Genomic DNA, 72,089 nt, shown 5'->3' with positions numbered 1-72,089 from the left:
TAATAAGTGAGTCTTATCTTCCAAGGGATTGGTCATTCATTCCTGCTATAGAAAACATGAGCATTGGAGTGACACCAGCATCATGGCAGCATAAGACAGCCCTCCTTTGGTCCCCGCTTTTAAACAGCGAATTCTGAATCCATCCATGAACAAAAGTACCTCTGTGGGAGTTACGGGATTCAGCACCATACACCAAGGGACCCAGGAGGAGTCTCACCCACCCACCCATGCATCAGACGTTAGGCAGACTGAGCTTGGTAGGGGCTGTGGAGCTAGCAGGAGTTTGCTAACTGGCCACAGCCCCTCTCAGCCCCAGCAGGGGAAAAGCAAAAGAGGGCTGACTTGGAAAGACGTCCATAGATGAGAGAGACTTTGTAGAAGTCCAGCCTTCCCAAGGAGAGAGTCCAGCTTTCCATTAGAGAGAGAAAAAAAAAAAAGAACTGGACACATTGAAGAGGGCAAGAGAAACTTTGCTAGTGGTGCCCCTTCCTGGAGGTGGCACAGCATGGGGATGAAGTAGTCAGTGATGACTTCTCCCCTCAGGAAAAAGAGAGAGCAGTGAGTGAGTTCCCAGCTACCACAGCTGTGGGGGATGCTGCTGGAGAAACCTGTTTCTCTCCTGCAGCACCCTGAGTATGAAGGCAGGACCTCCATAGCTGGGAGAAAGAAGAGATCAGGAAAGAGATAGATACGAATATCAAAGGGCATTAAAGGAACATGGTTCCTGCTGACTGCCTCTTAGACGCAGCAGGAAGCCCGCTCACACTGCTGGGAGAACCTCATCTGAGGTTCCCCACCTGGCCCGTGGGGAACCCCAATGCCCCAAGTGCTAAACCCACCCATTCCCCAACACTGTGTGCAGCAGCAAGAGAGCCCCAGTAAACAGTCTTCTCAAACAGGTCAGGGTCTGTGGACAAGGGAGACCCTGATACTTGAGCTGCAGCGCCACCATCTGAAAAAACACAAGGGAGGTTTCCAGTAGCCAGTTTGGTGAGTTGTAACAACCAGAGAAGACAAACAAGTTTCAGAATTTTGCCACAAGGAGTAAGAAGTGTGGAGCAGGTATCCATACAAGGTTGGAGGAAATACCAGCTATAAGCAGAACCAAGAAAACAGTATCTCTCTCTAGAAGACAAGTAGAGATTTGAGGAGGTGTCTGCTGATTCAAATGAGGAAACAGCAACACAAACTCCAAGGTACATGAAGAATGAAGGAAATACGCTACCGCCAGAGATGACAAGAGTCCTCTAGTAGCTGAATTCAAAGGCATGAAGGTTTGTGATTTAGCTGATAAAGAATTCAAAATAGCTGTTTTGCGGAAATTCAAGGAGGTACAAGAAAACAGAAAAATAATTTAAAGAAATCGGGAAACAATTCATGAACAAAAAGAGTTATTGAACAAAGAGACAGAAATCATAAAAGAAGATCCTAACAGAAACTCTGGAGTTGAAGATTTCTTTTTCTTCCAGTTTTATTAAGATATAATTGACATACAGCCCTGTATAAGATTAAAGTGTACAACATACAGTAATAGTTCAACTTACATACATCATGAGATGAGTACCATAATAGGTTTAGTGAGCACCCATCATCTTGTATAGATACAAAATTAAAGACATAAAAAAAGCTCTTCCTTGTGATGAGAACTCTGAGGATTTGCTCTGGTAACAACTTTCGTATGTAACATTCAGCAGTGTTCATTGTATTTATCATGTTGTGATTACATCCCTGGTATTTATTTATAACTGGAAGTTTATACCTTTTGACTACCTTCATCTTTTCTTTCTACTGATTAATTTATGTTCCCTTTTATCAGGAAGAAGGAAATTTAGAATGGAACAGGGTGCTAGGGTGGAAGCAGATGTCTGTCACCAGAGATGACTCTCCAAAACTAAAATTGAGGGGTTTAGTATGTGTGGAAGTACAACTACAAGCTATAGGTTCGATACTGTCTTTCTTCCATGTCTTTGTGAAAGTGTTCAACTATATTTGTGGATCTATAGTGCTATACCTAATGTCGGGCCCAACTTTTACATCTCAGAGATTAGTCACTAAATATCAAATTTTTATTCTTGGTTATTGTTAAATATTGGTTCTGTATGTTACCACCGATGGTGTTGAAGATGATTCCTTTTCCACTGTAGGAGAAGGTGACCTCATAGATTATTGCAGAAAGGAGAACTTCTCTGCAAAACAACCTTCTCTTTCTTGCCTTTCTTCCTTTTCCAGTCATAATGTAGTAAGATATGCAGTCTCTTATAATAATTATGTACCCTTTGTTATTTGGCTTTTTTTTTTGGCTTTTTTATTTGGATTTCACCCAGCAAACTTATTTTGGTGCTCATCCATGTTTTTGTGTGTACAGGGTAGTAGTATTCCATTGTACGGATGTCCCACAATTTGTTTATCAGTTTGCCTATTGATGGGCATTTGGACTGCCTCCAAGTTTGGGCTCTGACAAATTAAACTATTATGAACATTCATGTTCAAGTCTTTATAGGGATACAAGCTTTAATTTCTCTTAGGTAAATTCCTTTCCACTTACAGTGAAAAGGCTGAGTCATATGGAAGATGTTTGACATTTAAGAACCTGCCAGATGGTTTCCAAAGTGATTGTACCATTTTACATTTCCACCAGCAGTGTATGAAAGATCCCATTTCCCAACATCAATGCCAGCACCTGGTATGGCCAGTCTTTAAAATTTTACCATGCTAATAGATGTGAAGTATTACCACACTGTGATTTTAATTTGTATTTACCCAGTGACTAATGATTTTGAGCTTCTTTTCATGTCATCATTTGGTGACGTATCTGTTCAAATCTTTTGACTTCTTTTAGACTGAATTGTTTGCTTTCTGATTATGGCGCTTTGAGAGGTCTTTCTATACTCACATACAAGTCCTTTATCTTAAATGTGATTTGACACTTTTTACTCCCAGCCTTTTGCATCTTTCTATTCTAAAGCAATGGACACTCAGGTTGCTTCCATGTCCTGGCTATTGCAAACAGAGCTGCAACGAACATTGTGGTACATGACTCTTGAATTATGGTTTTCTCAGGGTATATGCCCTGTAGTGGGATTGTTGGGTTATATGATAGTTCTACTTTTAGTTTTTAAAGGAACCTCCATACTGTTCTTCATGGTGGCTGTATCAATCTACATTCCCCACCAACAGTGCAAGAGGGTTCCCTTTTCTCCACACGCTCTCCAGTATTGTTTCTAGATTTTTTGATGATGGCCATTCTGACTGGTATGAGGTGGTATCTCATTGTAGTTTTGATTTGCATTTCTCTAGTGATTAGTGATGTTGAGCATCCTTTCATGTGTTTGTTGGCAATCTGTACATCTTCCTTGGAGAAATGTCTATTTCTCTGCCCATTTTTGGATTGGGTTGTTTTTTTGATATTGAGCTGCATGAGCTGCTTGTATATTTTGGAGATTAATCCTTTATCAGTTGCTTCTTTGCAAATATTTTCTCCCATTCTGAGGGCTGTCTTTTCATCTTGTTTATGGTTTCTTTTCTGTGCAAAAGCTTTGAAGTTTCATTAGGTGCCATTTGTTTATTTTTGTTTTTATTTCCATTTTTCTAGGAGGTGGGTCAAAAAGGATCTTGCTATTATTTATGTCATAGAGTGTTCTGCCTATATTTTCCTCTAAGAATTTTATAGTGTCTGGCCTTACATTTAGATTTCTAATCCATTTTGAGTTCATTTTTGTGTATGGTGTTAGGGAGTGCTCTAATTTCATTCTTTTACATGTAGCTGTCCAGTTTTCCCAGCAACACTTATTGAAGAGGGTGGCTTTTCTCCATTGTATATTCTTGCCACCTTTATCAAAAATAAGGTGACCATATGTGTGTGGGTTCATCTCTGGGATTTCTATCCTGTTCCATTGATCTATATTTCTTTTTTTGTGCCAGTACCATACTGTCTTGATTACTGTAGCTTTGTAGTATAGTCTGAAGTCAGGGAGCCTGACTCCTCCAGCTCCATTTTTCTTTCTCAAGATTGCTTTGGCTATTTGGGGGCTTTTGTGTTTCCATACAAATTGTGAAATTCTTTGTTCTGCTTCTGTGAAAAATGCCAGTGGTAGTTTGACAGGGATTGCATTGAATGTGTAGATTGCTTTGGGTAGTACAGTCATTTTCACAATGGTGATTCTTCCAATCCAAGACCATGGAATCTCTCTCCATCTGTTTGAATCATCTTTAATTTCTTTCATCAGTGTCTTATAGTTTTCTGCATACAGGTCTTTTGTCTCCCTAGGTAGGTTTATTCCTAGGTATTTTATTCTTTTTGCTACAATGGTAAATGGGTGTGTTTCCTTAATTTCTCTTTCAGATTTTTCATCATTAGTGTATAGGAATGCCAGAGATTTCTGTGCATTAATTTTGTATCCTGTTACTTTACCAAATTCATTGATTAGCTCTAGTAGTTTTCTGGTAGCATCTTTAGGATTCTCTATGGACAGTATCATGTCATTTGCAAACAGTGACACCTTTACTTCTTCTTTTCCGATTTGGATTCCTTTTATTTCTTTTTCTTCTCTGATTGCTGTGGCTAAAACTTCCAAAACTATGTTGAATAATAGTGGTGAGAGTGGACAAACTTGTCTTGTTCCTGATCTTAGAGGAAATGGTTTCATTTTTCACCATTGAGAGTGATGTTGGCTGTGGGTCTGTCATATATGGTCTTTATAATGTTGAGGTAAGTTCCCTCTATGCCTACTTTCTGGAGGGTTTTTATCATAAATGGGTGTTGAATTTTGTCAAAAGCTTTTTCTGCATCTATTGAGATGATCATATGGTTTTTCTCCTTCAGTTTGTTAATATGGTTTATCACCTTGATTGATTTATCCCACCCTGCATTCCTGGGATAAACCCCACTTGATCGGGGTTTATGATCCTTTTAATGTGCTGCTGGATTCTGTTTGCTAGTATTTGTTGAGGATTTTTGCATCTATGTTCATCAGTGATCTTGGCCTATAGTTTTCTTTCTTTGTGACCTCTTTGCCTGGTTTTGATATCAGGGTGATGGTAGCCTCGTAGAGTGAGTTTTGGAGTATTCCTCCCTCTGTTATATTTTGGAAGAGTTTGAGAAGGATAGGTGTTAGCTCTTCTCTAAATGTTTGATAGAATTCTCCTGTGAAGCCATCTGGTGCTGGGCTTTTGTTTTTTGGAAGATTTTTAATCACAGTCTCAATTTCAGTGCTTGTGATTGGTCTGTTTATATTTTCTACTTCTTCCTGGTTCAGTCTTGGAAGGTTGTGCTTTTTTAAGAATTTGTCCATTTCTTCGAGGTTGTCCATTTTATTGGCATAGAGTTGCTTGTAGTAATCTCATGATCCTTTTATTTCTGCAGTGTCAATTGTTACTTCTCCTTTTTCATTTCTAATTCTGTTGATTTGAGTCTTCTCCCTCTTTTCTTGATGAGTCTGGCTAATGGTTTATCAATTTTGTTTATCTTCTCAAAGAACCAGCTTTTAGTTTTATTGATCTTTGTTATTGTTTTCTCCATTTCTTTTTCATTTATTTCTGATCTGACCTTTATGATTCGTTTCCTTCTGCTAACTTTGGGGTTTTTTTGTTCCTCTTTCTCTAATTGCTTTAGGTGTAAGGTTAGGTCGTTTACTTGAGATGTTTCTTGTTTCTTGAGGCAGGATTGTATTGCCATAAACTTCCCTCTTAGAACTGCTTCTGCTGCATTCTATAGGTTTTGGGTCATCGTGTTTTCATTGTCATTTGTTTCTAGGTATTTTTTAATTTCCTCTTTGATTTCTTCAGCGATCTCGTGGTTATTTAGTAACATATTGTTTAGCCTCCATGTGTTTGTATTTTTTACAGATTTTTTCCTGTCATTGATATCTGGTCTCATAGTGTTGTGGTCAGAAAAGATACTTGATATGATCAACTTTCTTAAATTTACCAAGGCTTGATTTGTGACCCAAGATATGAACTATACTGGAGAATGTTCCACGAGCACTTGAGTAGAAAGTGTATTCTGTTGGTTTTGGATGGAATGTCCTATAAATATCAATTAAGTCCATCTTGTTTAATGTATCATTTAAAGCTTGTGTTTCCTTATTTATTTTCATTTTGGATGATCTGTCCATTGGTGAAACTGGGGTGTTAAAGTCCCCTACTATGATTGTGTTACTGTCAGTTTCCCCTTTTATGGCTGTTAGCATTTGCCTATGTATTGAGGTGCTCCTATGTTGGGTGCATAAATATTTACAATTGTTACATCTTCTTCTTGGATTGATCCCTTGATCATTATGTAGTGTCCTTCTTTGTCTCTTGTAATAGTCTTTGTTTCAAAGTCTATTTTTTCTGATATGAGAATTGCTACTCCAGCTTTCTTTTGATTTCCATTTGCATGGAATATCTTTTTCTATCCCCTCACTTTCAGTCTGTATTTGTCCCTAGGTCTGAAGTTGGTCTCTTGTAGACAGCATATATATGGGTCTTGTTTTGTATCCATTCAGCCAGTCTGTGTCTTTTGGTTGGAGCATTTAATGCATTTACATTTAAGGTAATTATCGATACGTATGTTCCTATTACCATTTTCTTAATTGTTTTGGGTTTGTTATTGTAGGTCTTTTCGTTTCCTTGTGTTTCCTGCCTAGAGAACGTGCTTTAGCATTTGTTGTAAAGTTTGTTTGGTGGTGCTGAATTCTCTCAGCTTTTGCTTGTCTGTAAATGTTTTAATTTCTCCATCGAATCCGAATTAGATCCTTGCTGGGTAGAGTAATCTGGGTTGGAGTTTTTCCCTTTCATCAGTTTCACTATGTCCTGCCACTCCTTTCTGGCTTGCAGAGTTTCTGCTGAAAGATCAGCTGTTAACCTTATGGGGATTCCCTTGTATGTTATTTGTTGTTTTTCCCTTGCGGCTTTTAATATTTTTTCTTTGATTTAATTTTTGATAGTTTGATTAATATGTGTCTAGGCGTGTTTCTCCTTGGATTTATCCTGTATGGGACTCTCTGTGCTTCCTGGACTTGATTAACTCTTTCTTTTCCCATATTAGGGAAGTTTTCAGCTATAATCTCTCAAATATTTTCTCAGTCCCTTTTACTCTTCTCCTTCTGGGACCCCTATAATTTGAACGTTGGTGCATTTAATGTTGTCCCAGAGGTATCTAAGACTGTCCTCAATTCTTTTCATTCTGTTTTCTTTATTCTGCTCTGCGGTAGTTATTTCCACTATTTTATCTTCCAGGTTATTATTCGTTCTTCTGCCTCAGTTATTCTACTATTGATTCCTTCTAGAGAATTTTTAATTTCATTTATTATGTTGTTCATCATTGTTTCTTTTCTCTTTAGTTCTTCTAGGTCCTTGTTAAACGTTTCTTGTATTTTCTCCATTCTATTTCCAAGATTTTGGATCATCTTTACTATCATTACTCTGAATTCTCTTTCAGGTAGACTGCCTGTTTCCTCTTCATTTGTTTTGTCTGGTGGGTTTTTACCTTGCTCCTTCATCTGCTGTGTGTTTTTCTGTCTTCTCATTTTGCTTGACTTACTGTGTTTGGGGTCTCCTTTTTGCAAGCTGCATCTTTGCAGTTCCTGTTCTTTTGGTGTCTGCCCCCAGTGGCTAAGGTTGGTTCAGTGGGTTGTGTAGGCCTCCTGGTGGAGGGGACTAGTGCCTGTGTTCTGGTTGATGAGGCTGGATCTTGTCTTTCTAGTGGGCAGGACCACATCCGGTGGTATGTTTTGGGGTGTCTGTGACTTTATTATGATTTTAGGCAGCCTGTCTGCTAATGGGTGTGGTTGTGTTCCTTCTTGCTAGTTGTTTGGCATAGGGTGTCCATCACTGTAGCCTGCTGGTTATTGAGTGGAGTTGGGTCTTAGCGTTAAGATGGATATCTCTGGGAGAGCGTTCACCTTTTAATATTACGTGGACCTGGGAAGTCTCTGGTGGACCAATGTCCTGAACTCGGCTCTCCCACCTTAGAGGCACAGGCCTGACACCTGGGCGGAACACCAATACCCTGTCAGCCACATGGCTCAGAAGAAAAGGAAGGAAAAAAGAAAGAAATAAATAAAATAATTAAAATTAAAAAATATTAAAAATAAAAAAAATTAGTAAGTAATAAAAAAAGAAAGAAGAGAGCAACCAAACCAAAAAACAAATCCACCAATGATAAGTGCTAAAAAGTATACTAAAAAAAAAAGACAGACAGAACCCTAGGACAAAGGGTAAAAGCAAAGCTATACAGGCAAAATCACACAATGAAGCATACACATACACATTCACAAAAAGAGAAAAAGGAAAAAAAAATCTATATATATATATAAAAAAAAGGAAGAGAGCAACCAAAGCAATAAAGAAATCTACCAATGATAATAAACTCTAAATACTAAAGTAAGATAAACACAAAACCAGAAACCAATTAGATGCAGAAAGCAAACCCCAAGTCCACTGCGGTCCACAGTTGCTCCCAAAGTCCACTGCCTCAATTTTGGGATGATTCATTGTCTATTCAGGTATTCTAGAGATGCAGGGTACATCAAGTTGATTGTGGAGATTCAATCCACTGCTCCTGAGGCTGCTGGGAGAAATTTCCCTTCTTCTTTGTTTGCACAGCTCCTGGGGTTCAGCTTTGGATTTGTCCCTGCCTCTGCCTGTAGGTTGCCTGAGGGCGTCTGTTCCCCACCCACCCCACCCCCACCCACAGACAGGACGGGGTTAAAGGAGCAGCTGATTACTGGGTTAAAGGAGTGAGCAGCTGGCTCACTCAGGGCGGGGGGAGGGAGGGGTATGGATGCAGGGTGAGCCTGCAGCGGCAGAAGCTGGCGTGACATTGCAACAGCTTGAGGCACGCCGTATTCTCCCGGGGAAGGTGTCCCTGGATCCCAGGACCCTGGAAGTGGCGGGCTGCACAGGCTCCTGGTAGGGGAGGTGTAGATTGTGATCTGTGCTTGTGGTGTCCACACTTATAGCCGTGGCTCGTGCCTGTCTCTGGAGCTTGTTTAGGCGGTGCTCTGAATCCCCTCTCCTCGTGCACCCCGAAACAATGGTCTCTTGCCTCTTAGGCAGGTCCACACTTTTTCCCGGACTACCTCTCGGCTAACTGTGTTGCACTAGCCCCCTTCAGGCTGTGTTCACGCAGCCAACCCCCGTCCCCTCCCTGGGATCTGACCTCTGAAGCCCGAGCCTCAGCTCCCAGCCCCCGCCCACCCCAGCAGGTGAGCAGACAAGCCTCTGAGGCTGATGAGTGCTGGTTGGCACCGATCCGCTGTGCGGGAATCTCTCCGCTTTGCCCTCTGCACCCCTGTTGCTGAGCTCTCCTCTGTGGCTCCGAAGCTTCCCCCACTACCCACCCCCCCACCCCCCCCACCCCCCACCCCCCACCCCGTCTCCGCCAGTGAAGGGGCTTCCTAGTGTATGGAAACTTTTTGTCCTTCACAGCTCCCTCCCAGAGGTGCAGGTCACATTCCTATTCTTTTGTCTCTGTTTTTTTTTTTTTCCTTTGCCCTACCCAGGTACGTGGGGAGTTTCTTGTCTTTTGGGAGGTCTGAGGTCTTCTGCCAGCGTTCAGTAGGTGTTCTGTAGGAGTTGTTCCACATGTAGATGTATTTCTGATGTATTTGTGGGGAGGAAGGTGATCTCCGCGTCTTACTCCTCCGCCATCTTGAAGGTCTCTCGGGATGCTTTTATTTCTTTGTCTGCTTTATTGCCCTGGCTAGAACATCCAGCACAATGTTGAACTGAAGTTGCAAGAGCAGACATCCTTATCTTTTTCCTGCAGTTAGGGAGAAAGCATCTAGTCTTTCACCGTTAAGTATGATGGATGTTGGCTGAGGACTTTTTTCAGATGGACTTTATCATGTTGAGGACATTCTCCTCTTTCTAGTGTATTGCACATTTTTATAATGAGTGTTGAATTTAGTCAAATGCTTTTCTCTGCCTATTGAGATGATCTTGTGGGTTTTGTCCTTTATTCTATTGGTATGGTGTATTGCATTGATTTATTTTTTTTATCTTAAATAGACCTTACATTCCTGGCATAAATCCCACTTGGTCATGGTGCATGACCCTTTTTAAATGTTGTTGGATTCAGTTTTCTAGTATTTTGTTAAAGACTTTTGCCTTTATATTTATAAGGGGTATTGCTCTATAGTTGTCCTTTTTTGTGATGTCTTTGATTTTTTGTGTCTGGTTAAAACTGACCTTACAGGATTAGCTGGGAAATATTCTTTCCTTCTTATACTTTTTGGGAGATTTTGTGAAGTAATGGTATTAAATTTTCTATAAATGCTCGTAAGAATTCACCACTGAAGTCATCTGGGCTTGGGCTTTTCTTTGTGGGAATTTATAAAATTACTTGTTATAGGTATATTCAGATTTTCTATTTCTTCTTGAGTTAGTTTCAGTGGTTTGTGTCTTCTAGGAGTTTGTCCCTTATTGCCAGCATGCATGAATGAAGAAATATGCCAATACTAATTTTCAAAGAAGACCATCTTGGTAGTACCATGTTTGTAGGGTTGTTTATCAATATTCTAGAACCTTGAACTAACACAGAGAGGAGAAAATAGCCAAGAGGGTAAGCACATCACCATCAATGGCATCTGTCATTTGTTCGTGGGGGGGGGGCAGTTTTGTTCCAATGGTCTTGAGTGAAAGCAATTTACTTGGTAATTCTGAGGTGCTTGGGCCACCTGTCTTTTAGCTGTCCTATCTTTTGGACCATTTACTCCTGGAGAAACTCTCGAGGACTACAGCTTTAGGTCAGTAAAAGTATGTGGTGGTAGCGATGGTGGTGGTGTTAGTAAGATCTTATCTAAGAAGGCTCAAGTGTACTCTTTCTCTGATGAAGTATCCGAAATAACCAATCTCCTGCCTAAGGTGACAAAGAATGATAACTAGCTGTCAAGGGAAAATAGTCCAGATCCGTTAGTGGAACAAACTGACAAATTTATTACATAATCCATATTCTCAGAATGGGAGTCAAATCATGCAATGAAATATAACACAGAATTAATTTCTAAGGACGCAGTCAATGATTAACCAGGAAGTAAGAAGATATTAGGAATAGTGAGAGCCCTGGAAATCCACCCCTGCCTGCCGACATGAGGAATCAGCTGGCTCTGACAGGTGGAATTTGTGAAAAAGAATCTCTCTGACAGCCAATTTCTCATACATAGACAAGACTAAAAAAGTCTTCTAAGATTTTAATGAGTAATTAAAGATAGTTGGTGCTAGAACCGATACTGGTCAAAGAGACCTTTCACTCGTTAGTCCCTGTAGCTGCCTAAGAAGACAGAATTATAAAATCTATCATGACTCCTGCCCTATGACTTATTCTTATAGATGTACAAGAGTATAGATAAAACGCAGATGGGTGGACAGGATGGCTAGTGGCAAAGTTCTGGCAGAACTTCACTAGATGAAAAAGAAAACAAGAACAAATCTGAAGAGACAATGAAAAAGTCCTGGGAGACCAGAGTTCTAGGACCAATAAACGCTGATCAGTGACAAGTGCTACACTCACCTCACCAGCATGGATGTGCAAACCCCAGACAGGGAGGCTCACTGGGATCCAGTGAAATAGGCACTAGACGAGTCAAAGGACCAGGACCATAATGGTGAGGGGTCTGGCTAGACCTCTCTGGGGCCTCCATGACTGTCTGGCACCTTCAGAGACCACTAGGAAAATCTATGACAATTAAAAGCTTATTAAATTTGCTAACAGAGGAGAGTACAGAGTCTCAGACTCAACAGGGGAAAGTAGGGAAGGGTATTAATAGGGTTTCATCAGCTGGAGTTAGTCATAAGGTGGTTTTAGGGGGCAGTAACAGTAGTCTAGGAAGGAACTGGCTAGATTTGCAAACTACAAGAGTTGCAGGGACAGTCAATGGTCTTGTTTTTGGAAAACATGAATTAACATAAAATTGCCATTAAAACAGTTCTCTGTGGTCTTATCTTGAATAATAATAAGGCTCTGAAAAACCTTATGTTAAAACCTTGAACTTAGATAATAGTCTTGCACACCATGCTTCGGGGCACTTTATCAATTTGCTGAGTTATTTTTCAAATCATGGTTTCTTTTCATTTCTTAATTCTCAGTAATCATAACTAAAACTAAAAAAAAAAATTCAAAGAATATGAAAATTACAAAAAGGAGAAAGCTGAAGCAACCGGATGGACCAAAAGCCAATAGCTAACTTCCCAAAAGCATCAATAAAGCCAGAAGACAGCAGAACAAGATCTTCAATATGCTGAATAAAATAACTGCCAACCAGTAATCGATTGTTACCCATTAAAATATCTTACAAGAATGAAGGTGATATGAAGAATTTTCAGAGATACAAAAATTGAGTTTGCCTCCTGCAGACCCACATTAAAGGAATAATAGAGAATGAACTCCAAATAGAAGGAAAATGATAGCACAATGAGATGCAACAAGAAATAAAGAACAAAGGATGGGATAAATATGTGGACACTCACAAACAAATACTGCTTGTGTAATGCAGTAATAATCATATATACTAGGATTAAAAATAAAGTATTTAAAATACCAGGCAACATTAACATACAACTAGAAATGGGAGCAAATGATGTTTTTGCTATTTGTGTTTGCTAAAGGCTTTTATTTTACCTGAGAAGAGGGTAAAGGTTTGAGGAACTTTAGACTTTGGTATGCTTTAATGCTTAAGATATCATCAAAAGTAAGAAACTAGAGCTAATAGATATATTTACCCAACAATGACAGAATACACATTTTATAGCACATACCAATAAAAATGACTATATATTGGTAAATAAAACAACTACAGATTAATACTGAAGGTTGAAGTCATACAGTGTATGTTTTATGCCAAAAAACCAGAGCAATTAGAAGTAAAGAAGGAAAAGAGAGGAGAGGAGAGGGGAGGGAAGGGGAGGGGAGGGGAGGGAAAGGGGGGAGAGGAGGGGAGGGGAGGGGAGGAGGGGAGGGGAGGGGAGGGGAGGAGAGAGGCATCCAAATCAGAAAGGAAGAAATAAAACTGCATGTTTATAGATGACATGATATTATATACAGAAAATGCTGAATACGCCACAAAAAAAATTGTTAAAACTAAGAAACAAATTCACTAAAGTTGTAGGGTATAGAATCAATAAACAAAAGTCAGTTGTGTTTCTATACACTAATAACAAACTATCAGAAAGAAAAATTAAGGAAACAATCCCGTTTAAAATTGCATCAAAAAAAGATAAAATGTACAGAAATAAATTTAACCAAGGAGGTGAAAGATTGGCACACTGAAAACTATGACACTGATTAAAGAAATTAAAGAAGACATGAAAAAATGGAAAGATATCCCCTGCTCATGGATTAGAAGAATTAATATCATTAAAATGTCCATAATACCCAAAGCAATCAACAGAGTCAATGCAATCCCTACCAAAATTCCAATGGCATTTTTTACAAATATAGAAAAAAAATCCTAAAATTTGTATGGAACCACAAAAGACCACAAATAGCCAAAGCAATCTTGAGAAAGAGAAAGCTGAAGGCATTACACTTCCTGATTTCAAACCATATTACAAAGCTATAGTCATCAAAACAGTACAGTATCAGCATAAAATCAGAGAGATGGATCAGTGGAACAGAATAGAGAGCCCAGAAATAAACAAACCCACACGTATATGGTCAATTAATTTATGACAAAGGAGCCAAGAATATACAATGAGGAAAGGACAATCTCTCCAATAAATGGTGTTGGGAAAAACCAGACAGTCACTTGCAAAAGAATAAAACTGGACCACTATCTTACACCATACACAAAAATAAACTCAAAATGGATTAAAGACTTGAATGAAAGACCTAAAACCATAAAACTCCTAGAGGAAAACAGGTGGTAATCTCCTTGACATTGGTCTCTGTAATGATTTTTTGGATTTGACACCGAAAGCAAAAGCAACAAAAGCAAAAATAAACAAGTGGAACAAAATCAAACTAAAAAGCTTCTGCACAGAAAAGGAAACCATCAATAAGATAAAAAGTCAACCTATGGAATAGGAGAAAATATTTGCAAATAATATATCTGACACAGATCTAATACAGAAAATATATTTGAAAAGCCAATCAACTCAACAGCAAAAAATAAATCCAATTAAAAAATGGGAAGGGGGTCTGAATAGATTTTTTTTTTCCAGAGGACATACAAAAGGCCAATAGGTACATGAAAAGATGCTCAGCATCATGAATCATCAGGAAAATGCAAATCAAAACCACAATGAGATAGCATCTCACACCTGGCAGAATGGCTATTTATCAAAAAGACAAGAAATAACAAGTGTTAGCCAGAATGTGAAGAAAGGGGAACCCTTGTGCACTGTTAGTAGGAAAGTAAATCAGTGCCACCACTATAGAAAACAGTATGGAGGTTGCTAAAAAAAAAAATTAAAAATAGAACTACTGTATGATCTAGCAATTCCACTCTGGTATTTATCCAAAGTAAACTAAAACAGTAACTCAAGAAGTGTACCCCCATGTTCACTGCAGCATTATTTACAATAGCCAAGACATAGAAACAACCTAACTGTCCACTGATGGATGAATGCATAAAGAAAATATGATACACACACACACACACACACACACACACACACACACACACACGAATATTATTCAGCCATGAAAAAGAAAGAAATCCTACCATGTGCAACAACATGGATGGACCTTGAGAACATTATGCTGAGTGAGATATGTCAGACATTGAAAGACAAATACTGTATGATATCACTTATACATGGAATCCAAAGAAGTCAAATTTATAGAAACAGAGTAGAATGGTGTTTACCACGGGCTGGTGGGTGGGAGATTTGGGGAGACATTGGTCAAAGGGTATAAACTTCCATTTACAAGATGAATAAGTTCTGGAGATCTAATGCATAGCATAGTGATTACTGTTAACACTACTGTATTACATACTTCAATGTTGTTAAGAGATTAGATTGTAAATGTTCTCATCACAAAAAAGAAATGATAATTATGTGATGTGACAAGTGGTGGCTAACAAACACTAAGGTGTAATATATAAATGCATCAAATCAACATGTTGTATACCTTCAACTTACACAATGTTATATGTCAACTATATCTCCATTTTTTAAAAAAAGTAAGTGAAAATGCAAGGCACAGAATGGGAGATAATCTCCTCAATACATGTATCTGACAGAGGACCCATATGCAGAATATATTAAGCACTCCAGAAAATAAATAATAAAAAGACCAAAAAATAAATGAGTAAGACCTGAAGAAGCAGTTCACAAAGAAAGACATACCAATAGCTAGTGAGCATGTAAGTATGTGCTCAACATTATTAATTACCAAAGAAATGCAAATTAAAATCACAATTAAGATACCACTGCACACACACCAGAATGACTTTAATTAAAGGAACTGGCAAAACCAAGTGCTGGCAGGAATGTGAAGCAAATGAAATTCTTATCCATTTTTGGTGGGAGTGTAAAATGGTTCAATCACCTTGGAAAATTATTTGGTAGCTTTTAACAAAATTAAGCATAGACCTATTTTATGTCTCAGAAATACATACAAGAATGTTCTTGGGAAATCTATTCATAGCAATTAAAAACTTGAAACAATTCAAATGTCTATCAGCAACACAGTGGCTGAACAAACTGTGACTATTCAAACAATAGGATACTGATGCATGCGGCAACATGGATGAAATTCAATCCATTATACTGAACAAGCAAATTCAGATACAAAAATTAACAGGCAAATTTAACAAATGGTGTTTGAAATCAGAATACTGGTTCCCTCTAGAGGGGGTAGGGAGATTGACTAGGAAGAGACACTAGAGAACTTACTGAGGTGATGGAAATGTGTGATATATCTGATCTAGAAAGCAAAAAAGGGTAAAAAATACATACATTTACATTAAAACTCTGGCATGATAAAAGAATTGGTAAACTATTTTTAAAGCAGACAACAGCAACGTTTTAATGTTTTTATATACAAAGAGAAAACAGAAGTGACAAAAAGTCAAGAACACAATGAAAAAATAGGCGAAGATTATGAGGAAGGAACAGAAATGCAAATGTAACAGCCAAAGACACTCAGAGTGATGCTCAAATTCAATAGTAGGAGGTGTCAAGTAAATTAACCATGGACTAGGATTTACATACACTTGATTGGCAAAAACTAAAGAGATACAAAAAATTACCACTGGCAGGGAAATGGTGAAAAGATGCTCCTGTATTGTATATCAGTGGTAGAGATGTGAACTGTTACTACCTTTTGGAAAAGCAAGGAGACATTCACTTATATGAAAGATACACATAACTTTAACCCAGGTAGCCATCCCCACAGCGATTACATCACCTATATATAGGATATGGTGCAAGAATGCTTATGGCAGCATTGCTCAGAGTAGCAAAAACAAAAAACAGGCAAAAACACCCAAACAAACAAAAAGCAGAAAAGAAGAGGAGAAAGAGGAAATAAATTCTTTCCTGTCACTAAAGAATAAATGAATTATGGTAACTACACCAAGAGATACTATGTGACTCTAAAATAAACAATTCTTCAACCTAGAGTCAAAACATGCAAATATGACTGCAGAACAGAATGTTAACCATATTCACCTTTACAAACCTTTGCCAGCAAAATACAAGTGTGTCCAGCCTCTGGGCTACTAAGGAGGTGTGCGTCCCTGTAGGCGCTCTTAGTTATCAAAATACAAAATATTTTAAAGGTCTTTAGTGGTAACAAAAAGAACACAAGAAGTTACTATTAGCGTCTTTTGATGTGTCTTCTTCTGTATTTTCCTCTTTTTCTGAGCCTGTAGTTTTCTCTTCTCCCTTTTTTCTTTCCTTTTCTATTTTTGCTCCTTTTTCGTGCTTCTTAATCTTTCTTTCTCCTTCAACAGACCACTTTTTTTTTTTTTTTTTTTTTTGCGGTACGCGGGCCTCTCACTGTTGTGTCCTCTCCCGTCGCGGAGCACAGGTTCCGGACGCGCGGCTCAACGGCCATGGCTCATGGACCCAGCCGCTCCGCGGCATGTGGGATCTTCCCGGATCGGGGCACGACCCCGTGTCCCCTGCATCGGCAGGCGGACTCTCAACCACTGCGCCACCAGGGAAGCCCAGACCACTTTTTTAATATTATTTCTTTGTATTGCATATATTTGTGAAATGGAGTATTTCCTACACGTTATTTAGAAAGTAGATGATTTTGTATAACGTTCTCTAGAAAATAACATGCTGTTCTATACTGTGCTCTGCTGTGCCACGCTGCACCATACTGTGCTAAAATAGCTGCATGCTCTCATGATCCTCCAGTCATTTGATTCCTAAGCATCAGATACACTTGAGACACGTGGAAGAGCTTTTCTTACCTGGGCACTGACTGCTACCTCATCATCATCAGAAATTACTATTATATTAGTATTACTGTACTAATACCATGACTCTTCTCTCTTCTTCTTCTGTTACAGGGAATTTTGATTAAGTTGATGGCCTTCAGCATTACTGAATTATTCATTTCCCTGTCTTTCTCAATTTTGAGGGGACCCGCTGACCGTGGTGATTGTGAGGAATGCTGTTGACTAGCGCTGTGAGAATAAACACGTGATATAATATTATTGAGAGATGAATTATGCTTGTGAGGAAAAGCCAGGAGGAACATAGAATCTTAAGGCCGGCGACTCCTTGAAGCAAAGGGGAGTGACTCAACGGAGTGGGGTCTGGGAACATTTTGGCTGATACAACACATCCTGCCTCCTTGTAAGGCCATCTCCTCCTCTCCCCAAATCACATGGTCGCCTTGCTGTCACCTCCTTTGTTAGTCATGCATTCACTGAACAAAAGGACAGCAACGTAGGGTTGGTTGTCACGGTTTAAACAGAGAAATGAACCGGAACCCAGGGTGTGGCGAGACCAGGTCCAAGATGTCTCCGGCTGCTTTCTCCAAGAGACTCTACCTAGGGGTTCCTGCTCCACTGCTGTGTGGAAAGATGAGTCGGCTGGAAGAATGGCTTGGCCCACAGGTTCTACATGGATCAATGTTAGCCACTTATAACAACTAGAATCGTTAACAATAATTAGGGCAAATATTGGTGGAAGCCACTACAAGGTTCCAGGTGCCACGCTAAGCGCTCATTTAATCTCACAAAAATCTAAGGGGCAAATTTGATTATTATACTCATTTTACAGGCGATGAAGCTGAAGCACAGAGAGGGTAAGTCACGTACCCAAGGTCACAACGTGTGCAATGGCAAAGTCATGGTATCAACAGGTGGTCTGGCTCCAGATCCCAAGGTCTTACTCTCTATACCAACATACCAATGTCTCTCCAACTTTTGGTCTCAGAACCCCTTGACACTCTGAAAAATTATTCGACTCATTACACATTAATACAAGTAACATTTTTACTAAAATAACTCTATTTTCCAAAATAAAAAAATTTAGTGTGGAGAGTGGCACTGATATATAGTTTTGCAAATCTCTTTTTATTTTTAGGTTACTTGACACTCTTTTTTTTTTTTAACTTTATTAAGTTGTAGTTTATTCACCAAAAAAACTGCACACTTTTCACGCGTGCATATGCCCCAGTACCATCACCATCACCAAGGTACTAAGCACATCCACCACCTCCAACATGTTCCTTGTGTTCTTTTGTGAGGCTCTGGTCTTGGTTTTTGGTAGAAAACACTTAACATGAGGTCTATGCTCTTAACCTATTTTCAAGTGCACAATTCTGTATTATTAACTATAAATACTCTGCTGTACAGCAGATCTCTAGAATTGACTCATCTTGTGTAACTTTACACCCACTGAAAAACAAATCCACATCTAATTTGACTGCACATTCAAGGGGAACTTTTAGGAGGCCCAGTGCACCGCACACCACCACATACCGATTAAATCAGAATGCGGTGAGAGCCGAACATCGGTAACTTGTGAAGGTTCCCAGGTGATTCCAATGCAGAGCAAAGCTTAGGAACCACTGCTTCACTCTGGCTTAACAGAAGACAGCTGGATTCTCTGGGCTGCTTTTGCATTCAACCTGTCCTAGTGTCGCACGTTCTGCAGCCCGTGGAGAATACTGCTGTAAGCCCGTGCAAAGGGGAAAAAACCTTAGCATTATGATGAGAATTGTTCTGAGGTCACAGACCCCCTACAAGGGTCTCAAGAACTCCCGGAGATTCCCAGACCACCCTTTAAGAACAGCTGCCTGACGTTATACTGCCTTCCACTGACAGAATACCTGAGAAGTGTTAAGGATCTTACCTCTATCATCATCTCCGTTACTTGTCACGACCGCCCTCTGACAGAGGTATAACTAGCCCATGTCACAGACGTGACACTGAAGCTCAAAGTGGTTAACTTGTCTGAGGCCACGAAAGCGAGTACGATTTAGAACAAGGATGTGATTCAAGACCCCTGACTCCAGATCCTATTATCCTCTGCCTCTTTTGGCATAGAAAAAACTCAGCACACTCAAAGGATAACCTAGCAGGCTTTCATTTCTGCTACAAACTGGGAGGAGAAAGGCCTACAGTTGCATAAGTGAAGGCAGGGGATGGGGGGCAGTGGGGTTCCTATGAAAAATATTTGGCAGCCCAGGAAGGTTCTGACGGGTGGGGTTTGAGATATATTTAAGGGTGAGAGGCCTGGTCACCTAATGGTAAATAAGGGTTTTTAAGTCAGGCCTGGATTTAAATGTTGGTTTTGTCATTTAAAGTAAAGTGACTTGAACAAGTTATTTAACCTTTGTGAGCCTTATATTCCTCCACTAAAATGTAATAACAACACTTACCTGATGCGTTTTCTGTGAGCCTTAAATGAAACATGTGAACTGATTCTGTGAATGTTTGGAACTTAAAAAACCACTCAGAAAATGGTAGGTTTTCTTTTAAATTTATAACTGAAGTTTTCTTGCTTCCCAAACATCACTATCACTTACTATGTGACTTTGAGCCAGTCTCCCCCGAAGTTCCCACTGAACTTTGGTTTCCACAATTACAACACTGTAGGTGTTATATGGACAGTGCCTGGCATATAAGCAGATAGTCAACTAATGTTATTTTTTTAATGTAAAGTAGTCCCTCAGAACAGAAGGAAGGCCTCATAAACTACAAAGCTCTTAAATACTCGAAATTACATTTTCCTTAGTAGTAATTATTTTTTATAAATACAACATTGGGACTTTCCAACTTATAACCAAGTTCTATTTGCAAAAGGATCTTTATAATTTCACCTCCGAGGGACCCTGCGTCTCCTTTACCAATTCTCTGAAACCAAAACCCTCTAACACCGAATGATTCTGGGTACCGATGCCTTGTTGAACAGTTGGGAACACACCATAATATTACTTTCTGATACTGGATAGCATTGTGATAGTCATCTGGATGGGAGAAAAAAACCACATCAGGACCACCGGCTCTCACAGCACCACAGAGAACATGGCAGTCAGAAAAACCAGCCCTGCTTTCCAGAGACGCACAGGACAATGGCAGAATAGGGCAAGGACACAAACAATTATGACGCAGAATGTAGTTCTCCTAAGAGTGGCAAAATGTCTCAAGGATAAAAAAGATGGGAGCGTTAGGAGGTGGGGGGAATAAAAGAAAGACAAATTCCTATGAGGCAAATATTAACTTAATAAAAGGTTAGTTAATAAACTTCGATGGAGACTTTAAGGAAGCAATGATCCTTTGGAAGCAGGAAAGCCGCTAGACAATCACAAGAGGTTAAACCGAGAGAGAGAAATATTAGATGTGTAATAGACCTAATAAAATATGCTCAAACATTACAGTGGGGAAAAAAAGATGGAATAAAGGAAGTCCTACTGAATCCAAATCCAGATCATAGGAGGATTTCAACACAAACACTGAAAGGTCAATTAATCCAAATTGGCAACAAGGTGAACGTTTATATAAATTCAAATTCAAGCTTATTACAGGAAGAATCACACATAAAGCCACCTACATCTGATCTCACTGTAGCAAACCAGAGTAGCAAACACCCCAAGACAGGCTTGGGGAAAAACACAGGGCCGACACTGAGATAAGGATGTGAAAAATCCGGTTGTGAAACCCCAATTCAACCCTCATTCATGCATTGCGTTCGCCAAGTTCTGACCTGCTCCCACAGTCACTGAAATGAAGGCACACTCCTCCAGCCACCCATAATCCAGGACTCAGACCTCCGGCCTCACAATCATCCACAACTCAGACCCTGTGTCATCAGCATCCCTACGCCACCAACCATTCAAGCACTTCAGCAGATATTCATAGACCCACGACCGGAACCTTAAATGGGTGGCGGATCTTATGTTTCCACTTCTCTTCTCTCTATAGCATTAATGAGAGGTGACCCCCTGGCTCCTACCTGTGTATACTTGATGACAGCAAGTTCTCTATTCAAACGTTAGCCTGTTCCACTAACGAACTGCTCCAATGGTGGGTGGGGACATGGCATTTTTTTCTATGTTGCCCCCAAATCAGCCTCTCCAGAATGACTTTTACCCATTGGTTCTAACCCTCTGATTCCAAACCATCTTAAAGAAAAGAGAGGCAGAGGGAGAAACAGAGAAGAGAGGAGAGAGAGTGAGAGAGAAGATATGAACGAACCTCAGATTCAGCAACAGAGCTGCCATGTTTCAGCCCTTTAGACTAGGCAAACGATTACCTAACTACAGCCCTGGGTCGCTAACGAAATACATCAATGGATAAGAAGATTACCAAGTAAGAAAAATCCAAAATATGAACATAAAGGTTGTATATGGTAGGGCAGTGGATACAATACCTTTGGGCAAAACTTTCTTTGATGCGTCTCCCAAATGTTTACTCTCCTGGCCACCAGCTTTCTCCGTTTCCTCACCTGATCTAGTGCTGGGCTTGATGGCCACACAGCTCTGGCCCCGACTGAAAAGAGAGGGGACACTAGGGTACTAGACAGATGGAGGGAAAAGGTGGGTTTGTAGGTAAAAGTACTATTTCAACGTACATCCCCAAATATGGAACGCTTGCCTCAAGCTTCTGGGGACATGTTCCACAGCACCAAAAGATATTTTTAGGCCATTTCTACTAAATTCAACATGAGACATACACGGTCCCACTCGAACCCTAAGTGTGGGCAAATGAGGATGACATTTGCAGAGGATACACACAACACTTCCAAGGGTACGGGCTTAATGATTCTTCAATCTCTCTGCATGGATGCCTCCTTCCCACCCACCCATTCCTAAGAAAGTAACAGAAAAAGGTAAAAGTCCTAACAGCCCATCTTTGCAGAATTTCTAGAGCCCTTCGTGCCCTTGGGGACCCCCCATCCACACCTGCTTACAGGGTGGGGGCCTACATAGTTCTTCTAATTAAGGCAGCGTAAAGTACGCCCGGCAGTCCCCTGGGATCTTTTTCAAGAAGTGAAACCTCCTGGTAAGGCAGAAACTTTTTTGTATATCCTCTCTAGCTCTGATAAGTGTGTATTAAACTAAAGTAATTGGGGCAAAACCCAAGGTAGCAGAAGCCACTAATTTCCTGTCACCTGGTATCTATCAGCAATCCCAGCCCTGGTCCATCTCACTCGCCCGCTGTGTGCTTGAGAACCTAGCTGTCTAAGCGAACTCAGCCGCAAGCATCCACGTCAGCCCTTGAGCCTTAAGACCTTGGAGACTCAGGTAAGGAATCCATTTGCTTTGCTTAAGTGTCTAAAAGGGAGTGACAGAGAAGGCGTAGGATGGTTTGGGAGACTGGAGATTCTTGGCTTTAATTCTAGGGCTTCCCTGGTCAGGTCTTCTGATAGTGTCATCATTTGAGGAAAGGCGATACCAAGGCCTGCTGTCTGTCCACCTACTACCTTAACCACTCACTCTCTCTCTCTCTCTCTCTCTCATGACCCTGGCCCATCTACAAAAGTAGTAAATTGCCACATGTAGATTAAAGCATGGTTACTACCTGCTGGGCTCAAACCTGAGCTCCGCCATCCACAAGCCCTATAACCTCAGGCAAGTTACTAAACCTCTATGCTCCTCGGTTTCCTCACCTATAAAGTGGGGGCAATAGTAATACCCACTGCGTTATGAAGAATAAATGATTTAAAATCCTGACGCTCTTAGAACAGCCTCGAACCAAATAAGAAAATAAACAGTCACGGCTGTAACGAAAATAACTCCACGCCTCTCGCTTTAAATGCTTTTGTCTCCAAGGCTATCCCACTACATGTGAATACCCCTAGATGTTGCTAAGCCTCTCAGGAGAACATTTTCTGGAGGGGATTGGTGGACACCAAATTGAGCACAAAACCCTGCCTCAAATCCGTCACAGAAACCGAGAGAGAGAGTGGGCACTGGAGACTAGAGGAAGATCTGATGAAGGCCGACAAAGACGACCTCTAACCCTGCCGTCACGGTCTCCTGAAACCAGTTTATAACATTCCCTTCCCCTGTTTCCCATAACATGGCTTGATCGCACTGACTGACCGGTGAGATGAAATCAATCACCTTTTGGTCCGACATCCTGAGTGTCTGTAAACCTGTCCCGAGGAAGTAGTTCAGTTTAATGTTCAGTTTACCGTTCAGTTTACCATTTCTTGAGCTCATAGTATATAGGAAACAGGTTCCCTGCGTAATCCTAGTAAGGCGTTCCCAAAAGGAATTTACACTCCATTAGAGGGACTAACAATATGACATGAGAAAGTGACAAGTAAGGAATGCAAAGAGCTGTGGGCTCTGAAGGAGAATTCCTGGCCAGGAAGAGCCTCGGTGATGTGAATGTCTGATGGGCAGCGGCACTGAAAGTGAAGGGGGTGGGAGGAGAAGCATTTCAAAGTTGAGAGGTTCAAAGAAGAAAGCGGGAGAGGCATCCAGACCAGTGGCTCTGTGGGGAGTAGTGGGATGTGAGCTTAAGAAATTACGTAGAGGCTGTGAGCGACCAGGTAAAGGGTTTTCCCCAGCAGGCAATGACAGATCAGAGATGAGTTCAAGTTCAGTGTCACTTCAGCAGGGATTTAAGGGAGTCTGATCTAGCTGCCTTGTGGAGGACGGGTTAGAAAAGAGAGAGACAGAAGGCAGAAAAGCAAGATTTCTGTGCTAAACCAGTAGAGGAAATGAGAGGAGAGGAAATGAGAATCAAACTCATGAGGGGACACTGGCACCTGCAAAATACGATATTTACAGAGGTAGAAACTGCCTGACTTAGCTTCCATGTGGGAGATGAAGGAGCTGGAGCGGAATATGGCTCCAACGTTTTAAGCCTGGGTGACAGGGGTACAGATGTGAAGCCACCCGAGGGATGATGCCTGGCTTTGCAGCACGTTCTTTCTCTCGTGGAGCTTTTATGCCCCCACCTCGCAGCAGGCGGGGTCGTAGTGGCAGGTGGGATCTTGGTGGCCTGCAGGATCTTAGTTCCCCGACCAGGGATCAGATCTGTGCCCCTGCAGTAGCAGCACAGAGTCTGAACCCCTGGGATGCCCGGGAAGACCCTGCAGCACAGTCTTTGAAGAAGGCGGTTTCACCTGAGTGGCTCTGGCAGGAAGCAGCCGCGGAGTGTCGAGGAGTGAGTGGGTCGTGAGGAAGTGGAAGCAGAGAGGAAGCTTTTAAGACGCTGGGAGTATAGGACTGGGGAGACTGCGCAGTGGCTGGGACAGTCCTGGATTAAAGGAAGGGGTTTTGGGACTGGGGAGACACCGCAGCACATTTTAATCGTAACAAAGGTTCCAGGGATGATAATTATTCTTTGAGCCTTCAGTAGTTTATAAATTGCAAATTATCTCATGTTCTCAAAACAAAACTTTGAATAGAGAGATCAGGTCACAACGGTAGCAAGCAACAGAGCTAGGACTAGCTCTTTCTGCTCAGTACTCCCCAAATATAGCAAGAGATTGAAGATGCAACCAATCTCATTGAAGGACTAACGACACAGTAGAAGGAGACGGGCTGTAGAGCAAAGGCAGAGGAAAAGGAAGTATTAAGAATGTTATTCCTCAGAGACAAGCGCACAGGAGGCCACAAGGGATGAAAATGCAAAACTATTTGAGCGGCAAAGGAGGAAGTGGAGGTAACAAAATCTGGGCAGCTTTGAACTTCTGAGTAAATGATGGAAGTATTAGACCTAAAGGTCATTATTCAAACCAAAGCCCATAAACGCTGTGAGATCTTCTTCAGGAGAAGGACATGGAAATAGTGGTGCCTTTTAAAAACCCAAGAAGATTTGCAGAAATTGCTGTAATAAAACAGGGCAGTGTCTGATAAACTGAGTCCTGATTTTAGTATAGTTCGGTGATAATAAAATCTTAGGACCGGGCTTCCCTGGTGGCGCAGTGGTTGAGAGTCCGCCTGCCGATGCAGGGGACACGGGCTCGTGCCCCGGTCCGGGAAGATCCCGCATGCCGCGGAGCGGCTGGGCCCGTGAGCCATGGCCGCTGGGCCTGCGTGTCCGGAGCCTGTGCTCCGCAACGGGAGAGGCCACAACAGTGAGAGGCCCGCATACTGCAAAAAAAAAAAATCTTATGACCACATTTTGACCAATGTGATCAGTAACCACTACTAGTGTACCAACTAGTCTTTGAGCATAACTGTGTGTTGGAAAACACACAGTTGGGACAAACAGTCATGGTGAACAATTAAAGAAAAAAAATATATAGGGTAAGGCTACAGGACTCTACAATAACCTGATGAGTGTGTGGTCTAGTTTCACATATTCCCATAGAATAAAATGAATAAAATCTTTCATTACCCAGTCAGTCTACAATGACCTGGCATGCATATATATATATACACACACACACACATATGCCAGAAAAAATGAAGTAGCACAGAGAAACAAGTATGTTTGTGTTTATAAACTATTTTACAGTGGTATGTGTTGAAGGCTTTGTAGAAATATAGTTGCCATAGTGAGACATCATCTTAAGAGAAATAAAATATTCCCCTCCAACGGTCATTACTGCCATTAGTCATGGCAGACAAAGCCCAAGTAGGACTTGTTTACACAAAAGGTTTATCTGACTAATAATATAGACACAGCCTTAGGCAGATGAAAAGTGAGGAGAAATTAAAACAATGGTAGTCCAATCATCTCCTTCTGTCCAGATAATTGATGACCTTTGCTTTATAAGTTGTCCTCATTAAAACGAGCCCTCTGGAGAGGAGTGTGGTAACCTCAGCTCATTCCATACTTACCGTGGGAAAATTAATTAACCTCTCCGAACCCCCATTTCCACAACTGCAGAGAAAAAGAAACTTCCCACTTAGCAGGGGAGCTGTGGGAGCGTGGGAACTAACTAGCACAGAGCGGGCGCTCAGTGAACAACTCCAGCTACGTGGTCCAGCCCGAGGTGCGGCAGAAAGAGCGCGAGCCTCGGAGCCCTAGGGGCTGCCTTTCTGGTTCGGTTCCATCACTAAGTGCAAGGTCTTTAACAAGGCGTGTCTCATCCTTGGGCCACAGTTTCCTCATTTATCAAAGGAACGGAATGGTTTCTGAGGTCTGACTGGCCCTAAACACTCTGCCTGAATCCGTCTGTAAACACCTTAGTGGTCTATATTAAAATATTCCCTCCTGTTGGTGGTCTTGCGGGGTGGTTTGTGGTGCAAAGCGGATCCCTAAGAGCACGCGACATCTGGTAATCTAGGGCTGGGGCAAAATCAGGTGTGGAGCACCCACAGCCTCCCCTCTTCCCCTTCAGCCACGGTCCAGACAGATACTCTGTTTTCAACCAATGTATAGTCACCCAAACCGCACATCTGTTTGAAGGAAAAGGAAGAGATTCATAAGTGAAAGGCTGAATTCCTATTCCCCACGGGGGACAAAGCAGCCTGGTACCACAGATACCTTGTTGGCTAGGTCCAAGCCCTCATCTTAAATCTCTGATGGTTGTGTAACTTTGAACAAGTTACCTAACTTCTCGGTGCCCTTGTTACCCTTTCTACAAAACAGAGGCCACGATTCATCCCTTGTCTGCCCTGTGAGGCTCAGATGAGATGCCAGATGTGAAATGTCTTTGTTACTAGGAAGGGGGTACAGATGTGAGGCCTGGGAGACTCCCGGGCCCCTGTCTTCCAGCATACCTGCAGGTGCCCAGCCCTGCGTGACTTTAGGAAGATAAGTAAGCTGGACAGACAGCTTTGGCCTCCAAGGCCCCTTACGTGACTTACAGTCAGTAAAGACAAGACCAAAATTGCGTCCCTAAAGAGAGATTTCCAGGTCCCAGGAAAGACCCAATAGAATTCATGTAAGTAACTGACATAAAGAAATGAATACTGAAAGGAATCACGTGATGAAGAAGGTAGAACAGTCTTAAAATGTTAGAGCTGGAAAGGGACATTCCTATTCAGAAACTGATCATCACGGAGGACAAATAGCATTTACTACTTCCTGCCTGTGTACTAGGCACTTTCACTTACGGTAACTTATTTATTTCTCACAACATGTCTCTGAAAGGGGTATTGTTCTCATTTTTCAGATGGGAAAAGTAGAAACTACTGCTCCTAAAGGTAAAAATATTGAACAAGAACAAGAGCAGCTAATAATGATTCAGACGTGGGTGCTTTTTTTTTTTTTTTTTTTTTTGCGGTACGCGGGCCTCTCACTGTTGTGGCCTCTCCCGTTGCGGAGCACAGGCTCCGGACGCGCAGGCTCAGCGGCCGTGGCTCACGGGCCCAGCCGCTCCGCGGCATGTGGGATCCTCCCGGACCTGGGCACGAACCCGTGTCCCCTGCATCGGCAGGCGGACTCTCAACCGCTGTGCCATCAGGGAAGCCCCAGACATGGGTGTTTGCATACATTTACTTCTTCAATAATATTCATGAAGAAACTACTAAATCCAGGCATAATTTTAAATACTAAACAACAGAGAACACAAGGAATTTATATTCTAGTGGGGAGAGACTGACAGTACACAAGCAAGCAAATACAGTAACTCCTCACAGGGACAAGTGCTCCCAAATAAATAAAATGGGACGTTGTGAGAGAGATGCATTGCGGATGGAGGGCTCAGGAAAGGCTTCTTTGAGAGGCTGACATTTGAGCTATCCCTGAACGGAAAGAAACCAGCCATGCACACACCATCAGCCCATTTAAGTCTCACAGCAACCCTATGAGATAAGAATGACTACTATCCCCATTTTACAGTTGAAGAAGTTGAGGCCCAGGGAGTTTAAAGAACTTACCCAGAGTTTCACAGCAAATAGAAGAATCATGACCTAAACCTAGGCAGTCAGAGGCCACAGTCTCACTCAGAACCTTCAAGAGCCTCCTTGAAGTGATTTACTCAAGGTGGCAGAGTTAGTGGGAGGAGGGGAGATTGACTCGGCCCCTCGGCTCCAACAGTCTTCACCATCCTCCAGCATGGTGACTCTGGCCCATCCCAATGGACAAAAGCAGGTAAGCAAAGGGACAAGGACGAGCCCACACAAAACGCATTTCCAATATGAAAGCACAAGGAAAGCATCCAGAGATGACAGAACATAGAGAATATGAGCGCGACGTTCTCGACAAAGAGAAAACACGTCCCAAATGTGTCTGTCAAGAATACTGGCAGGGGCTTCCCTGGTGGCGCAGTGGTTGAGAGTCCGCCTGCCGATGCAGGGGACACGGGTTCGTGCCCCAGTCCGGGAGGATCCCACGTGCCGCGGAGCGGCTGGGCCCGTGAGCCATGGCCACTGAGCCTGCGCGTCCGGAGCCTGTGCTCCGCAACGGGAGAGGCCACAACAGTGAGAGGCCCGCATGTCACACACAAAAAAGGAATACGGGCAGGGATCCCTGGGCCCATAAACCCTTGCATGAGTTGCCTGCTCCAGATCCTGTCTTAGAACATGGCAGGAGGCCTTGCCTTAGATCCAAAGTCACTAGGAAGAGCCCGTGTCTGCCATCAGTGACACCCACAGAGGAAAGTATTCAGGTGCACGACATGAGATAAAAGACAGCCGAGAATCCTGCTCCCTCTCCCGTCATTTTATTATTTGTTTTATTTTTAGGACTTTTGAGGGTGAAATGACGACGCCCAGAAATTCCATGAGTGGAGCTTTCCCGGCAGGCCCTATTGCCATGCAGCCTGTTCAGAAACTAATTCCCAGGAGGGTGCCTTCAGTGGTGGGCGCCACACAGAGCTTCTTCATGAGGGAATCTAAGGCTCTGGGGGTAAGTCAGTTGCCCTCCATTCCACATCCTAGGGACTCTCTGGCCTACAGAAGCAGATGCTTTAGGCCAGGTACACAATTCAATCCAACTGGAAGGTATTTGATCCCACCGGAGGTGATCTTTATGTCTGACACAGGGGGCCAAATCAGGGACGTACAGAGAGACTATCAGGGTGACCTTATGCCCCCACTTGATCTAGAGGCTTGCATAGTTAGGGGTCTCCCATCCCAGGTCATCACCAGCATACCACATATACCTGCCTTGGAAATGCCCCAGGTGGTGGGGAAAACGAATCGGAACAAGACAAAGGTCTTGGCACCTTCACCGCTTGCTTTGGACATCTTACACAGCCCCATCCAGGTCAGGAACCAGGGCTTCCGGCCTCACCTTCACTTTCTGACTTGACGATGACTTCAGTTCATCCATCAGTGCCCCTATTCTCTCCCCAGGCTGTCCAGGTTATGAATGGGCTCTTCCACATTGCCCTGGGCGGCCTCCTGTTGCTTCACGCGGAGGTCTACGCACCCATCTGTGTAACTTTGTGGTACCCTCTCTGGGGAGGCATTATGGTGAGTAAAAACTAACAACCATTTGGGGAGTGATACAGACAAAAAGGTTAAAAAGCTCCAGAGGAACAGACCAGATTCTTTCTGTGTTGAGGAAAGCGCAGGAGCAGGGAACAGGTTATCTGGTTGACGTGATTTAGTGGAAAGAGAGGTGGACTGCACGGAGCATGAATCCCATGGTTGAGAGTCCGTGGTCATGCTTCATGGCAATTCAGAGAAAGCTGCCCTACATGGATCTACACAGGGAGGAAAGACTTCTCAAAGCAGGACCTCTCCAAAGTCAATGTCCAGCATGAAGGGGGCTGGGTACTAGGCGTTTGGACTGTAGAGCATGGTGTTTCAGAAAGCAAACTTCCTCCCACCTGGTCCTTCTTCCCTACAATTCTCTTTAGTTACTATCTCACGTGGTGAAATTAGTCCCATCCCAAAGAAATCTCCCCTCACTTATCAGCAGAGCAGTACTCCTTATGGCTGTTTCACGTGCCTGTTTTCCAAGCTTGTAACCCTGTCTGGATGTGGTATGGGACGGTGATGTTTTCATCACCATTACCCCTTCATAGATGCCACTATGAAGACAGGTCCAGGATTGAAATTTTCAGCACAAGGAGAGATGGAGTAGTGAAAGAGTTTCCTCCATCTTAGAGCTTGAATAGTAGAAAAGGAAGATGAGAAATAATGGCCACTTCCTGTAGCAGCCCATGTTTGAATGAACTGCCTACGACATTCAGGCCAAGTATTTCTTCTACATCAATTCACTCATCATTGCCATCAACGCCATTTAAAACACTGTGAACTCCAAAGAGCAATTCCCCAAATTACAAAAAGGAAAACTGAAAATAAAACGTTTAAATTCACAGTGTGAGTACTAATGGACATGGAAATGTGAATTCTGCCTCTGGTCTTACTATATTCCTAGTCACAGCTCCCCATCTGATTGAATAAAAGGCATGGACTGAATGGGATTGAGCCTGAATAAGGGAGAAATATGCTGAAAAACGAATAAATCCATTAAAAAGGACTGGATAGTTTAGTGAAAGTGGTTGAAAGTGTGGCTAGTTTTTTTACAACCAGTTCTCAATGTTAAAAAGTGATCTCCTTCTCTGCCCCTCTCTCTCTCTGCTGCTTCTCCCATCTCGCCCCTGCCCTTCCCCACCCACCACCTCTCTTTTTACAGTATATCATTTCTGGATCACTCCTGGCAGCAGCGGAGAAAAACTCCATGAAGAGTTTGGCAAGTAATCGTATGTCCTTCTTTCCCACACATCAGAGAAGTAGCTATTTTCTCAGTTGAAAAGAAGGACCCTTGAAGACCTTTGGAGTTACAGTAGCACTGAGTTATCACTCAATCCTAAGAAGCAAAAGATCCTCTATGATGCCGTTGTGATTTCATTCATAAAAAACATGGAAATGAGATATTCATGGAAACAGAATTAAAGGCAGATCGTTGAAGAGCATGCTTATGGTCTTAGGAATGTGAGATGCTGTGTGAGACTGAGATCTCTTTGAAAATCTTGTCATTTCTCTCAGACCAGCATTTAGGAAAACTGTCTAATCAACGCTATGACTGACTCAAGTCCTAGTTAACCTTCAGCTGTAACCCTGGGCAAGTCAGTTTACCCCTATGTACCTCTGAATTTTATTTTTTGCGGTACACAGGCCTCTCACTGTTGTGGCCTCTCCCGTTGCGGAGCACAGGCTCCGGACGCGCAGGCTCAGCGGCCATGGCTCACGGGCCCAGCCGCTCTGCGACATGTGGGATCTTCCCAGACCGGGGCTCGAACCCGCGTCCCCTGCATCAGCAGGTGGACTCTCAACTACTGTGCCACCAGGGAAGCCCTGTACCTCTGAATTTTAACCTATAAAATGGAGATAATAGTCTTTGCTACCGTATGAAACTCTCCTGAGGATAAAATGGAGTAATATATATGAGGGTGCTTCAGAAGCTATAAAGAGCTAGAGTGGTCTTGTGCATATAACCCCTCAGGACACATTTACACCCAGAAAGAACCCCTGATTCTGTACAGGTCAAGAGCTTACCAGCAAGCTTCCTTCTTCAGCTTCTCTCCACTTACTAAGCTATTACTAATTTGAGTCGCTTCCGAAGTCAATGGAGATGGAGGAGACTGAGATGACTCCTGTCTAGAGGTGGTCTGACAAACTCAGCTTGGGGGAAAAGAAAAACTGTTTATGAAGATCAAGTTGTATTTATTCTCCAAATACAGTCAGTCCTACTGACTTGCCACCTGTAGGTCATACAACGAGGGATGAAATATGTGTGTCTTAAGATAATCATCAACAACCCCACACCATTATGGTACTTTCTGCACATACCTTCTTGTTTCGAACTCTTACCATCCCGGCAAGGTAGCACAGTCACACTGACATCCTCTTACCTGTGCTGCCCGGAGACATCAGCCTTAATTGTATTTTGAAAGATGCTAGACTGGGGCTGACTGCAACCTGGGGCAAGAGGGAGGGAATAGGTGTTACCATTTGCTTGTCTCCACTTGATGGTGCAGACCTAGAGGGGTCTGTGTGCTCTTTCCCTACCTATACCCACAATACCATCCTGCTTCACTGTGATCTAATCTGAATACTATTCATTTCATTTACTCAACAGTTGTGTATTGAATGTCTACTAGTATTCTGGTGGCAGTGGCAGTGAAAGGAAGTACAAGGATTACTCCTAGGATGTTTTCTTGATGAACTGATTGGATGGTGGTGGCATAAATGAGATGGGGAAATCTGAGAAAGGGACAAGGTTCAGACATGAAGGTTTTCATTTTAGAGTGACAAAGAGACTAAAAACAACTGAGAGAAATAGAACTTAGTATGATTTAGGTGTAGTGCCTTTCTGAGTCAGGGGAATGGGATCTGGAATTCCTTCCTAGCTTATATTTTTCAATTGGTAATTAAACTGAATTAATAAATCTTTATGTCTCTATTTCAGGTCAGAGGGAGAATAATAATGAACTCATTGAGCCTCTTTGCTGCTATTTCTGGAATAATTTTTTTGATCATGGACATATTTAATCTGACAATTTCCCACTTTTTTAAAATGGAGAGTCTGAACCTCACTAAGGCTCCCACACCATATATTAACATATACAACTGTGAACCAGCTAACCCCACTGACAAGAACTCTCTAGCTATGCAATATTGTGACAGCATACGGTTTTTGTTCTTGGTAAGTGTGAAACTGGATTTATTTTCAGGGAGGAAGTATGGCATTTTTCTTATGACCATCAGCTCTAGATCCAGACTGTCTGTGTCTGCTACTTACTGCCTATATGGCGTTCAGCAAGAATTCTGATCACACTGTCTCATTTTCTTCAGCTGTAAAATGGGGAAGGTGATAGTATTTATTACTGTTTATAGTATTTATAGGGCTGTTTTGAGGGATGAGTTAATACATGGAAAGCACTTAGAACAGTGTCTGGTACAAAGAAAGTGCTATTTAAGTGTTTGCTTTAAAATTTATTATTATTATATTATTAACAGAAAATTTATTATTATTACTATTGATTAAGATGAACACTGAAGAACCTAAGTTGTAATAAACATCATTTGCCTCAAGGAGTTTTTTTTTTTTTTGCGGTACGCGGGCCTCTCACTGTTGTGGCCTCTCCCGTTGCAGAGCACAGGCTCTGGATGCGCAGGCTCAGCGGCCATGGCTCACGGGCCCAGCCGCTCCGCGGCATGTGGGATCTTCCCAGACCGGGGCACGAGCCTGCGTCCCCTGCATCGGCAGGCGGACTCTCAACCACTGCGCCACCAGGGAAGCCCCCTCAAGGAGTTTTTAGTGTAGAGTTTGAAGGGGAAAAAAATGCATCTCCCAAGTGTGGAGAGATTTCCTTAGTGCGATACCAGACCACCTAAAGCTGGATACAGTTCAATTTGGGACTCAATAATTGTTCTCGCCTACACAGAATTGATTCTTCAACTAATTATTACTGCTTTACTTTCTGTCAGCAACGTACACTATCTGTTATGTGCCAGGAGTTGTGCTAAGGGTTAGGGTTATGCAGATACGAGCAGTTCTCACAGTCAGTCATTATTTCCCTAAAGAATTGATCTTTTAGTCCACAGTCACTTACTGCGCACCAGCCATATTCTTACATTTTCATTATTACCTTTTCACCCTCACTTTTCTGTTCTTCAGGGCATTTTTGCAGTGATGTTGCTCTTTGCCTTCCTCCAGAAACTTGTGACAGCTGGCACTGTTGAGAACGAATGGAAAAAAATATGCTCCAGACCCAAAGCTGTAAGTAGAAGCCATGCTGTTCACAAACTCCCTGTAGGAAAATCACATCTACAAAGAGTCATTTATGGAGAGTGTAATCTGATGAGCCTGGGAACATCACGAAAAGTGATCTTAGCATATTTCTGGAAAGCAGAAAATACCAGTAATGGAGAAAAGTGTCTTGAAATCTGAAATAGGTTTAAAGGTTAGACAGAGGATAGAGTCCTATGCTATGTACATCCTCTTACTAACCTTTTTGCTGGACTTCAAGTCATCCCTCTTGACTTCAGAATTCCATACTTAATGCATAAAAACAGGATGGCTGAAGGCTGATTAAAGCCACTATTTCTTGCACCTCATTTCTCAGTATTCCCTTCTCCTCCCCTCTTTCCTTCTAATCCCTCTTCCAAAACAATAGGTTCAAAGAGGCTCCACAATTGGGAGATATGAATATCCCAGTGACAGGTCTATTATCAACTGCTTCAGAACCATAGGATGTTAGCTTTGGAAGAGAATTTAGAAATCATCATCAATTCCTTCATTTTGCAGATGAGGAAGACAGGATTGGAGAGAGAAAGTTACTTTCCCAAGGTTATCTCCAATAAAGGCCAGTCAAAACTAAAATCTAAATTCCTCTATTATTGCAGTGTTATTTCCCAGACACTGTGCAATCATTCCAGGCAAAGTGGCAAGTGTCTGCTCGCCTTGAGGATGAGCCTTGATAAGTGATTTGATAAGGATCTGAGCAGCTGGGAAATCAATCCTGGTACTGGGAAGCATATAGAAAATAACATGAATAGCATAAAAACCAGGAGGCATTTGATATTCATACAGATTGTTGAGAAATGTGCCAGTGATGAAGGTCAAGAAAAGTTGGTTCAATTTTGTGTTCCAGAACGTAGTTCTCCTGTCAGCAGAAGAAAAAAAGGAACAGGCAATTGAAATAAAAGAAGAAGTGGTTGAGCAGATTGAAATATCTTCCCAACCAAAGAATGAAGAGGACATTGAAATTATTCCAGTCCAAGAAGAAGAAGAAGAAGAAGAAGAAGAAGAAGAAGGAGAAGGAGAAACGGAAATAACATTTCCAGAACCTCCCCAAGATCAGGAAGCCTCACCGTTAGAAAATGATAGTGTCCCTTAAACTAGTTTTTTTCTGTTTTGTTTTCTTTTTTTTTAGACATTAACGTTCACAGCTTCCAAGAGACTTATTTACCCCCATTTCTGAAGGCACTCTGCATGCAGCCTCCATGTCGCTCTGGTCTTTGCATGGAGGGACCACAGCTCCCTTCGCCCCGTCCTCGTTCAGAGGATGAACATAGGCCATTGTAGTAGACTGTATCATCATGTTTCTTGTTTAGGACAGCTTTCTTACGTTAAAAAACAATAGGCTGAATAAGGGCTTCAGAATGTGGTTTCTCACTGGTCTGTTCCTTGGATAAGGTGCAGTAGTAGTCACAGCAGCAGTAGTTCGTTTGTTTTTCCATTTTTTCCCTCCGCAATAGGGAGACTCTGCACCAGATGAAAAATGTAAGTGACTGCTCCATGCCGTCCTTAAGCTATCTTTAATTCCTTCCACATCTACATTTTTCGTGGAGTCTCTTTTGCACCACTGTTTTCAGGAAAGCAAAAAATAATAATGAGGTACAATAAAGATCCCATTCCATCTATCTTTATATGGGGCTGACACTGTGGCTTCCACACCCCACTGGGGCAGCTCTAAGTGGCCAGTCCTCACCCCTGTCTTTGTACAAACAGCACCGCTTACACATCTCCGTCTGTCTTAACTTCCCCTAACTCCTCTTCTAGGCTCTTGGTTGCACTGTCTACCTACTTTTAGCCTTTAGGCAAAGGAAGAAAGAATGATAGAAAAAGTGCCATGAGGAGTACCCAAATTACAAAGGATAATCAATACTTGTATTTGTAGAATATTTTCCAGTTCACAAAGTATTTTATCAAATAATTGCAACTGAGCTTCCATGATCAAGGAAAAAAAATCCCTATCCCTATTTTACAAATGTTCAAAGAGAAAATAAGTAAATAAATAAGTAAAGGTTATTTGTCAGTAGTCACAGCAAGTAATTCTGAGAGCCTGTTTCATACCTAGATCTTCTTATTCAAATGCTATAATGCTTGAAATAACCAAATTGCCTATCGAATGCCTACATAAACTACTAGAGCCAAGTCAACAGGTTTTATCAGCACCTGCTCTCTGACCAGCATGAAACAGGTGTTGAGAAACACACAAAAGAGTCAGAAGTCAGGTTTTACCCCTTGGGGACAAAAAGACTTAGACATTCACAACCTTTGAAAAATCATTAATATACAATTAGCTGTCAGATTATAGAATGCAGACACTAAGTGCTATAGACATTCTGAGAAAGAAGATCATGCTTGAAAATAACATAATTACTTATGATGCCAAATCTCAGGGAATATTTACCCTATTTCTAGATTCTTTTTCATATTCAGAGACGTTACTACCCTACATAGAAAGAATGTTAAACTAGGAAGACGTCACTATAAGCTATCAGCTACATTTGAGCATTTGCTACATGCCGAGTGCTGCCAGGCTCTGGTAGGTACATAGACAATGTAATTTCCACTCTCAGTGCTATTTCCACTTTGACCACCAATGGAAGATATTTCCTGTGATTAGGAAAAAAAAAAAGGAAGTGGGACATTTCTGTCTATGTCCTCGAAAATGGCTTTAAATGAATAAAACTATATGTGTGTTCTCGTCTGCAGCAGATGATTCCAACATGGTGTTTCTCTAATCTTCTTTACTCTTGTAACATTTTGACCATGGGAGGCTCCAGCAGCCTTAAGCTCATATTCACATAATCCCAATCTGGGTTTGAACTGTAAGATGTCAAGACATCGACTATTCACGTCAATATGTTCTACCACACACACATATTCCCGTGGAAAATTTTCCTGGAACAGGTCATTAATAACACACTCCTTGCTGTCTGCGGTCCAGAATGTGACTGGAATATATGGTGGTAGACTAGGACCAGTGCCTGCCTTGGACTAGGGGAAAGGGAAGAGGTTGTGGCAATGGCAGACTCAAGGCAAAATTCAGTGAGAAAACCTTCAAAAGAGACAAGATCTTATTTCTATCTCATTTTCTCCACTTCTGAAATATATACGAGCATCCTTCTCCAAACTCATGGTTTCCTTAAGAATTTTAGTTTATTTTATTCATTTTTATGATCTCAAATAGTTTTTTCTGACCTCACATTAACTCCTTATAACGAGACACCGCTGCTGTCTACTCTTAAAAAAGAATGAAAATCCTTGCTATGACCTTCTCCCCAATTATCTCTTTGACAATTTGTTCATAGTAGGGTGACGGACCACCCCACTCTGCTCAGGACTGAGAGATTTCCTGGGATACAGGACTCATAGTGCTAAAAACCAGATAGCCCGAGACAAACCAGGATGGTTGATCACCTTAGTTCACAACAGTACATAATTTTACCTAGTTGCAATCACTGCACAATGTAATCTTTTTATACTTAAATTTATACCATAAATATGTTTCTTTACTGGTATATAATTTTCTTAAGTATTATTTTTAGTTGCAACTTAGCACTTCATTGAATCAATATAGAATAAATTCACCCTTCCTCTATAATTGGATACTTAGTGTATTTCCTTTTTTTCTTTTTTTTTTTTGCAAATCACTTTTATAGCTGCAGAAACCATGAGCAAGGAAGAAACATATTTCCTGTTCTCATTATTCAAAATGTGGTTTCACACATTAGGCCTTGTCAAAGTCCACCAATAGGAAGTACTGGCACTGGTTAAAAACCAGGGAATTCCTTTTTATTACACTTTCAGAAGAGAAAAGCCCAATACGCAGAAATGGTAGCTTGGATTTGATTTGTTTCAAATTCTTGGTACATAACCTAAAACACAAATCAGAAAATTTCCTAAGTCTAAACCTTAAAGGGGTTTCCTTTCATTCAAAACCTGGTTATGTGTTCTGAGCTAAAGAGGACCAAGGAATATAAAATGAATATGGTAGAATCATATGGTGGCAACATCAAAGCTAAGCTAGGATTTTCCCATGGAGTCATGTTTGCCCCTTGTTCACCTCTTCCCTTGGTGACTTACTGTAAGAAAATTACTCTTACCTAGTATGCATCCTGCTGCAAGGGAGAACAAAAATCCTAAAGTAAGACACGAACTCATCATTGGGAAATCATTAATTCAATCATCCAAAAGTACTTACTGATCCCAGCCTACCGGTAAGCAAAAATAAGCAAGCCCTCTCATTTTAAGAGCTTACTATCTGGTTGGAAAGACAGACATTAGTAATATATCCGTCAGACCTACTACGGGTATGGCAACCTGTTAAGTACAGAGGGTATACCTAAATATAAGAGAAACTCCCTGCCCTCAAAAACCTTACTGCCTAACTAGAGGTGATAAAAACCATATATGTTAAAAGATAAGCAGTAGGGAGCCAAGCAAATTCAATGGGAAAAGAATAATCTTTAAAAAAACCGTGGTGGGAAAACTGGGTAGCCTCATGCAAAAAAGAATGAAATTGCACGCTTACCTCATATCACATACAAAAATTAACTCAAAATGGATCAGAGGCCTAAATATAAGAGCAAAAACTACAAAACTCTCAGAAGAAAACACAGGTATAAACTTCATAACCTTGGGTTAGACAATGGTTTCTTAGGTATGACAACAAAAGCATAAACAAATTAAAAAGTGAACGTCATCAAAATTAAAAACTTTTGTGCTGCAAAGGGCACTGTAAAGAAAGTGAAAACCACCTACAGAAGGGGAGAAAATATTTGCAAATTATATATCTGATAAGGGTCTAGTATCCAGAACGTATAAAGAAAGCTTACAGCTCAGCAATAAAAAGACAAATAATACATTTAAACTTGGGCAAAGGATTTGAATATATATTTGTCCAAAGAAAATATACAAATGGTCAATAAGCATATGAAAAGATGCTCATCACTAGTCACTAGGGAAATGCAAATCAAAACCACAATGAGATATGACTTCACACCCATGGGGATGGCTATAATCAAAAAGAAAGTAACGAGCTTGGTGAGGATTTGGAAAAATTAGAACCCTCATACATTGCTAGTGGTAATGTAAAATGGTGTAGCTGCTTTGAGACATTGTTTGGCAGTTCCTCAAAAAGCTAGACATAGAGTTACTATAAGGTAAGGCTCAGTAGTCCACGACTAGGTATATACCTAGGAAGAGTGAAAACACAGGATCACACACAAACTTTTATACACATGTTCACAGGAGCGTTATTCATAATAGGCAAAAAGTGGAAACAACCCAGATGTCTATCAACTGATGAACAGATAAAGAAAATGTGCTATATCCATATAATGAAACATTATTCAGCCATGAAAGGAATGATGTACCGGTACATGTCATAACATACATGAGCCTTAAAAATATCATTTTAAGTATAAGAAGTCAGATATAAGAAACTATATATTGTATGATTCCATTTATATGAAATGCACATATAGGTAAATCCATAAAAACAAAAAATAGATATAGGCAGGAGACGGGGGGGCAGGAGAGACAGAAAGTGACTGCTAATTAATTAGGCTTCCTTTGGCAGGATGAAAATATTCTGTAATTATATAATGGTGCAATGATGGTTGCATAATTTTGTGAATATATTAAAAAAACTTTAAAAGATGTGTGAATTATATTCCAATAAAAATAATTTAAAAAGCAATGATAAGTGACATAAGATAGCCAGGAAGGACTAAATAACAGTAAAAGGCTCTAATGCCTAGCACAAAATAATTGCTCCATAATATTACAGGAACGAGCTCAATGAAGGCTAGGATATTACAAGGAAATCTCACGGAATAGAAGGGAGTTGAGTTGAATTTTAGAGAATAAGTAGAAATTATATAATAAGAGAAAAAGAACATTCCAGGTAGGAGGAACACTACCTATACAGGATAAAACAGAAACATTCTAGTTGTGTTCACAGCCAATCAGAATAGCCTAGATGGATTATGGTTAAATCAGGGTGTAATTAACTTAAGGCAATAGACAAAGACTGGAACCACACTATGCAGGGTCTTAAGTGCTCATGGCATCTGGACTTTAATCCATAAGCATTAGAGAATCATTGGAGGTGAACTGAGTAGGGAAGAAAGAAATTACAATTAATAGTTTAGAAAACAAGTGAGACAGTAGGAGTAAACAAGGAACTAGACCTGAATTAAAGACTAGAAATAAAGGTAGGGGGCTATATTTTAGACATTTGGGGGTAGAAAGGACTTAATAAATGTGAAGGAATTTATTAGCTATAAGGAGTGAAAAAGAGGAAGAAATCAAAACATCTCTCAGCTTTGGGTTTGGATGATGGGAAGTAGGAAGGGCATTAGATGGTGACGATGCTAAAAGAGAGAGAGAGGAAGCTGAGAAAGGAGCAGCATGGGAATTGGCTCATGAGCTCAGAATGGAGCAGTTCTATGATTTCACATCATAGATTGAAGATTCATTATGATATGCACTGCAAATCGCTGGAAATGCAAGCTTGAAAATCAAATAAGAGAACAGGATTGAAAGAACATGGCACTGCATGAGGAATTCACCTAAAATTGATAAGTTATGGGAATGAATGAGAGTTCCCAGGGGAGGGTGACACCTTGTAAGGAATGCTCACATATGGCTGTCTGAGAAAGTGAAATTAGTGAAGATGAAATTGAGGATGTCAAAGAAAGTAGGAAAGAGATTTAAGAGAATGTCCTGTTTTGGAAGCTAAGGGAGGACAAGCATCTCAAAGGGCCAGGAGGAAGCAGAGCAGTGTTGTTGAGAAATCCTAAGGAACAGGGATTGAATAGAGCTCACTGGATACAGCTAACAGGTCGTCACTAGCAGTATTAGGGGAAACAACTTTAGAAAGGTATTAAGACGAGAAGAAAGACTGCAATTCACTGAAAATTGAATGTGACATGAAAACATTTAAGCTGTGAGAGAAGATTCTGCTTTGGGAATGTTTGGTTGTAAAAGATGGTAGAGAGATAACCGATGGTTTGAGAAACAGGGCAAGAAATTACCCAGAAACAGTGGGTGGTCTAAAACCTGCAGGCACAGGTAGGCACAGGGTGCTTTTCATTTAACAAATTCAAATATTTATTGCACGTGGGCCTGGTTCTAAGTGATGAGGATATAAGCAGTGAACAACACAGACAAAAATTCCTGCCTTTATCGAATTTACATCATTAAATTTCATTAAGGCATTAATCTGCTGTCACTGGTGAGCAATCAAGAGGATATTGGAAAGTTTGGACACTTTTCACTTCAGGTGTTTCACTGCCAACTTATTAACATTCTAACAACTTACTGACAACTGTGTGTGGCTTTAACAGCGTTTTTGATCTTCAAAACAATATTTCCTCAGCTTTGATGGGAACAACGAGCACAGCCAATACGGTAGAAACAAATTTGTGGGCTGCAGCATCAGACAGGAGCAGTATTACTCCAGGAACCAGGTGAGATCAAGGAAGGGAGAAGTAACTGGCCCCCTAAAATGTCAAGAAGCACTCATAGCATGACTATGGGGCACCATTTTTCATCAGCTTCTGCAGGGAAAGAGCTGCCCAGGGATCCATCAACAACTCTCTGTGCTTTGATCTGTACAGGAAATGAAACTCAAAGTTATGCTTTTGCATGTTGCAGGAAACAGCTGCAGTAAATCTACGTTTATGACAGGAACAATCCAAGTCATAAGATGGTAAAAATCTTCATTCAAACTTATTCAATGAAGCAGACACATAATTCTTTGTTCGTTTAAGAAAACTTGCATTTTTAAAAACTCTCATGTGATTCTAATGTGCAGCAGTTTGAGGCCCACTATTCTAAGTTCCTACTATGGAATCCAAATAAGATTTTAAGAAAATAGGTAACTAGTTATCACTTTAAATGACTTCTGAGAGATTGGTCCAAGATGGCAGAGTAGAAGGACATGCTCTCACGCCAACTGGCGAGAGCGCCAGAATCACAACTAACTGCTGAACAATCACTGACAGGAAGATACTGGAACTCGCCGAAAAAGATACCCCACGTCCAAAGACAAAGGAGAAGCCACAGTGAGACGGTAGGAGGGGCGCAATCACGATAAAATCAAACCCCAAAACTGCTGGGAGGGTGACTCACAAACTGGAGAACACTTATACCACAGAAGTCCACCCACTGGAGGGAAGGTTCTGAGCCCCACCTCAGGCTTCCCAACCTGGGGGTCCGGCAACAGGAGGAGCAATTCCTAGAGAATCAGACTTTGAAGGCTAGCAGGATTTGATTGCAGGACTTCGACAGGACTGGGGGAAACAGACACTCCACCCTTGCAGGGCACACACAAAGTAGTGTGCACATCAGGACCCAGGGGAAGGAGCAGTGACCCCACTGGAGACTGAACCAGACCCACCTGCTAGTGTTGGAGGGTCTCCTGCAGAGGCAGGGGTTGGCTGTGTCTCACTGTGAGGACAAGGACACTGGCAACAGAGGTTCTGAGAAGTACGCTTTGGTGTAAGCCCTCCCAGAGTCCGCCATTAGCTCCACCAAAGAGCCCAGGTAGGCTCCAGTATTGGGTCACCTCAGGCCAAACAACCAACAGGGAGGGAACTCAGCCCCACCCATCAGCAGACAAACAGATTAAAGATTTACTGAGCTCTGCCCACCACAGCAACAGCCAGCTCAACTCACCACCAGTCCCTCCCATCAGGAAACTTGCACAAGCCTCTAAGATAGCCACACCCACTAGAGGGCAGACAGCAGAAGCAAGAACTACAATCTTGCAGCCTGTGGAACAAAGACCACAATCACAGAAAGATAGACAAGATGAAAAGGCAGAGGGCTATGTACCAGATGAAGGAACAAGATAAAACCCCAGAAAAACAACTAAATGAAGTGGAGATAGGCAACCTTCCAGAAAAACAGTTCAGAATAATGACAGTGAAGATGATCCAGGACCTCGGAAAAACAATGGAGGCAAAGATTGAGAAGATGCAAGAAATGTTGAACAAAGACCTAGAAGAATTAAAGAACAAACAAACAGAGATGAACAATACAATAACTGAAATGAAAACTACATTAGAAGGAATCAATAGCAGAATAACTGAGGCAGAAGAACAGGTAAGTGACCTGGAAGACAGAATGGTGGAATTCACTGCTGTGGAAGAGAATAAAGAAAAAAGAATGAAAAGAAATGAAGACAGACTAAGAGACCTCTGGGACAACATTTAACACAACAACATGTGCATTATAGGGGTCCCAGAAGGAGAAGAGAGAGAGAAAGGACCAGAGGAAATATTTGAAGAGATTATAGTTGAAAACTTCCCTAACATGGGAAAGGAAATAGCCACCCAAGTCCAGGAAGTGCAGAGAGTCCCATACAGGATAAACCCAAGGAAAAACATGCCAAGACACATAGTAATCAAACTGGCAAAAATTAAAGACAAAGAAAAATTATTGAAAGCAGCAAGGGAAAAACGACAAATAACATACAAGGGAACTCCCATAAGGTTATCAGCTGATTTCTCAGCAGAAACTCTACAAGCCAGAAGGGAGTGGCGTGACATATTTAAAGTGGTGAAAGGGAAGAACCTACAACCAAGATTACTCTACCCGGCAAGGATCTCATTCAGATTTGATGGAGAAATCAAAAGCTTTACAGACGAGCAGAAGCTGAGAGAATTCAGCCCCACTAAACCAGCTCTACAACAAATGCTAAAGGAACTTCTCGAAGTGGGAAACACAAGAGAATAAAAGGACCTACAAAAATAAACCCAAAACAATTAAGAAAATGGTCATAGGAACATACATATCGATAATTACCTTAAACGTGAATGGATTAAATGCTCCAACCAAAACACACAGGCTCACTGAATGGATACAAAAACAAGACCCATGTATATGCTGTCCACAAGAGACCCACTTCAGACCTAGAGACACAGACTGAAAGTGAGGAGATGGAAAAAGATATTCCATGCAAATGGAAATCAAAAGAAAGCTGGAGTAGCAATACTCATATCAGATAAAATAGACTTTAAAATAAAGAATGTTACATGAGACAAGGAAGGACACTACATAATGATCAAGGGATCAATCCAAGAAGAAGATATGACAATTATAAATATATATGCACCCAACATAGGAGCACCTCAATACATAAGGCAAATGCTAACAGCCATAACAGGGGAAATCGATAGTAACACAGTCATAGTAGGGGACTTTAACACCCCACTTTCACCAATGGACAGATCATCCAAAATGAAAATAAATAAGGAAACACAAGCTTTAAATGATACATTAAACAAGAGGGACTTAATTGATATTTATAGGACATCACATCCAAAAACAACAGAATACACTTTCTTCTCAAGTGCTCATGGAATATTCTCCAGGATAGATCATATCTTGGCTCACAAATCAAGCCTTGGTAAATTTAAGAAAATTGAAATCATATTAAGTATCTTTTATGACCACAACTCTATGAGACTAGATATCAATGACAGGAAAAAAACTGTAAAAAAATAGAAACACATGGAGAATAAACAATACACTACTAAATGACGAAGAGATCCCTGAAGAACTCAAAGAGGAAATCAAAAAATGCCTAGAAATAAATCACAAAGAAAACACGATGACTCAAAACCTATGGGATGCAGCAAAAGCAGTTCTAAGAGGGAAATTTACAGCAATACACTCCTACCTCAAGAAACAAGAAATATCTCAAGTAAACAACCTAACCTTACACCTAAAAGAATTAGAGAAAGAGGAACAAGAAAACCCCAAAGTTAGCAGAAGGAAAGAAATCATAAAGGCCAGATCCGAAATAAATGAAAAGAAATGAAGGAAACAATACCAAAGCCCAATAAAACTAAAAACTGGTTCTTTGGGAAGATAAACAAAATTGACCATTAGCCAGACTCATCAAAAAAAAAAAGGGAGAAGACTCAAGTCAACAGACTTAGGAATGAAAAAGAAGTAACAACTGACACTGCAGAAATACAAAGGATCATGAGAGATTACTACAACCAACTTTATGCCAATAAAATGGACAACCTGGAAGAAATGGACAAATTCTTAGAAAAGAACAACCTCCTGAGACTGAACCAGGAAGAAATAGAAAATATAAACAGACCAATCACAAGCACTGAAATTGAAGCTATGATTAACAATCTTGCAACAAACAAAAGCCCCGGCCACATGGCTTCACAGGCAAATTCTATCAAATATTTAGAGAAGAGCTAACACCTATCCTTCTCAAACTCTTCCAAAATATAGCAGAGGGAGAAACACTCCCCAAGTCATTCTATGAGGCCACCATCACCCTGATACCAAAACCAGAAAAAGATGGCACAAAAAAGGAAAACTACAGGCCAGTATCACTGATGAACCATAGATGCAAATTCCTCAACAAAATACTAGCAAACAGAATCCAGCAGCACATTAAAAGGATCATACACCATAATCAAGTGGGGTTTATCCCAGGAATGCAAGCATTCTTCAGTATACGGAAATCAATCAATGTGATAAACCATATTATCAAATTGAAGGAGAAAAACCATATGATCATCTCAATAGATCCAGAAAAAGCTTTTGACAAAATTCAACACCTATTTATGATAAAAACCCTCCAGAAATTAGGCATAGACGAAACTTACCTCAACATAATAAAGGCCAGGTATGAAAAACCCACAGCCGACATCGTTCTCAATGGTGAAAAACTGAAACCATTTCTACCAAGATCAGGGTCAAGACAAGGTTGCCACTCTCTCCACTATTATTCAACATAGTTTTGAAAGTTTTAGCCACAGCAGTCAGAGACGAGAAAGAAATAAAAGGAATCCAAATCAGAAAAGAAGAAGTAAAACTGTCACTCTTTGCCGATGACCTGATACTATACATAGAGAATCCTAAAGATGCTACCAGAAAACTACTAGAGCTAATCAATGGATTTGGTAAAGTAGCAGGTTACAAAATTAATGCACAGTAATCCCTTGCATTCCTAAACACTATTGATGAAAAATCTGAAGGAGAAATTAAAGAAACACTCCCATTTACCACTGCAACAAAAAGAATAAAATACCTAGGAATAAACTTACATAAGGAGGTAAAACACCTATTCTCAGAAAACTATAAGACACTGATGAAAGAAATTAAAGATGATACAAACAGATGGAGAGATATACTATGGTCTTGGATTGGAGGAATCAACACTGTGAATATGACTATATGACCCAAAGCACTCTGCAGATTCAATGCAACCCCTATTAAACTACCACTGGCATTTTTCACAAAAGTAGAATAAAAAATTTCACAATTTGTATGGAAACACAAAAGACCCCAAATAGCCACAGAAATCTTGAGAAAGAAAAATGGAGCTGGAGGAATCAGGCTCCCTGACTTAACACTATACTACAAAGCTACATTAATCAAGACAGTATGGTACTGGCACAAAAACAGAAATGTGGATCAATGGAACAGGGTAGAAAGCCCAGAGATAAACCCATGCACATATGGTCACCTTGTCTTTGATAAAGGAGGCAAGAGTATACAAGGGAGAAAAGACAGCGTCTTCAATAAGTGGTGCTGGGAAAACTGGACAGCTACATGTAAAAGAATGAAATTAGAACACTCCCTAACCTCATACACAAAAATACACTCAAAATGGATTAAAACCTAAATATAAAGCCAGAAACTATAAAACTCTTAGAGGAAAACATTGAAGAACACTCTATGACATAAATCACAGTAAGATCCTTTTGACCCACCTCTTAGAATAAGGGAAATAAAAACAAAAATAAACAAATGGGACCAAATGAAACTTCAAAGCTTTGCACAGCAAAGGAAACCATAAAGAAGATGAAAAGACAACCCTCAGAGTGGGAGAAAATATTTGCAAGCGAAGCAAAGACAAAGGATTAATCTCCAAGATATACAAGCAGCTCATGCAGCTCAATATCAAAAAAACAAACAACCCAATCCAAAAACAGGCAGAAGACCTAAATAGACATTTCTCCAAAGAAGATATACAGTTTGCCAACAAACACATGAAAGGATGCTCAACATCATTAATCATTAGAGAAATGCAAATCAAAACTACAATGAGGTATCACCTTACACCAGTCAAAATGGCCATCATCAAAAAATCTACAAACAATAATTGCTGGAGAGGGTGCGGAGAAAAAGGAACCCTCTTGCACTGTTGGTGGGAATGTAAATTGATACAGCCACTATGTAGAACAGTATGAAGGTTCCTTAAAAAACTAAAAATAGAACTACCATACCATCCAGCAATCCCACTACTGGGCATATACCCTGAGAAAAGCATAATTCAAGAAGAGTCATGTACCAAAATGTTCACTGCAGCTTTATTTACAATAGCCAGGACATGGAAGCAACCTAAACGACCATCGACAGATTAATAGGTAAAGAAGATGTGGTACATATATACAATGGAATGTTAGTCAGCCATGAAAAGAAATGAAATTGAGTTATTTGTAGTGAGGTGGATGGACCTAGAGTCTGTCATACAGAGTGAAGTAAGTCAGAAAGAGAAAAACAAATACTGTATGCTAACACATACATACGGAATCTAGAGGAAAAAATAATGGTTCTGAAGAACCTAGGGGCAGGACAGCAATAAAGACGCAGAAGTAGAGCATGGACTTGAGGACATAGAGAGGGGGAAGGGTAAGCTGGGGTGAAGTGAGAGAGTGGCATGGACATATATACACTACCTAGTGCAAAATAGATAGCTAGTGGGAAGCAGCCTCATCCACAGGGAGATCAGCTCGGTGCTTTGTGTCCAGCTAGAGGGGTGGGATAGGGAGAGTGTGACGGAGACACAAGAGGGAGGAGACATGGGGATATATGTATACCTATAGCTGATTCACTTTGTTATACAGCAGAAACTAATACACCATTGTAAAGCAATTATACTCCAATAAAGTTGTTTAAAAAAATAAAAAAATAAGAGTAGCACCCTGAATCCCTATCAAAATACCCATGGCATTTTTCACAGAGCTACAGCAAATAATTCTAAAATTTGTATGGATACACAAAATACCCTGAATAGCCAAAACTATCTTGAAAAAGAACAAAGCAGGATGTATCATGTTCCCTGACTTCAACCTATACCTCAAAGCTACAGTAATCCAAGCAGTACGGTACTGGCACAAAGCCAGACACATAGATCAGTGGAGCAGAATAGAGAGCTCAGAAATAAACCCACACATTTATGGTCAATTAATCTACAACAAGGGAGGCAAGAATAAATAATACAATGAGGAAAAGACTGCCCTGTCAGTAAATGGTGTTGGGAAGCTGTACAGCTACGTGCAAAAGAATCAAATTACGTTTTCACACCATATTCAAAAATAAACGCAAAATGGATTAAAGACTTAAATGTAAGATCTGAAACCATAAAACCCCTAGAAGAAGATAGGCAGTATATGATTTGATGGTCTTAGCAATATTTTTTTGAGTACGTCTCCTCAAGCAAGAAAGATAAAAGCAAAAATAAACAAACGGGACTACATCAGACTAAAAAGCTTTTGCACAGTGAAGGAAACTATCAACAAAATACAAAGGCAGCCTACGAAATGGGAGAACATATTTGCAAACAATGTATCTGATAAGGGGTTAATACCCCAAATATACAAAGAACTCTTACAACTCAACATCAAAAAACAAACAACCCGATTAAAAAATGAGCCGAGGACCTAAAGAGACATTTTCCCAAAGAAGACATACAGAATGCCAACAGACACAGGAAAAGATGCTTAATGTCACTAATCATCAAGGAAATACAAATGAAAACTGCAATGAGATATCTCAGACCTCTGAGAATGGCTGTTCCCAAAAAGACAAGTTATGAGTGTTAGTGAGGATGTGGAGAAAAGGGAATCTTCATGCTTTGTTGATGGGGATGTAAATTGGTACAGCCAGTATGGAAAACAGTATGTAGATTCCTCAAAAAATTAAAAGTAGAACTACCATATGATCCAGCAATTCCACTTCTGGATATTTTTCCAAAGAAAACAAAAACACTAATTTGAAAAGACATGTGCACCCTATGTTCATTACAGCATTAGCTACAATAGCCAAGAGATGGAAGGAACCTAAGTGTTGACTGATGGATGAATGGATAAAGAAGATGTGGCACGTATACACAGTGGAATATTAGCCATAAAACAGAATGAAATCTTGCCATTTGCGACAACATGGATGGACCTAGAGGGTATTATTCCAAGTGAAATAAGTCAAGCAGAGAAAGACAAATACCATATGATTTTGCTTATATGTGGAATCTAAAAACACAAGTGAACAAACATAACAAAACAGAAATTGAATCATAGATATGGAGAACAAACAGGTGGTTGCCAGAGGGGAGTTGGGTGGGGGGATGAGTAAAATAGGTGAGAGAGATTAAGAGTTACAAACTTCCAGTTACGAAGTAAATGAGTCATGGGGATGAAATGTACAGCATGGGGAATATAGTCAATAATACTGTAATAACCTTGTAAAGTGACAGATGGTAACTAGACTTATTGTGTGATCATTCTGCAATGTATAAAAATATTGAATTATTATGTTGTACACCTGGAACTAATATATGTTGTAGGTCAGTTATACTTAAATTTTTCAAAAAAAGTAGCAGCATGAGAATTTAATTTTGGCCAATACTGTGGGCCACTAAAACATGGGCCATTAATGGTGTCTTTGTGTCACTCATTGACCCTTCCCCAGATCTGGGTCCCACATATTAGAAAGGATGAGCACCCTGGTCATGTTTGGTGGTTACCTTTTATATTCACACTGGGGGTTGTGAGTGGGAGAAATGGAGCCTGATCCCATCCCAACATTAGCAAGCACAGGTGGGGGAGTGGGGAACATAGGACTGGCCTGCCCCAATCTCCATCACCAGATGGAAGATCCTGTTCTCTTTCACTTCTCCCCCAGTTATTGCTTTCTGGAGTAAGAGGTGAAGGAGGTGCATTATGGGCCTAATCTCTCGGGATCCCTGAGTTTTTTTTCTCCATGATCCTTCTCTAATTTTACAAGACACCCCCAAACACACCTTAGCTTTTGCATTATTAATGAGAAATTCTTTTTGTGGGTACAGTATGTCATATAATGTTCATATTTTTCAGACAAGCAAAGCAAAAGTGCTTCCTTAGAAAATGATTTTTGTCGTGTTGGAAGGTAGAATATTTCTGAGACACAGCCATCATTTATTTAAGCTAAACAAAGAAGCCACCTCTTGGAAATTTTATATTCCAGATGCCTGCTGTCCATCCAAGAGTGAATATTCAAATCTAAAAACTTTATTATTTTAAAAATATCTGTCTGAGAGGGGAGAGGTAGTTCAAATCACCATTTGTAGGGAACCCTCTTCTCTGTATCTTCTAATGTCCTGTCCCCCACACCAGCTGGTGAGTCCCATTTGTGTCTTCTATATGTCAAGCATCCTCCTCCAATGAACAGCAACCCTGACCCAGTCTCTCCATGACGATTCTGCCACTGCTCTGGGATCCTGCACTTGCCCTTTTCCCCATAGCCACTTAACCTGAGCCTTGACGATACTTTCCCCACGGCCACTTAACCTGAGCCTTGACGATACTTTCCCCACGTCTAAGCAAATAAAGAAAGTTTTTTGAGTCTTTCCCATGTGTCAAACACTATCCTGTTTTACATACATATTTGCGTGTCCCCTTCACAATAACCCTTTCTTTGGCATAGATACTGCTATTTCCCCATTTCAAACACAAGCTGACTAAAGCACGGAGAAGTTAATTAATCTGCCCAGGGTCACATGCAGCAAGAGGCAGAGTAGGAATCTGAAGCAGCATGTCTGCATTATATTCCATCATGTTGTTAACCTCTACGGGCTCTAACTTCCCTTTCTGTTTTTCAAACATGGTCTTTAATGCTTACATTTACAACCTCACATCCACCTAGGTTTGTTTTGTTGTTTTTGTTTTTACTTTTTATTTTGAAATGAATTTAGATTCACGTAGAAGTTGCCAAAATAGTACAAAAGCTCCTGGGTACCCTTCTCCCAGCTTCCCCAATGTTCATATCTTAAATAATCATAATACAATGACCAAAACCAGGAAATTGACATTTGTACAGTATTGTACAATTAACTAAACCTTAGAACTTATTTGGATTTTATCTGCTTTTACAGTACATACACTTGAGTGTGTATATATTTATCACATGTATAGACTCATGTAATGACCGCCACAATCAGAACCCAGAACAATTCTACTGTCCCCAAAAATACTCCCTTGAGAATACAGAACGCTTCCATAACCACAAAGAAACTCCCTTGTATCATCCCCTCATAGTTGCACCCCCATATCTGACCTCTGGCAATCACCATCATATATTTTGTCACTTTAAGAATAGTTAATAGATGAAATTATACAGTGTGTAGCCTTCTGAGATTGGCTTTTTTCACTCAACATAATACCCTTGCAATCCATCACTGTTGTATGTATCAACAGTTCGTTACGTTTTATTGTTGTGTAGTATCCCATTGAATGAGTACACAGTTTTTTGTTTTGTTTTGTATTTGAATTTTATTTGATTTTTTTATACAGAAGGTTCTTATTAGTCATCAATTTTATACACATCAGTGTATACATGTCAATCCCCATCACCCAATTCACCATATCACCATGCCCACCCCAATGTGGCTTTCCCCCCTTGGTGTCCATACGTTTGTTCTCTATATCTGTGTCTCCACTTCTGCCCTGCAAACCGGTTCATCTGTACCATTTTTCTAGGTTCCACATACATGCATTAATATACAATATTTGTTTTTCTCTTTCTAACTTACTTCACTCTGTATGACAGTCTCTAGATCCATCCATGTCACAACAAATGACACAATTTCATTCCTTTTTATGGCTGAGTAATATTCCATTGTATGTATGTACCACATCTTCTTTATCCATTCGTCTGTCCGTGGGCATTTAGGTTGCTTCCATGACCTGGCTATGGTAAATAGTGCTGCAATGAACATTGGGGTGCATGTGTCTTTTTGAATTATGGTTTTCTCTGGGTATATGCCCAGTAGTGGGATTGCTAGATCAGATGGTAATTTTATTTTTAGTTTTTTAAGGAACCTCCATACTGTTCTCCATAGTGGCTGTATCAATTTACATTCCCACCAACAGCGCAAGAGGGTTCCCTTTTCTCCACACCCTCTCCAGCATTTGCTGTGTGTAGATTTTCTGATGATGCCCATTCTAACTGGTGTGAGGTGATACCTCATTGGAGTTTTGTTTGCATTTCTCTAGTAATTAGTGATATTGAGCAGCTTTTCATGTGCCTCTTGGTCATGTGTATGTTGTTTTTGGAGAAATGTCTATTTAGGTCTTCTGCCCATTTTTAGATTGGGTTGTTTGTTTCTTTAATATTGAGGTGCATGAGCTGTTTATATATTTTGGAGATTAATCCTTTGTCCATTAATTCATTTGCAAATATTTTCTCCCATTCTGAGGGTGGTCTTTTCATCTTGTTTATGGTTTCCTTTGCTGTGCAAAAGCTTTGAAGTTTCATTAGGTATCATTTGTTTATTTTTGTTTTTATTTCCATTACTCTAGGAGGTGGGTCAAAAAGGATCATCCTGTGATCTATGTCGTAGAGTGTTTTTCCTATGCTCTCCTCTAAGAGTTTTATAGTGTCTGGCCTTACATTTAGGTCTTTAATCCATTTTGAGCTTATTTTTGTGTATGGTGTTAGGAAGCTTTCTAATTTCATTCTTTTACTTGTAGCTGTCCAGCTTTCCCATTACCACTTATTGAAGAGGCTCTCTTTTCTCCGTTTTATATTCTTGCCTCCTTTATCAAAGATAAGGTGACCATAGACGCGTGGGTTTATCTCTGGGCTTTCTATCCTGTTCCATTGATCCACATTTCTGTTTTTGTGCCAGTACCATATTGTCTTGATTACTGTAGCTTTGTAGTATAGTCTGAAGTCAGGGAGTCTGATTCCTCCAGCTCCGTTTTTCTTTCTCAAGATTGCTTTGGCTATTCGGGGTCTTTTGTGTGTCCATACAAATTGTGAAATTTTTTGTTCTATTTCTGTGAAAAATGCCAGTGGTAGCATGATAGGGATTGCATTGAATCTGTAGATTGCTTTGGGTAGTAGAGTCATTTTCACAATGTTGATTCTTCCAATCCAAGAACATGGTATATCTCTCCATCTATTTATATCATCTTTAATTTCTTTAATCAGTGTCTTATAATTTTCTGCATACAGGTCTTTGTCTCCCTAGGTAGGTTTATTCCTAGATATTTTTTTGTTGTTGTTGCAATGGTAAATGGGAGTGTTTCGTTAATTTCTCTTTCAGATTTTTCATCATTAGTGTATAGGACTGCAAGAAATTTCTGCGCATTAACTTTGTATCCTGCAACTTTACCAAATTCATTGATTAACTCTACTAGTTTTCTGGTGGCACTTTTAGGATTCTCTATGTATAGTATCATATCATCTGCAAACAGTGACAGTTTTATTTCTTCTTTTCCAATTTGTATTCCTTTTCTTTCTTTCTCTTCTCTGATTGCCATGGCTAGGACTTCCAAAACTATGTTGAATAATAGTGGTGAGAGTGGACATCCTTGTCTTGTTCCTGATTTAGAGTTAATGATTTCAGTTTTTCACCATTGAGAGTGATGTTTGCTGTGGGTTTGTTGTATATAGCCTTTATTATGTTGAGGTAGTTTCCATCGATACCCAGTTTCTGGAGAGTTTTTATCATAAATGGGTGTTGAATTCTGTCAAAAGCTTTTTCTGCATCTACTGAGAGGATCATATGGTTTTTCTTCTTCAATTTGTTAATATGATGTATCACATTGATTGATTTGTGTATATTGAAGAATCCTTGCATTCCTGGGATAAATCCCACTTGATGATGTGTATGATCCTTCTAATGTGTTGTTGGATTCTATTTGCTGGTATTTTGTTGAGGATTTTTGCATCTATATTCATCACTGATATTGGTCTGTAATTTTCTTTTTTTGCAGTATCTTTGTCTGGTTTTGGTATCAGGGTGACAGTGGCCTCACAGAATGAGTTTGGAAGTGTTCCTTCCTCTGCAATTTTTTGGAAGAGTTTGAGAAGGATGAGTGTTAGCTCTTCTCTAAATGTTTGATAGAATTCACCTGTGAAGCCATCTGGTCCTGGACTTTTGTTGGAAGATTTTTAATCACAGTTTCAATTTCATTACTTGTGATTGGTCTGTTCATATTTTCTATTTCTTTCTGGTTCAGTCTTGGAAGGTTATACCTTTCTAAGAATTTGTCCATTTCTTCCAGGTTGTCCATTTTATTGGCATAGAGTTGCATGTAGTAGTCTCTTAGGATGCCTTGTATTTCTGCAGTGTCTGTTGTAACTTCTACTTTTTCATTGCTCCTCTCCCTCTTTTTCTCGATGAGTCTGGCTAATGGTTTATGAATTTTGTTTATCTTCTCAAAGAACCAGCTCGTAGTTTTATTGATCCTTGCTATTGTTTACTTTGTTTCTATTTCATTTATTTCTGCTCTGATCTTTATACTTCTTTCCTTCTGCTAACTTTGGGTTTTGTTTGTTCTTCTTTCTCTAGTCCCTTCAGGTGTAAGGTTAGATTGTTTATTTGAGATTTTTCTTGTTTCTTGAGGTAGGCTTGCATAGCTATAAACTTCCCTCTTAGAACTGCTTTTGCTGCATCCTATAGGTTTTGCATCGTCGTGTTCTCACTGTCATTTGTCTGTAGGTATTTTTTTATTTCCTCTTTGATTCCTTCAGTGATTTATTGGTTATTTAGTAACGTATTGTTTAGCCTCCATGTGTTTGGTTTTTCTACGTTTTTTTCCCTGTAATTGATTTCTAATCTCATAGCAGAAAAGATGCTCGATATGATTTCAGTTTTCCTAAATTTACTGAGGCTTGATTTGTGACCCAAGATGTGAACTATCCTGGAGAATGTTCCATGTGAACTTGAGAAGAAAGTGTAATCTGCTGTTTTTGGGTGGAATGTCCTATAAATATCAATTAAATCTGGTCTATTGTGTCATTTAAAGCTTCTGCTTCCTTATTTATTTTCATTTTGGATGATCTGTCCATTGGTTTAAGTGAGGTGTTAAAGTCCCCCATTCTTATTATGTTACTGTCGATTTCCTCTTTTATAGCTGTTAGCAGTAGCCTTATGTATTGATGTACTCCTATGCTGGGTGCATATATATTTATAATTGTTATACCTTCTTCTTGGATTGGTCCCTTGATCATTATGCAGTGTCCTTCCTTGTCTCTTGTAACATTCTTTATTTTAAAGTCTATTTTATCTGATATGAGTATTGCTACTCCAGCTTTCTTTTGATTTCCATTTGCATGGAATATCTTTTTCCATCCCCTCACTTTCAGTCTGTATGTGTCGCTAGGTCTGAAGTGGGTCTCCTGTAGACAGCATATATATGGGTCTTTTTTTTGGTATCCATTCAGTGAGCCTGTGTCTTTTGGTTGGAGCATTTAATCCATTCACGTTTAAGTTAATTATCAATATGTATGTTCCTATGAACACTTTCTTAATTGTTTTGGGTTTGTTCTTGTAGGTCCTTTTCTTCTCTTGTGTTTCCCCCTTAGAGAAATTCCTTTAGCATTTGTTGTAGAGCAGGTTTGGTGGTGTTGAATTCTCTTAGCTTTTGCTTGTCTGTAAAGCTTTTGATTCTTCCATTGAATCTGAACGAAATCCTTGCTGGGTAAACTAATCTTGGTTGTAGGTTCTTCCCTTTCATCACTTTAAGTATCATGCCACTCCCTTCTGGCTTGTAGAGTTTCTGCTGAGAAATCAGCTGTTAACCTTATGGGAGTTCCCTTGTATGTTGTTTGTCGTTTTTCCCTTGCTGCTTTCAATAATTTTTCTTTCTCTTTAATTTTTGCCAATTTGATTACTATTTGTCTCAGTGTGTTTCTTCTTGGGTTTAGCCTGTATGGGACTCACTGCACTTCCTGGACTTGGGTGGCTATTTCCTTTCCCATGTTAGGGAAGTTTTCGACTATAATCTCTTCAAATATATTCTCGGGTCCTTTCTCTCTCTCTTCTCCTTCCGGGACCCCTATAATGCGAATGTTGCTGCGTTTAATGTTCTCCCAGAGGTCTCTTAGGCTGTCTTCATTGCTTTTCATTCTTTTTTCTTTAGTCTGTTCCACAGCAGTGAATTCCACCATTCTGTCTTCCAGGTCACTTATCCATTCTTCTACCTCAGTTATTCTTCTGTTGATTCCTTCTAGTGTAGTTTCCATTTCAGTTATTTTATTGTTCATCTCTGTTTGTTTTTTCTTTAATTCTTCTAGGTCTTTGTTAAACATTTCTTGTATCTTCTTGATCTTTGCCTCCATTCTTTCTCTGAGGTCCTGGATCATCTTCACTATCATTATTCTGAACTCTTTTTCTGGAAGGTTGCCTACATCCACTTCATTTCTTTGTTTTTCTGGGGTTTTATCTTGTTCCTTCATCTGGTACATAGCCCTCTGCCTTTTCATCTTGTCTATCTTTCTGTTAATGTGGTTTTTGTTCCACAGGCTGCAGGACTGTAGTTCTTCTTGCTTCTGCTGTCTGCCCTCTCGAGTACACAGCTTTTTTACCTACTACTATAGTCTTTTTCCAGCTTCCTATGCTTCTTCTACTAGAATAATCAAAGTGATTCTCAAAATATGGTGGGAGGCTTTCCTTCAACTGGGTGTGATTGTTAAAAATGCAGAATTCTGGACCCCATCTCAGACCCATTCTATCAGAGTGTCTGTGGGTAAGGCCTAGGGTTACAAAATCTATAGTTCAAATAATTCAATGTAGACAGCATAATTTTGGTTACTTTTTAGTTGCATTAAGCTGGAAACCAATGTAGTGACCATTTAAATTAGGAATGGTGATGGTTAACTGGTCTTCTAATCATAAAACCCATTCTCCGGAGGCAATTAGTCATACTGACCAACATCAGACCCTTTGCTAATTAGAATAATAAAAGAATTTTTATTGAAAATGAGTGACTTATTACATAGCATAGGCACGTTAAAAATGGGTTCCCATTGGTGAAATTGAAGGTGTTAATAATTTTAGAAACATCCTCTACCCTTGCATGAATATTGTATAAACATTTGACAATGTCTGTAAACTTTACCCTTATGTCCTGAACTAATGCCAGATCTTTTGCCCATCCATGAACTTGGAAGGCTCCGATGATAGGACCTTATCTTGGGAGACCTGGTTTGCCTGCTCAATTAAAGCTTCCATGCAGAATAGTAGGAAGGGGAACATCTAAAGAACACAGAACCTAGGGGTGTGATAAGCATCTTTGTCACGGTCACTCATCAGAGCCTAGGGCAGTGCTTGGCACCAAGCTGGACCTCAGTAAATATTTAGTAGGTTTTAAAATGTGCTCTGCAATGGAATATTACTCAGCCATAGAAAGAAACGAAATTGAGTTATTTGTAGTGAAGTGGATGGACCTAGAGTCTGTCATATAGAGTGAAGTAAGTCAGAAAGAGAAAAACAAATACCGTACGCTAACACATATATATGGAATCTAAAAAAAAAACCCAAAAACTGGTTCTGAAGAATCTAGGGGCAGGACAGGAATAAAGACGCAGACGTAGAGAATGGACTTGAGGACTCCAGGAGGGGGAAGGGTAAGCTGGGACAAAGTGAGAGAGTGGCATGGACATATATACACTACCAAATGTAAAACAGATATCTAGTGGGAAGCAGCTGCATTGCCTGGGGAGATCAGCTCAGTGCTTTGTGACCACCTAGAGGGGTGGGATAGGGAAGGTGGGAGGGAGATGCAAGAGGGAGGATATATGGGGGTATATGTATATGTATAGCTGATTTACTTTGTTATAAAGCAGAAACTAACACACCATTGTAAAGCAATTATACTCCAATAAAGATGTTAAAAAAATTTTTTTAATTAATTAATAAATAAAATAAAACGTGCTCTGTTCTTTTGTACTTTCCTAGTGGTAACTACGGTCACAAAACTAATTAGTCCTTAATTCAAGGTCTTCAGTAAACAAACACTTTTGTTTTTCCTTTTATGAATTGTGCTTTTGGTATCTAATCTGAGAATTCTTCACCTAGATTCTAAAGGTTTGCACCTATGTTTTTAAAAATAAATTTACATTTTACAGAAATATGTTTGACACACTTATAGCTGTACATGAAAGTCTGTGATTCATTTTCAGTTAACTTCTTATATAAGGTGGGAGACAAGTTTGGGTTCTTTCATTTGTTTTTGTTTGTTTATGGTGTCCACTTGCTCCAGCACCTTTTGTTAAAAAGGCTACCTTTCCTCTACTGAATTGCTTTTGCACCTTTGCGAAAACTTAGTTGGGCATGTTTGTGTGCTTCTATTTCTGGGTTCTCTATTCTATCCCACTGATCTATTGATATGTGTCTGTCCCTCTCCAATACCACATTGTCTCCATCACTGTAGCTATACAGTGAACCTTAATATTGCACAGAGTGAATCCTTCAACTTTATTCTTTTTTAGGATTGTTTAGTTGTTCTATAGCCTGTGCCTTCCCACAATAATTTTAAAAATAAGTTTGCTTCTGTTTATCAAAAACCTCTCTGGGATTTTGGTGGGAATTTTATTAAACTTATTTATCAATTTTGGAAGAAGTGACATCCCTACCATATTACGTTTCTCTTTCTTTTTAAAACACACATTCTGGGCTTCCCTGGTGGCGCAGTGGTTGAGAGTCCGCCTGCCGATGCAGGGGACACGGGTTCGTGCCCCGGTGCGGGAAGATCCCACATGCCGCGGAGCGGCTGGGCCCGTGAGCCATGGCCGCTGAGCCTGTGCGTCCAGAGCCTGTGCTCCACAACGGAAGAGGCCACAACAGTGAGAGGCCCGCCTACCGCAAAATAAATAAATAAAAATTTAAAAAAACAAAAAACACTTTCTCCTTAACTTCCATAACAGCATACCCTTCTTGTTTTCTCTGTTGCTGCTAACTTTATCCTATCTCAGCTTTACCTTCCTCTGCCTAGATGTTAAATACTTGACAAACACTTTCTTTAGGTTCAAGTCACTTGACCCAAATACACGTACTTACAAGTAATATTATAAGATTCCCAACCATCTGTCACTTTCTAGGCTTGCACAGTGCCAGGGGAGAAGAAAAAGGACACATTTTCTTGCCTTTCCAAGGTTCCAAGGTAACTTCCTGGTACCTCAGAAAAATAATAGAAAGTGTAATTGCCCAAAACATGCAAGAAATTAAAAAAAAAAAAAAAAAAGGCAAAGATTAACCATGAAGGACATCTGGCGGTGAAATCTGTCACCATCGTGTCATAGTTGTGTCTCTGGACCACACTTGCCACTAGAGGGCGCTATGCAGGATTAGCCGCCATAGAAAGTTTCCGAAGTCTTGTGAAAAGCCACACCATAGAAGCCCTATGCGTTCATTCATTGCGGAGTGCCTTCTGCCTCTGTCTGACTCCATTCTTCCTGGTTGGCTCATACTGACCTGCAGACCCAGTCAGACCCAGTTCCCTACAGGTGCACGGCTTCAAGACAGAGTGTGACACACGTGGACACAGACCTTCTAACCCTCACACGTTACCTGACTGTACGATCTTAATCAGGTTGCTCACCATGCTAAGATGCAGTTTCCCCGTGTGTAAAATGGCAGTTAAATCTATTACAGAATTTTCATGAGAATTAAATAACAGAGATTAATGTAAAGCCGAATAGTGTCCAATAGATGGCATGTGACATTATTTCTAAATTCTAACCTGATATCAAATATACCACCATCCTTTGACCACTAGAGATTGAGGTTTAGAATCTGTCTTATTTTTCCATAGACCTTCTAGGAGCCCTAAGCATTCTGGCTCTCCTCCTCCTATCCTTATTCTGACCCAGTTTGTATGACTGGGCCTTGGTTTCTTTACTGAGACCTCCAGCCCGAGTGACCTATCCCTCAACCATTCCCCTTCCCAGAAAGCTGGATCTGGCCTCCTATACCTCTGGCTGCAGGATGAAGCCTGTCTGGAAAACATGGAGCCATGATGCTTGACATAGGCTGGTGCTCCTCAAACCACAGAACTCAGACCACTGGTGGAATGCTCTTTTTTTTTAAAAAAAAAAACAGTCAGTAAGAAGATAAATACAGAAAACAAGAGTCAAGCATTTAGTGATTCTCACCTCATTGGATAAGGTACAGACCCTTGTGGTTATTGTCAGAGTTGTGTAGCAAGCTGCATGTGGTGTGGTCATGTTGGTGGTGCCCCACAGGTCCACATTACAACATGCGATATGTTAAGGTTGGTTTCTCAGCTATACCTGCCACCCTCCCCCAAACAACATGAACAATTGAGAAAATGTAAGCATTATTTATAATTTACTATTCAATGAGAAAATTCTGTTGAGAATATTTGAACCAGGGAATGAACTGCTTGTGTTTCCCCAAGATGAGAAGACGGTTCGGTCTCAACTTTTCAAAACTGTCACTATGACCAGACTCGCTTATGTGATTGAGATCTTCAGTATTTAAATGATCTTAATCATTCCAGGCCAAGAAGGACTGCAACATGTTTTACAAAGGCAGGTAAGGTGCAAGGGCAAAAAACACCAGACGGTTAGAAAAACAGAATGTTTGTGGATACTGACCACAGGTAGCCTAATTGAACCACAACTAGGAAGGAAATGGTTGATGATTTTGATATTACACATCTGCAAGAATCTATTAACAATCATCTTGTGAATTTTATATTCCATCAAAAGAAGATCCACAAATTAAAAGTTCATCTTTCCAGAATCCATTTTTTTATCAAAGGAAAAAAGTTATTCTATAACTTTACAAGATAAATTGTTGAAACTAACTACTATTGGACTGGAATGTATTATGAAAATATAGCATCGCTTACCTTATATGGGGTAGAATTTTAAAATAAATACCCTGTGTTTGCTGAAATTATTCTAAAATCTCTTCTTCTGTTCCTGTCAACATACCACCGTGAAAATGATTTCTCTACTCTGGGTGTTATTAAAATAAAAGATAGAAACAGTTTAAAAATACAGAGGATTTTAATTTAACTTTAAATACAGAGGATTTTTTCTTAAATCCTCTGCAAGCAGCACTGCCATCAATCCAATTTAGATTAAACAAATTAAGCAAGGGGAAAAAAAGGTCATTTAAATGTGGGACTTTATATAGTAGCATACACAATGTTCATTCCAAGTGTGAGTACAGATTTTTAATATGGTACCTTCTTCCTTTGTTACTTTATGTTATAATAAATATAATCTAAACAAACATAACTTGAGAAAATAGAAAACAATCATAAATTTGAAAATGTTGACTAATCAGCAATTAATATATTACATGCAATTTTGTGTCCTTTCAAAACGGTAGGTAAACCAAAAGTTACAAAGGAAGAACAAAATTTTATGCCTACTGATTCTAACAAAAGAATTGGACTTGGGCTTCCCTGGTGGCGCAGTGGTTGAGAGTCCGCCTGCCGATGCAGGGGAGACAGGGTTTGTGCCCCGGTCCGGGAAGATCCCACATGCGGCGGAGCGGCTGGGCCCGTGAGCCATGGCTGCCGAGCCTGCGCGTCCGGAGCCTGTGCTCCGCAACGGGAGAGGCCACAGCAGTGAGATGCCCGCGTACCGCAAAAACAAACAAAAAAAAAAAAAATTGGACTTGAAATGTTGTCTTTTTAATTTTATTTTCCTAGTAAGTCATTATTTTCATATTTTACAAAAGCGTTGGCCCACAATGGATTGGAAATTTTTTAATGGTCTTTCTTCACAGATAGTCTGTGAAGCACTGAGCTGGAGGGCTATCTCCTGGGCCAGTGATCCTGATACTTGACTCCACTGTAGAACCAGGCATGGAGCCTCACACCTGCAGAAATCAAGCTCATGGACCACGTCTCTCAGGATTTTGCCCGAAATTTGGACTGTTGGTTCATTTCTCAGGAATCCAGCTCCACAATTAGGCCAATTTCCCCAGACTTAAAACTTTCTAAAATGATTTGCTTATTAGAAAAGCTAACTAGAGAAGTGTTTTCATTGTATTTAAATTGTAATAACAGATCCGATGGTTTTACAATAGAGTATTAATAAGCATAAACGCACTAGAATTTCACTGCCCCAAAGAACAAATCATTTGCTTCCATAATATTTTTCCCATATAAGTTCACCCAGTTATTTACATGCAAATCCTAGAAGATTGTGCTTATTTTAATAAATGGACCAGAAATTTATCTGCTACAAGCTATCTTTATACAGCAACAAACAGGAGAAAACAGGAAACAGCTAACCACTTTGTGGTACCCAGAAAGCTACCTTAGCAGGTAGCCTGCACTGCTCAGATGCTACACCAAAATGACAGCAGACTTTGGGAGTCCGCACAGCATTCTCTCACAGGGGCCATACCACTCTTTTGACTGTTCCAGTTTTTGAGAAATCAAGTAGGCACAGATTAATGTACTTCTAAAATGATAATTCAGTGACAATATAAAGCCAGTGAAATATTATATATAATTGCGACAGTGATTTGGCAAGAAAAATTGAATGCAAACACTGTCCACTTGTTAGAGAAATGGAGTGGGAGAGTACTTTGAGTTGACTGAAAAATTAATACGATTCATGTAAACAACATGAGAATACTTGAAATCCTGCTGAAAATTCTTTTTAATAAGGGTATTATGTTGTTGGTAAAAAGAAAGTAGCTCTTTAAAAAAGGCATGTTAGCCTTTGACTTGAGAATGAATATTAACAAAACATAACTCAGTGGTTCATGCATCAGCATCTTATTTTCCTTCTATGAAACAAAGGGATGTGATGAAGAAAGTGGTAGACAAAAGAAATGTGGATTATGACACAGCTACCCAGGGTAGTACCCCTAAGGTACAGAACCTACTGAGAGAATTCCATTCAAAAAATGTTGGAAGGAACATATTTGTATACTTAAAGGGTTGATGCTCATTTTTCTAGAGAAATTACTAAAGTCAGAGAGCAGCCCAATTTCCCAACCACACTATGAAAGTCAGGTGTTACAACACATATAAGAGTGGTATTGGCAGGGCCTTACCTTTCGGCATTTACTAGCTGTTATGACCCTGGCAAGTTGCTTAACCTCTCTAAGTTTTAAAAGGTTAATCGATGAGAAAAGCCTAGAACTAGGTGTATCAAAGTATAAGTTTTTAATCATTGTTTTACTTTTCTTTCTTATTTATTTATTTTTTATACAGCAGGTTCTCATTAGTTATCTATTTTATACATGTTAGGGTATGTATGTCAATCCCAATCTCCCAATTCATCCCACAACCACTACCCTCTCCCTGCTTCCCCCCTTTGCGGTCCATACATTTGTTGTCTACATCTGTGTCTCTATTTCTGCCTTGCAAACCAGTTCATCTGTACCATTTTTCTAGATTCCACATATATGCGTTAATATATGATATTTGTTTTTCTTTTTCTGACTTACTTCACTCTGTATGACAGTCTCTAGGTCCATCCACGTCTCTGCAAAAGACCCAATTTCATTCTTTATTATGGCTGAGTAGTATTCCATTGTATATATGTACCACATCTTCTTTATCCATTCGTCTGTCCATGGGCAGTTAGGCTGCTTCCATGAGCTGGCTATTGTAAACAGGGCTGCAATAAAAACTTGGATGCATGTGTCTTTTTGAATTATGGTTTTCTCTGGGTATATGCCCAGTACTGGGATTGCTGGGTCATACGGTAATACTATTTTTAGTTTTATAAGGAACCACCATACTGTTCTCCATAATGGCTGTATCAATTTACATTCCCACCAACAGTGCAAGAGGGTTCCCTTTTCTCCACACCCTCTCCAGCATTTGTTGTTTGTAGATTTTCTGATAATGCCCATTCTAACTGGTGTGAGGTGATACCTCATTGTAGTTTTGGTTTGCATTTCCTAATAATTAGTGATGTTGAGCAGCTTTTCATGTGCCTCTTGGTCATGTGTATGTCTTCTTTGGAGAAATGTCTATTTAGGTCTTCTGCCCATTTTTGGATTGGGTTGTTTGTTTTTTTAATATTGAGCTGCATGAGCTGTATGTATATTTTGGAGATTAATCCTTTGTCCATTGATTCATTTGCAAATATTTTCTCCCATTCTGAGGGTTGTCTTTTGGTCTTGTTTATGGTTTCCTTTGCTGTGCAAAAGCTTTTAAGTTTCATTAGGTCCCATTTGTTTATTTTTGTTTTTATTTCCATTTCTCTAGGAGGTGGATCAAAAAGGATCTTGCTGTGATTTATGTCAAAGAGTGTTCTGCCTATGTTTTCCTCTAAGAGTTTTATAGTGACTGGCCTTACGTTTAGGTCTTTAATTCATTTTGAGTTTATTTTTGAGTATGGGGTTAGGGAGTATTCTAATTTCATTCTTTTACATGTAGCTGTCCAGTATTCCCAGAACCACTTATTGAAGAAACTGTCTTTTCTTCATTGTATATCCTTGCCTCCTTTGTCATAAATTAGTTGACCACAGTTGCGTGGTTTTATCTCTGGGATTGCTATCCTGTTCAATTGATCTATATTTCTGTTTTTCTGCCAGTACCATATTGTCTTGATGGCTGTAGCTTTGTAGTATAGCCTGAAGTCAGGGAGTCTGATTCCTCCAGCTCCATCTTTTTCCCTCAAGATTGGTTTGGCTATTCGGGGTCTTTTGTGTCTCCATACAAATTGTAAGGCTTTTTGTTCTAGTTCCATAAAAATGCCACTGGTAATTTGATAGGGATTGCATTGAATCTGTAGATTGCTTTGGATAGTGTACTCATTTTCACAATGTTGATTCTTCCAATCCAAGAACATGGTATATCTCCTCATCTGTTTTTGTCATCTTTGATTTCTTTCATCAGTGTCTTATAATTTTCTGAGTACAGGTCTTTTACCTCCTTAGGTAGGTTTATTCCTAGGTATTTTATTCTTTTTGTTGCAGTGCTGAATGGGATTGTTTCCTTAGTTTCCCTTTATGATCTTTCATTGTCAGTGTGTAGGAATGCAAGAGATTTTTGTGCATTAATTTTGTATCCTGCAACTTCACCAAATTCATTGATTAGCTCTTGTAGCTTTCTGGTGGCATCTTTAGGATTTTCTATTTACAGTATCATGTCATCTGCAAAACAGTGACAGTTTTACTTCTTATTTTGCACAGTTTTACTTCTTCTTTTCCAGTATTTATTCATTTCTCTTTCTTCTCTGATTGCCATGGCTAAGACTTCCAAAACTACATTCAATAATAGTGGTGATGGGCTTCCCTGGTGGCGCAGTGGTTGAGAGTCCGCCTGCCAATGCAGGGGACACAGGTTTGTGCCCCGGTCTGGGAAGATCCCACATGCCGCGGAGTGGCTGGGCCCGTGAGCCATGGCCGCTGAGCCTGCGCCTCCGGAGCCTGTGCTCCGCAACGGGAGAGGCCACAACAGTGAGAAGCCCACATACCGCAAAAAAAAAATAATAATAATAATAATAATAATAGTGATGAGAGTGTCTTGTTCCTGATCTTAAGAGGAAATGCTTTAAGTTTTTCACCATTGAGAGTGATGTTTGCTGTGGGTTTGTCATATATGGCTTTTATCATGTTGAGGTAGGTTCCCTCTAGTCCACTTTCTGGAGAGTTTTTATCATAAATGGGTGTTTTATTTTGTCAAAAGCTTTTTCTGCATCTATTGAGATGACAATATAGTTTTTATTCTTCAATTTGTTAATATGGTGTATCACATTGATTGATATGCATATATTGAAGAATCTTTACATCCCTGGGATAAATCCCACTTAATTATGGTGTATGATCCTTTTAATGTGTTGTTAGATTGTGATTGTTAGTATTTTGTTGAGGATGTTTGCATCTATATTCATCAGTGATACTGGTCTGTAATTTTCTTTTTTTTGTAGTGTCGTTGTCTGGTTTTGGTATCAGGGTGATGGTGGCCTCGTAGAATGAGTTTGGGAGTATTCTTTCCTCTGCAATTTTTTGTAAGAGTTTGAGAAGGATGTGTGTTAGCTCGTTGCTAAATGTTTGCTAGAATTCACCTGTGAAGCCATCTGGTCCTGGACTTTTATTTGTCGGAAGATTTTTAATCACCGTTTCAATTTCATTACTTGTGATTGGTCTGTTCATATTTTCTATTTCTTCCTGGTTCAGTCTTGGATGGTTATACCTTTCTAAGGATTTGTCCATTTCTTCCACGTTCTCCATTTTATTGGCATAGAGTTGCTTGTAGTAGTCTCTTAGGATGCTTTGTATTTCTGCGGTGTCCACTGTAACTTCTCCTTTGTTTCTAATTTTATTGATTTGAGTCCTCTTCCTCTTTTTCTTGATGAGCCTAGCTAAAGGTTTATCAATGTTGTTTATCTTCTCAAAGAATCAGCTTTTAGTTTTATTGATCTTTGCTACTGTTCTCTTTGTTTCTATTGCATTTATTTCTGCTCTGATCTTTATGATTTCTATCCTTCTACTAACTTTGGATTTTGTTTGTTCTTCTTTCTCTAGTTCCTTTAGGTGTAAGGTTAGATTTTTATTTGAGATTTTTCTTGTTTCTTGAGGTAGGGTTGTATTGCTATAAACTTCCCTCTTAGAACTGCTTTTGCTGCATCCCATAGGTTTTGGATCATTGTGTTTTCATTGTCATTTGTCTCTAGGTTTTTTTTGTCTTCCTCATTGACGTCTTCAGTGATCTCTTGGTAATTTAGTATCATACTGTGTAGCCTCCATGTGTTTCTGTTTTTTATGTTTTTATCCCTGTTATTTATTTGTAATTTATCTCATAGCATTGTGGGCAGAAGAGCTGCTTGATATGATTTCAATTTTCTTAAATTTACTGAGGCTTGATTTGTGACACAAGATGTGATATATTCTGGAGACTGTTCCTTGTGCACTTGAGAAGAAAATGTAATCTGCTGTTTTCTGATGGAATGTCCTATAAATGTCAATTAAATCCATCTGATCTATTGTGTTTCCTTATTAATTTTCTGTCTGGATGATCTCTCCATTGGTGTCAGTGAGGTGCTAAAGTCCCCCACTATTGTTGTGTTACTGTCAAGTCCCTCTTTTATAGCTGTTAGCATTTGCCTTATGTATTGAGGTGTTCCTATGTTGGGTGCATATATAATTGTTATATCTTCTTCTTGTATTGCTCATGATCATTATACAGTGTCCTTCTTGTCTCTTGTAACATTATTTTAAGTCTATTTTATCTGATATGAGTATTGCTACTCCAGCTTTCTTTTGATTTCCATTTGCATGGAATATCTTTTTCCATCCCCTCACTTTCAGTCTGTATGTGTCCCTAGGTCTGAAGTGTGTCTCTTGTAGACAGCATATAGATGGGTCTTGTTTTTGTATCCATTCAGCAAACCTGCGTCTTTTGGTTGGAGCATTTAATCCATTCACATTTAAGGTAATTATCAATAGGTATGTTCCTATTATCAGTTTCTTAATTCTTTTGGGTTAGTTTTTGTAGGTCCTTTTCTTCTCTTGTTTTTCCCACTTAGAGAAGTTCGTTCAGCATCTGCTGTAGAGCTGGTTTGGTGGTGCTGAATTCTCTTAGCTTTAGCTTGTCTGTAAAGCTTTTGATTTCTCCATCGAATCTGAATGAAATCCTTGCTGGGTAGAGTAATCTTGGTTGTAGCTTCTTCCCTTTCATCACTTTAAATATATTGTGACACCCCCTTCTGGCTTGTAGAGTTTCTGCTAAGAAATCAGCTGTTAACCTTATGGCAGTTCACTTGTATGTTATTTGTCGTTTTTTCCCTTGTTGCTTTTAATAATTTTTCTTTGTCTTTAATTTTTGTCAATTTGATTACTGTGTGTCTCAGTGTGTTTCTCCTTGGGTTTAGCCTGTATGGGACTCACTGCGCTTCCTGGACTTGGATGACTATTTCCCTTCCCATGTTAGGGAAGTTTCTGACTATGATCTCTTCAAATATTTTCTTGGGTCCTTTCTCTCTCCCTTCTCCTTCCGGGACCCCAATAATGCGCATGTTGGTGCATTTAATATTGTCCCAGAGGTCTCTTAGGCAGTCTTCATTTCTTTTCATTCTTTTTTTCTTTATTCTGTTCTGCGGCAGTGAATTGTACCATTCTGTCTTCCAGGTCACTTATCCATTCTTCTGCCTCAGGTATTCTGCTATTGATTCCTTCTAATGTATTTTTCATTTCAGTTGTTATATTGTTCATATCTGTTTGTTTGTTCTTTAATTCTTCTAGGTCTTTGTTCAACATTTCTTGCATCTTCTCGATCTTTGCCTCCATTCTTTTTCTGAGGTCCTGGATCATCTTCACTATCATTATTCTGAATTCGTTTTTTGGAAGGTTGCCTATATCCACTTCATTTTGTTGTTTTTCTGGGGTTTTATCTTGTTCCTTCAACTGGTACAAAGTCCTCTGCCTTTTCATTTTGTCTATCTTTCTGTGAATGTGGTTTTCCTTCCACAGGCTGCAGAATTGTAGTTCTTCTTGCTTCTGCTGTCTGCCCTCTGGTGGATGAGGCTATCTAAGAGGCTTGTGCAAGCTTCCTGATGGGAGGGACTGGTGGTGGGTAGAGCTGGTTGTTGTTCTGGTGGGCAGAGCTCAATAAAACTTTAATCTGCTTGTCTGCTGATCGGTGGGGCTGAGTTCCCTCCCTGTTGGTTGTTTGGCCCGAGGTGACCCAGCACCGGAGCCCACAGGCTCCTTGGTGGAGCTAATGGCAGACTCCGGGAGGGCTCACACCAAGGAGTACTTCCCAGAACTTCTGCTGCCAGTGTCCTTGTCCCCACAGTGAGCCACAGCCACCCCCAGCCTCTGCAGGAGACCCTCCAACACTAGCAAATAGGTCTTGTTCAGTTTCCTATGGGGGTCACTGCTCCTTCCCCTGGGTCCTGATGTGCACACTACTTTGTGTGTGCCCTCCAAGAATGGAGTCTCTGTTTCCTCCAGTCCTGTCAAAGTCCTGCAATCAAATCCCATTAGCCTTCAAAGTCTGATTCTCTGGGAACTGCCCCTCCCATTGTTGGACCTCCAGGTTGGGAAACCTGATGTGGGGCTCAGAACCTTCACTCCAGTGGGTGGACTTCTGTGGTATAAGTGTTCTCCAGTTTGTGAGTCACCCACCCAGCAGTTATGGGATTTGATTTTATTGTGATTGTGCCCCTCCTACCGTCTCATTGAAACTTCTCCTTTGTCTTTGGATGTGGGGTATCTTTTTTGGTGAGTTCCAGTGTCTTCCTGTAGGTGATTGTTCAGCAGTTAGTTGTGATTCCGGTGCTCTCGCAAGAGGGAGTGAGCGCATGTCCTTCTACTCCACCATCTTGAACCAATCTCCTAGTTTTTAATAATTATTATCTACATTATCATAATAATAATAGTCACTACTATTAAATACCCCTTGTTTAATTCGAAGTTCATTATCTACTGATAAAATGTCCATACTTTCTCTGCAGATCCTTCCAGTCACAGGTCATATAATTGCAATCCCAAACCCACAGGTTACCACCATGGGTATAACTTTCTCTCAGCTAGTTGAGAGGATCACAAAAGGTGGGGAACATAATTTTCTAGAACACTTACAGTTACTGGTAGCCCTTATTTCCAAACTCTAAACTCTGAACAATGAGCTCCATATTGGCTTAAGAAAGCAGCTTTCTCCTCCGTTATAAAAATGAATCATTATATTTCAAAACTTAATGTTTAATTAGTAACATTAGTCACTTTTCTGTAAAGCTCAGTTTTACGAACATGTTGCTAAACTAATAATGCAAAAGAGATTATAAAATGATACTACAGCTCTTGCCTTCTTACAAATAGGGTGGTTGAAGAAATAAGAATCAAAATAATACCTGGCACAATCACATCACTATTGGCGCCAACCACACAGTTATAAGACCAGGAAGGAGAGAGAACAATGCAGAAGTCTTATTAGTAAGATTCACTGCATGGAGGTGGGTCTGGAAGGTCACCAGAAGAGAGATCATTCTGGGCTTAAAAAAACACCATTCATAGAGTTTTCTGCCTATGTATTCCTCTAAGAGTTTTATAGTGTCTGGCCTTACATTTAGGTCTTTAATCCATTTTGAGTTTATTTTTGTGTGTGGTGTTAGGCAGTGTTCTAATTTCATTCTTTTACTTGTAGCTGTCCAGTTTTCCCAGCATCACTTATTGAAGAGGCTCTCTTTTCTCCATTGTATATTGTTGCCTCCTTTATCAAAAATAAGTTGACAATATGTGCGTGCGTTTATCTCTGGGCTTTCTATCCTGTTCCATTGATCTATATTTCTGTTTCTGTGCCATCACAGCAAGATCCTTTCTGACCCACCTCCTAGAGAAATGGAAATAAAAACAAAAATAAACATATGGGACCTAATGAAACTGCAAACCTTTTGCACAGCAAAGGAAACCATGAACAACACAAAAAGACAACCCACAGAATGGGAGAAAATATTTGAAAATGAAGCAACTGACAAAGGATTAATCTCCAAAATATACATACAGTTCATGAAGCTCAATATCAAAAAAACAAACAACCCAATCCAAAAAGGGGCAGAAGACCTAAATAGACATTTCTCCAAAGATATACAGATTGCCAACAAACACATGAAAGGACGCTCAACATCACTAATCATTAGAGAAATGCAAATCAAAACTACAATGAGGTATCACCTCACACCAATCAGAATGGCCATCATCAAACAATCTACAAACAGGGCTTCCCTGGTGGCACAGCGGTTGAGAATCTGCCTGCTAATGCAGGGGACACGGGTTTGAGCCCTGGTCTGGGAAGATCCCACATGCCGCGCAGCAACTAGGCCCATGAGCCACAACTACTGAGCCTGGGCGTCTGGAGTCTGTGCTCTGCAACAAGAGAGGACACGATAGTGAGAGGCCCGTGCACTGCGATGAAGAGTGGCCCCCGCTCAACGCAACTAGAGAAAGCCCTCGCACAGAAACAAAGACCCAACACAGCCAAAAATAAATAAATAAATATTTTAAAAAATCTACAAACAATAAATGCTGGAGCAGGTGTGGAGAAAAGGGAACCCTCTTGCACTGTTGGTGGGAATGTAAATTGATACAGCCACTATGGAGAACAGTATGGAGGTTCCTTAAAAAACTAAAAATAGAACTACCATACGACCCAGCAATCCCACTACTGGGCATATACCCTGAGAAAACCATAATTCAAAAAGAGTCATGTACCACAATGTTCATTGCAGCTCTATTTACAATAGCCAGGACATGGAAACAACCTAAGTATCCATCAACAGATGAATGGATAAAGAAGATGTGGCACATATACACAATGGAATATTACTCAGCCATAAAAAGAAAAAAATTGAGTTATTTGTAGTGAGGTGGATGGACCTAGAGTCTGTCATACAGAGGGAAGTTAGTCAGAAAGAGAAAAACAAATACTGTAGGCTAACACATATATATGGAATCTAAAAAAAAAAAAAAAAATGGTTCTGAAGAACCTAGGGGCAGGACAGGAATAAATACGCAGACGTAGAGAATGGACTTGAGGACACGGGGAGGGGGAAGGGTAAGCTGGGACAAAGTGACAGAGTGGCACGGACATATATATACTACCAAATGTAAAATAGATAGCTAGTGGGAAGCAGCCGCATAGCCCAGGGGGATCAGCTCTGTGCTTTGTGACCACCTAGAAGGGTGGGATAGGGAGGGTGGGAGGGAGATGCAAGAGGGAGGGGATATGGGGATATATGTATTGGTATAGCTGATTCACTTTGTTATACAACAGAAACTAACACAACAATGTAAAGTAATTATACTCCAAAAAAGATGTTAAATAAATTAATTAATTTAATTAAATGCAAAAAAAAAAAAAAACACCATTCATTTTATCGTTCTCTTTCTGATGCCTGGATAACATGAATCACACCAATCATGAGTCACCATGATTCTGTGGTCTTTCTAAAACAAAGTTGACTTCGTGTTTTCTAAATTACCTTCAGCCTTTGAGCAGTATCATTGCCTGAAACTGTCACTTTCTAAAGCTCAAAGCATTAATAAATCTTCAGTATCTTTTCTGTCCATTTTACATAAGGGAAAAAAAAACATGGAAGAGGAACCTGTATTCACCATAACTTGTTCAACATACATGTAATGAGTCTACCACGTCTGAGACA

At 40.1% G+C, this 72,089-nt stretch overlaps 1 protein-coding gene across 1 annotated transcript; it reads left to right on the top strand.

The window, feature by feature from the left end:
* Nucleotides 1–22,499: 22,499 nt before the first annotated feature.
* Nucleotides 22,500–36,649, top strand: LOC101290007 (B-lymphocyte antigen CD20). Its single transcript, XM_004264168.4, has 7 exons — nt 22,500–22,639; nt 28,934–29,096; nt 29,546–29,665; nt 30,837–30,893; nt 32,613–32,849; nt 33,825–33,926; nt 34,801–36,649. Exons 2-7 carry the CDS (start codon nt 28,950–28,952, stop codon nt 35,044–35,046), a joined length of 909 nt encoding a protein of 302 aa, XP_004264216.1. The 5' UTR covers nt 22,500–22,639; nt 28,934–28,949; the 3' UTR covers nt 35,047–36,649.
* Nucleotides 36,650–72,089: the final 35,440 nt, after the last annotated feature.

This window comes from Orcinus orca, chromosome 8, assembly GCF_937001465.1.
Source record: "Orcinus orca chromosome 8, mOrcOrc1.1, whole genome shotgun sequence".
In the NCBI taxonomy this organism is placed as follows: domain Eukaryota; kingdom Metazoa; phylum Chordata; class Mammalia; order Artiodactyla; family Delphinidae; genus Orcinus; species Orcinus orca.
The sequence above is the reverse complement of the archived record's forward strand: the minus strand, read 5'-3'. Positions and strand labels throughout refer to the sequence as shown.

What these genes read in the sequence shown, in the direction of transcription:
- LOC101290007 (XM_004264168.4), top strand. Translation starts at nt 28,950, where the DNA reads ATGACGACGCCCAGAAATTCCATGAGTGGAGCTTTCCCGGCAGGCCCT. An exon ending in GCATACGGTTTTTGTTCTTG is followed by an intron (nt 32,850 to 33,824) that starts GTAAGTGTGAAA and finishes TCTGTTCTTCAG; the next exon opens with GGCATTTTTGCAGTGATGTT. An exon ending in TATGCTCCAGACCCAAAGCT is followed by an intron (nt 33,927 to 34,800) that starts GTAAGTAGAAGC and finishes TTTGTGTTCCAG; the next exon opens with AACGTAGTTCTCCTGTCAGC.